Here is a 60,948-nt window from a genome sequence, read left to right as displayed (position 1 = left end):
TTCAGATTTTTATGCTACTTCAGATTTTGAATTTTCTACTCTAGTCAGTTTTATTTTACATTTTGCCAACACGTCCCGAAAGTCCAAACATTTAAAGTCAACCTTTGTTACATAAAAATTGCAAATGTTCTTTGTTCTACAAAGGAAATATTAAGATAAATTCTGTTTTGGGCTTCATAAATCACTATCAAGTCATTAAGAAAAATGATTTGTAATACTGTATTTCTTTCTTGGTGAATGTTATCACAATTGGCATGATATCTTCATATTCACAAATTGGTGCACAGTTAAAAATTCGTAACAGCCTTTGGCACCAAAGGTTTCTCAGACAATCCCACCATTAAAGGTGTTTGGCCAGACAAAGGTGAGCTGGATGACAAGATATCATGCATAGAAGGAACAGATTAGATTCATACTTAGACATTTCACAAACATTAATTCAAAATCCAGATCACTTCAAAATTAGCCAAGCAGATTAAAAGACAATTGAATAGTATACGAGGGAATAATCTTCACTTTTAATTATATAAAAATCAGACACTAAGCACTTGTGCTTTGAAAGGTTTGCTATTCTAGATGTGTTGTAAATGATTTATTAAAATCAATTAGAAAAAGTTGAGACACTACACTGATCACTGATATATTGAAGTTATCAGGATGGAAGACGATTCACATTTGCACAACTCTGTATTTTGCAAAATGTATTTGCAGACTAATTTCATAGAATGTTAAAACACATCTTGAAGCCACTGTTTCTTTTAAATAAAACAAACCTTGCTGTGATTTTATCAACATTCGCTAAATACTAATAGACTGGCACAGAACACAAACACACATGTAGGCCTCGTTCTTGTTTTGCGTGAAGGTGCTTCATTTGTCACAATATTTTAAAAAACTTCAAGTCAATTTGAAACTACTTTGCAATTTTTTCTCCTCCGCCCCCCCCCCCCCCCCGTCCATGGAATCCTTCAGTTGGATTAATGCACACATGCATTTGCCCTCAATACAATGCTATGTTTACATTTTCAACCACATCCCTATTTAACTGACACAATTTGAACTGCAAGTGACATTACAGCCCATAAAGTCATAGAACTGACTGCAAACGTTTTTTTTTAAGAACTGCAGATATACAGTAATATGATTAAATCTATGCTCATGGCCTGTATTACCCCTGTACTACCAAGGCAATGAACATCGTCTACTTAAGCATAACTGTAACATGATGTAAGTAAAGAGAAAAAAAGGAACAAAAAGTTTATTGCAGAAAAATAAAGCAGCAGAAGAGTTTTATTTGAACAATTTTTTGTACCATGATTGTCAGTGAGAACTTAGTCGACAGTCATGACTTAAGTCTTGAAAGGAAACAAAACTGAAATGCCTGCACCGAAATTTAACCATTTCCTGGAGCTAAATGGCATGGCTAATGCTGCCAGGAATTCACTTTTACAGCTACAACCTAATACAGAAAGGAATTTCAAAGTTAAGAACTTCAGACAAAAGAAATTTCATACATAATAAAACTGGATCACAAAATAATTTTTCAGATATCATTTACTTTGGAGTTGCCATGTGTTAAGGCCACAGTCCCATGCCCCAGGTCAAGAGTTTGTACAAAGTCAATTTATAACATACACTTGCACAAGAACAGTCCATTATCCACAAGCTTGATTCCAATAATAATTAAGAAACGATTGTTTCATAAAATTATCTTTCCTCTCAAGATTCACAATGCTGATTTCAAGTTTTGAGTTTTAAATACAGTGTCACTAACCAGATCACCTTTTTCCTTCCAATAGTTCAGAAGAGGAAGGAGGTAATGCAATGTATTTTTCTTGGTAGTTCATCACTGGGACACAAGATGAAAATGCATGACAGATTTACAGATTTATAGCCAACAGAGACAAAATATATATATATATATATATATATATATATATATCTATGCGCATACTCAAACACAACACCAGACAATCTCTTCCTCTGGGAAGGGACCATGTGCATTTTCTTTGCAAGTCTAATACTTTCAATTTCAGCATTTATATGGATTGCAAAATTAAAGCAATTATAGCCATTACACATTTGCAAAGAATTCAAACCATCTGATGATAGCAGAGAGGCGCACTAGTTTATTTTGGGGAGGGGTTACAAAAATATAAAAAGGGAGATTGGGCAAACCATAATTATCTAAAACATGGCAACTCCCAAGAATTAAGTCTTCCATGGGTTCTTGTTACAAATTTTACACAGGAATTCATGCACATGGTAGCATCCAGGATCAGTTTCTGTGCTTTTCATACCAGCTAAATCACGATAGTTTAGAATTTGGATAATAATCTTTTTATATATCTATATATATATATTTATTTATTATACACAAACTGGCACAAAGCAAGGAAAGAGTTCCTCTTGTATTGATAAATTTCTTTCAAGCATTTAAATTGTACTGATCCAAATGAAGGAATTAATTACCACAAATTTGTGAGAATTGTGCCCCATTACTTTGTAGGAATAGATTTTGTTTTTATTTTTCTCCTCAAACAAGCAATTTAGGATTGAATAGAGATCTCTAGAGAACAGAATTTTTAGCCAAACATTTGTTCCAAATGTATTTGAACTTCTAATGGAAAAGGAATTCAATACTCTGTTATAGCCATAAAAAAATGACAAAGGCCACTTTGCAGGGAATGATTTTAACAGATAGATAAAAATTTAACTCCTGGAGCTCATGAAAGGTACTGTACATTAAGTCTGGCAATTAATTTTAAATGCATGTTTTTGATCACAAGCATTAATTAATCTGTTCCAACAGGTAAAAGATTTGAACTAGAGACCAAATATTGAACAGAAACTATTTAGATAAAAATAAGCCATTCTCTAAAGAACTAAGCCAACGTGTACTGGTGTTTTACAGTAAAAAGTCCTCAAGATGCTAAAATTATTTTGATCAAATAAGAAATAGATATTTCATAATCCTATGTAAATTAAGAGGCATCCAAATCACTTGGATAAAGGTATTCCAAGTTTGGTGCTGGTGGAGGTCTGTTGGAGTAATCAAAAACATACATTTTGGCCAAACCATCACCCATACATTTCTGTAAACCTATTTATATTAACATCCATTTACAAGATAACATACTATATAAATTCTCCTATGGCTTTTGAAACAAAATTCAAAAATTGACACTAATTGAAAATAGCAACAGTTTAATCAGAAATTATGCAGTTCTTTACAAATGTTAGAAATAAGAACTTTTAAAACATGTGTGATATAGATTATAGCTTTTAATAATTGTGAGACATACAAATAGGCGACAAATACATGGAAAAAAAAGTTGGGCCATTTTATTTATCGAACTTCTGCTCTAGGCAAGCAGAATCTGAACTTGCAATGCAATCCACAAACTTCTTGATGTTTGTGTTAACTCAAAGGGTTAAGGGTGTAGGAACAATTCTGCACAACTAACCAGTCCACTGGCCCATCAAAATATGTTCACCTGACCCTGAAGGTTAAACTGCAAAGTACAGCACTCACACACACACCAACATAAACGTACTGATGGGAAGAAATCGACCAACTCAAAAACATGTGCATAGCTCAATACCATCAGCTCAAGCAAACATTACTGGAGCTTCAGCAAAACCTGAGTGTGCAAAATGCGTTTCTAATGTAATGCAAGCAGCCCAGGAAGTAGATTTTACACAATGATACACAGAGGGATTCCGTATAAGGCAGAATTAGCAGAGGTTTTTTTGAGGAAGAAATTACAGTATTTTACTCAGCACAAAAAGATCACATTCAGGATTCACAGATAATTTTTAAAAAAATTGTAGACCTGCGGCCACACAATGTCCAGAGTGAGGCTAATTCCGTATCTTCGTAAATCAAAAGGTGCTAACTGTATAATGTGCTGTCCAATTTTTGGCATATGAGATTTGCAGAGTTTCCAATTCAATAAATAAAAATTATACCACATCACCAATACAGCAGCAAGACGATAGATTGGTTGACAGGTGAATTTTGCAAAGCCTCCTGTGGTATATTATCTGGTGTTAAAGAAACAACCAACTGAAAACTAGTTTCTGAAAAGTTATTGTACTTTTGAATACATCCATTATATAAGGAGAACATATAATTGCACAATAAATAGTTTGTTCCACTTAAAGCCCTCAGGCCATTTAATCTAATCATGTCAAAAGATACTACTCCAATACTGCTGTAACAATAATCCTATGTTTTGACATTTATGCTGTTCTTTTTTTCAGCTTTAATGGCATTAACTAAATATATTTTCGTCACTTGCATTTATCTTATGGCCATTCTATGTAGTTAAATTATAATTTTCCCCTCAAATTTTCAGCTACAATAAAGGAGAAGTGACTAAAGACAAAGTCAAAGTGTCCTGGTTGAAGAGCACAAGTTTAAAACTAAACTGGAAAAAAATCCCATGCATCTTTTCACCAACACACAAAGTCAAAATGCAAGCACAAGAACACTGCAATAAACAAGACCAAATCTGCAACAAAAAAAATTGCTAGTCTCCTGAAGTAAGAGCTTCTAGCTATGAATTAGTTACAAGATGAATAATGTAAGTACATCATTATCAATACCAATTTCTGTGTTATGTAATATGACAAACGCAATTTTATCCTCTGAATTTCTACCAAAGGCTACTGACTTTCTCTCCTGCATCCCTCACCCATTTTCCACGTCAGATGTCTTCATGTTTTATTTGCAGGGAGGAAGGTTACTAATACTAGGTCAGTCATAACATGTGAGAAACCAACATCAAATAGTCAATCACAAATGTGCCAAGTAGAATGTTAGCTACAATTGCTCTTGTATAAATCAGTAACTTTTCAAATATTGTAAAGTTTTACTCTCTCACATGAAGCAAACAGGAACTTCTTGAACTCAAACCCATTGACCATGTCTTTTCATTTGGAAATACATGGCCAATAATGTGTCCCTTTGCTAAATGCTAGTCATGGTTAAGAAATACTGCATTTGAACACAGTAACATGTTCCAGTCACCATCCTCACTCTAGTGGCTCAAATACACTGAGCAACCAAATAATTATGAAGCATTATACTAATGTGTCAGAAAAGGTATTGTACTCCTTAGCACTCAAGCTCTGCAGCACATCATATTCAACACTTTATGTATTTCATGACACATTTCTATGCTGAGTCCACCATTTCCTTGCCTGGTCAGAAATTCCATGTAGCAGCTTTAGTTAATTACATACAACCTAAATCACTACTGTAAACAGACATTTGAAACAAGGGAAAGAGAACCTTTAAAGACCTGTTGAAGGTTTGAACAGCTAAAACTTTTCCAAGCTGTAGTTAACAAAATTTCCGCAAGATCAAAATGTTCAATCTCACATTATTTACAATTTATTTTTTTTTTTGTTTTTAAATTATAATTAGTAACAATAGCAAGCATTTAAAATACATTAATTTTATGGTGACATACAAACAAGATTTGCATTAAAGAACTAAAACTAATAAGCCCTGGTAACCATATATTCCATCAATTTTGATGGTACAATTGAGAACATTCTATTTGGGGGAAAAACACAAACTAACAAGTTTCTTTAAACAAAGATGGGCGAAACATGGAGCACATATATATGTCGACAGCTTAACTCCCTGAGGTTCTGGCAGCCTTTTGTGTTGGAAAAAGGGAACACTATTGGGGAAATGGAATGAAAAAGGCTGACCTGCAAGGCCTATAGCTGGACTGACATTGCATTACAAAAAGATTAAAAAAAATAAAACAGGTATCAAAGACTTCAAACATGATTAGTTCGTATCTTAGCAACAAATTTTAAAGAACCTATGCTATATTACTTGCTGAGTGCCATTCTACAATAATTAGACCTATGATGTTATTCAATTATGAAATGAAAACACATGGCACAAAATAAATTAAGTTCTTATTCTGAATACTAATAAACGTATGCACCAGATACTGTATAGATCTCTCTCACAAACACACTTCACACACTCACACACACTCAGTCCCTCTTCCCAAAATTAAGTCTCTTCACAGAAGGGGAACCGCAGCCTACACTGTATTTGGTTTATGCTAACAACTGATGCAGAAAATGTTACACCTACAACAGTAACACATTGGCATTCATTGTACTAATTAGTCACAAATGATTGAAGTGTACTTAAAACTTACATGCCTATCCAAAAAAAAAATAGATTAAAAGTTAAGAAATTTTAAGTGCTTAGAGGACAGTAACAGATCACAAGATAGAACAACATGCAACAAAATCTGGGTGGAACAACCCAGTAGTCGTGTGGCCCTAATTCACCAGAATATGTACAGTACCAAACATGTACTGGGTTGCCCGACCACTCATTTTAGGGGATTGATGGATGAGTGTTTAAAAGCTAGCTTTAGTAGACATTGGAAATTAGTAGTTGACTGCTTTATGGTTAAATTCAATTCATCTACCCAAAACATGACATTTTCCTGTTTGCCATCTGAGTAAAAATTTCCCAATGTGACTAAATACATTTTCTTCTCACAATACAAAATAAGAAATGGTTGAAATTCTAAAACAGTACTACATTGAATTGTTCACAAGTGTATTTAACTGTTGCTCTATTATTGGAAATTAGTTAAAACTTAAAATATTAGTTTTGCATTTAAGGTAGCACATCAAGTTGACAAAAACAAAATGCAAAATCTTTCTATTCTTTTGGAAAAATTTGAAAGGACAGTGATTTCCTGCTTTTTCATACAGGCGTGTAAAGGCATACTTAAGCTTTTCTTGATATTATAGTAGCTGGACAGATACTGCACGCAGAATTTAATCCTGGCTACCATCATGCAAGCACACTTTTGTTCATGAAAAAAGTATGCCGGTTTGAAATGTGCTCCCCAGAAAGTTGTTTTCTTCTAAAATGAGATCAGCAGAAATATATTTGGCATTGTAAGATTTTAGTTTATTAAGCAAATTAGAGGGTTAACTCCTTTCTAGTTCTTGAAAAATAACCAAACTGAAAAAGCACAAGCATCTGGGGAGGAGCTGTGTTGAGCACATTACATTTTCCACAACCACATTGCAGAAATTAGATAGAGGACATTTACTTTGCAAGTCACAGCATAAAGCCACAGGAACGTTAAAAACAAACCTCTCCACTCGGGCGTCTAGTCTTGCATGCTGCACAAGCTGTAGTGTTTAATAACTACCGTTGCACATTCAGAAGTCCATGCCTGCACACTCTTCACTCATTTCTAATATTACCATAAAGCACTTTGCTGATTTGTAAAATCCAAGCACATTTTTCATATTAAAAATATATCTTTAATAGAGTTTAGAAGCAGCAATAAAGCTGTGGACTACACAGAATGCATTAGAATTCAATAACCAAATAGTCAATTTTGACAGAAATTGTCCTGTAAGAGGATGTAGGAGAGTAATCCAATTGTAATTTGACTTTTTAAAATCTACTTTTTTTATTTTTTTTAAAAAAAATTAGGTTTTTGTTGCACGATTCTGGTATATAGTGCATGAAAATGCATCTTAAAAAGCAAGGTGATATTAAAAAGGGAAAGGAGGGCATAGTAAGCAATACATGTCATTTAGTAATAGTTAAGGCCAGATACGCAACAAGGAAATCATCTACTGAATGAGATATTTTAAATGGCCTAGAGAAGGACAGCGAATGTAAGCCCCTATAGCAAAAGCAGTGCAGTTTATGTTACTAACACATACAATGGCAAATTTTAACAAAAATTAAAAGGAAAAGAATTGTACAACATTAAATACCCAAGCTGAATTACTCCACATCTCACACAACATACCCTTCATATGTGGAGCATGGGCTTTCTGATCAGTGAACAATTAGACCTGCATCATTTAATATTGCAGTTGTCTGTGATTTTTATTTCTTTCCAGCGATGAGTTAAGACAATTTTCCCCAAGGCCAAACTGACCATCTTAATCCCAGCAAAATCTGAGAATGTTGCAGCAAGGAAAAAGAAAAAAAAACACACTGTACTTCAAGGCATTATTCCAGCATAACTTTTTGGGGGGGCTTTGAAAAAGTTCTGCAAATCCTCCTGTTTTCCCATGTGGAATCTTGGTGCACTCTCAGCAAAATGCAGCCTTTGTGAAGTGGGACAGCCCCTTCAGTGGTTCATTGGAGCTTGACTTTACACCAGTAGGATCTTAAGAACCAGATTTAAGTAAAAAGTTCACCATTCAATGCGTTCAGGTTTTGCTTTGTTGTTTAAGTTCAGTACCAGAGGTCATTAAATACCCAAGAGTCTATCGAAATAACTGTATGACACACTCTTTGCACTCACTCAAATTTAGTTTCTTTTTTTTTTTTTTTAATTTTTTTTTTGTTTTGAATGTTTCTCCTGAACTGGCCCACTGCTGAAGAGATGATTTTAAAAAGGAGCGTAACTGCTTCCAGACAGTGGCTTGCAGCAACAATGAAAACAGGTAGTTCACTAAGCTGACTTCATTGACCAGGACGGTCCATAGATTCATCATAGGTAACTACTCTTGAAGGATCTGCAAAAAGAAAAAAAAATGCTTCTAATGTAGATGTAAATACTTCCATTTAAGCACATGCAAGTAGAAAATCAAAACATTTATTACAGTACAGCTTCATTGGCAATTTGAGTTAATTCTCATTCGAAGGTTGGAGGAGATCTAATTCACATGATCACATATAACACAAAGGAATACACTAAAAACTGCAGTTATTTAATCTCTAAAGAAAAAAGATCTCTGCCTCCAAGGAATAGCACTGAAACCATTACTTCACACAGATCTAAGAATTGTGGCAAGCACAGTGATAAGGCATTAAATCCATGTAATACAAAAACTTTATACTACAAGGAACAGTGCAAGTTATTTGGCCTCTGGCCCGGTGCATCATCTTGCAATGTTCTTGATTGAAGGAAAGAGGGTCACACATCTAAATAGCAGGAGTGCACATTTAAAAAGTGACATCCAATAGGATGTATAGGAGAGGAAAAAAATAAAATATTTATGGCACAGGTGGCAGAATTCCAGTCGAGAGTATGCATATTTATAAGTTTTGATGTTTATAGAACTCGAATATACTGCAAAACCCCTGTTATCTGGAATTCAAGCAACCTACAGCCTCAAGCAGCAAGCAAAATAAAAACATAGAAAATAAATAGGTATAAAGTACGGGTTTAAAATTGGCACACCTCACTGTTAGTTTACAAAGCACACAACATGCAATCTCAAGCAACCGGAAAATTCACTTATCTGGCATCTACCAATCCCCATGGGTTTTACAACTTTTAAAAACTTTAGTTAAATATGCAACCTGCAATTCAAAGCCATTCTAAAAGAACACATCTCAAAGCTCAAAGTTTTACTTGTGATTACCTTGTTTATGCAGGTTCCATATAGAGTCCATTTCTGAAAAACAAAATGTTTGTAATCAAATCCATGAACAATTTACTTTGGTCATACATTTGCAGAGAAAGCCACAAAGCAATGGGATACATTCATAGCAACACCATTAGTTTTGTACATTTCCAAAGAGTACACCAGAACACCCAGTTTGTGGAACTTGTTACATACGGGAAAGATGACACACTGGTTTAAAAGACATTTCCATGTCTGCAAAGTAATTTATAAATGCTCAAACATATACAACTCATTTTCTAAAATGAACAAGTTTGTACACAAGACTAAGTAATACCAAACGATTTTGCGAGATTTCCAGCAGTTCTGGAGGGCAGCAGTTAGTGTAATGGTTAGTACAATGCTACAGCAAAAGCAACTCGAGTTCAAATCTGACGCTGTCTGTAAGGAGTTTGTATGTTCTCCCAGTGTTGGCATGGGTTTCCTCCCACAAATGAAAGACTTGAGGGGTTGGAAGGTTAATTGAGCACATGGGTATATTTGGGCAGTGTGGGCTTGAGCCAGAAGGACTAGTTACCGTGATGTATCTGCTGGAATACCTTTTTACTTTCTATAATAGGCTGAGTTCATTCAGCGCTTTTTCGTACTGCACAAGCTCCCAGCATCTGCAGATTTCTTGATCCCCAACATATGATAGCAGTTTAACTCGTTTTGTACGAAAACTTTCAAAATACAGCATAACACAATCTGGAGGAACTCAACAGGTCAAGCAGCAGCAATGGGAGAAAGAAATTGTCAATGTTTCAGACTGGAACCCTTCAAGTGTGGCAGCATTTCTGGTGAGAAAAGAATTAACATTTCAGGTTCATCATCTTTCATTAGATGTTAACCATTTCTTTGTGACACTTAACCTGGATAGTTCCAGCATTCTGCTGATATTTCAGTCACATAAAAGTTGGTACAAATTCAGTCAATGGTACAGCAATTATGGGATTCTGTAAAGTTAGGGAGACAAAGCAAGTTAATATTCAGATCCATTCTATTTCAACTGAAGGGTGGAAATGCCAAGAAAATAATGCCCTACTCAATTAGAGTCATAATGCCCTACTCAATTAGAGTCAATGCATGATTTCTACATTAAAAATAATAAAACTGCATGAACAGAATAGTTAACTTCAACAGACACCTTGCTTCCAATTCAGAAATGTCACCCTCACAGTATGGAATTCAACTACATGATCAGAGACATCATCTCTCTTCATCAAATATCTGTACTAATTTGGGTAGCTAGAGAAGAATTCCATATGGTCTCAAAAGCAAACCTGGTCGAAACATTTCTGTCTAAAAAAGAGACCAGTGACCTCAAACCTATTTGTTAATGTTGGGCAATAAAGGCATTGGATCACAGAACATCCATCACTGCCTTCAGTGATGTATACGAGTGCTAATGACAAGACTGAAGCTTCACAACCATGTTTAGCTGGAAATGTGATCATTCCCAGTATTACAAAAGCCAGTCTTCAGTCAATTTTATCCACTCTATTCCCTACAAGAATTCAAAAGCACCTCTTCAGCTCCACCCACTAAAAGAGACAGGAAGCAGGTACATGTTATACCGTATTCCACGAGAAATTAATATGGATACTGAAAATCTGAAATGCTAGGAATATCAAAGAGGTCAGGTGTATTTGTGTGAGGAAAGAGTTTAGTTTTGCTGAAAAGGCACTGAGCAGTAACATTTCTCTCCCTATGGATATCTTCAGTGACCTGCTGTGCATTTCTCGCCCTCCCCCTAAACCAAGCTCTTTACTGGGACCACTATAATTTTATGATGTACCTCATCACCAAGCAGTATTTTGGAATCCGTGGCAATAATGTTATTAATTTTTAGTTCAAGAATAGGACTGGTCATGAAAGACCCCAACAATGAAGACGCTGTTTACATCCGGTACCGCACGGATGGCAGTCTCTTCAATCTGAGGCGCCTGCAAGCTCACACCAAGACACAAGAGAAACTTGTCCGTGAACTACTCTTTGCAGACGATGCCGCTTTAGTTGCCCATTCAGAGCCAGCTCTTCAGCGCTTGACGTCCTGCTTTGCGGAAACTGCCAAAATGTTTGGCCTGGAAGTCAGCCTGAAGAAAACTGAGGTCCTCCATCAGCCAGCTCCCCACCATGATTACCAGCCCACCCACATCTCCATCGGGCACACAAAACTCAAAACGGTCAACCAGTTTACCTATCTCGGCTGCACCATTTCATCAGATGCAAGGATCGACAATGAGATAGACAACAGACTCGCCAAGGCAAATAGCGCCTTTGGAAGACTACACAAAAGAGTCTGGAAAAACAACCAACTGAAAAACCTCACAAAGATAAGCGTATACAGAGCCGTTGTCATACCCACACTCCTGTTCGGCTCCGAATCATGGGTCCTCTACCGGCACCACCTACGGCTCCTAGAACGCTTCCACCAGCGTTGTCTCCGCTCCATCCTCAACATCCATTGGAGCGCTTACATCCCTAACGTCGAAGTACTCGAGATGGCAGAGGTCGACAGCATCGAGTCCACGCTGCTGAAGATCCAGCTGCGCTGGATGGGTCACGTCTCCAGAATGGAGGACCATCGCCTTCCCAAGATCGTGTTATATGGCGAAATCTCCACTGGCCACCGTGACAGAGGTGCACCAAAGAAAAGGTACAAGGACTGCCTAAAGAAATCTCTTGGTGCCTGCCACATTGACCACCGCCAGTGGGCTGATATCGCCTCAAACCGTGCATCTTGGCGCCTCACAGTTTGGCGGGCAGCAACCTCCTTTGAAGAAGACCGCAGAGCCTACCTCACTGACAAAAGGCAGAGGAGGAAAAACCCAACACCCAACCCCAACCAACCAATTTTCCCCTGCAACCGCTGCAATCGTGTCTGCCTGTCCCGCATCGGACTTGTCAGCCACAAATGAGCCTGCAGCTGACGTGGACTTTTTACCCCCTCCATAAATCTTCGTCCGCGAAGCCAAGCCAAAGAGAAAAAGAGAAAGAGAGGACTGGTCCACATCCTAAACTGGAGTAATTGGTTGGGAGAGACTGATTACAGGGGGAGGGACATACTGCAACTCAGAAGCCTTTAAAAGTGAGATGGCAAGAATTCTGGGCCAGCACATTCCCACTGAAGTGAGGAGCAAAGCTGGCAGAATTCTGGTGAAGAAAAGGAGGCAACTAGGTCAATACTGGAGATGTAGGAGGGAAATTGGGAAGAAAAACTTGAGATACTACAACAGATAAGAGAGAATCCTATGAGATTCTACAATTGCTTCAAGGGCAAGAGTAATAAAGAAAAATAGTACCCCATAAAAATCAACATGGTCATCTCCATGTGGAGCCACAGGAGATGGGCGAAGTCCCAAAATAACATTATCTGCATTTACCAGAGGTCCCAACAGAAGGCTGAGACAGAGGGGACACTTGCAGGTGCATCCTGATGACTGGAAAAAATGGCACTGGACAAGAAGGAAGTGAGTCCCTGCACATGCCCGAATCAGCGTACATGTACAGTTCATTTGAGGAAGTACTAGCTTTGATAAAAAGCCCTAACAAAACGGAGCTTCTCGCAAGGAACAGAAGAGTTGAAGCCAGAGGGTGATAATGATGAAGATACAGAACAAGGGGAAGAAGAAAAGAAACAAGCAGATGATCTACCGATATCTCAAGAGCAAGTTAAGTACGGGGTTGTGCAAAAGGCTCTGAGGAGAGTAAATTTAGAAGCTTCACCTGAGGGAGTTGCAAGATAAATGCTGCAACATATGATGGAAATTAATGAAGAAATACTATGTATGAGGACTGAAGCAAAACATATGAATTCAAAGTTTATCAAGCTGACAGTTGATATGGAAAAGATGCAAGATGTGGGTAAAATAAACAGGTTAAAAAAGTGGAAGCAAACGTTGAAAATATACAGGAGAGTGTGGGGAAATTGGAGAATGAAGTTATAGTAGGGACTGTTAAAAGGAAAAAATGTTTGGAAAAAATTGACAATGTGGAAAATTTTAGTTGAAGAAATATTAAAATTGTTGGATTGAAAGAGGGAGAAGAAAAGCAAAGATGGATACCTAAAGTTCTAGGGGTGAACAAATTTGAAAGTCCTATTGAAATTAAAAAGGCACATGGAGTCCTTCGGCCACAACCACATGAAGGGTATCACTCTATAGTGGTAAAATATTTAAAATATCAAGATAAAGGAAAAAAAAATCAGCTTTGGAATCTGAAAGAGCAAGAAGAAAGAACCCACTTGAATACCATGGATCAAATATTTTCTTCTACCCAGATGTTAGTATCTAATTGCTGACCAGAAGAAGGGAGTTCAATCGGGTTAAAAAGACACTTTGGGGAAAAAGGTTACATTTGTACTTCATCTTGAAGATCTCATTACCTGATGGCAACATGATTTTTTTTTTTTACAGATTGTAAACAAGCAGCAGAATTTGTGGAGACATTACCTATTAATGAACTGAGGGAATGAGACATGTCTATCTTATTGATTGTTGTAATTTGATTGTTAAAAGATATGTATACCCGGGAGGTTAGGGGTGTCAAGGTCTGGTAGCCTCTGAGTGTGTGCTTTTTTTGTGGCAGACACATCCCAAACAATAAAGAGAATGGTGCGATGTATATTCAAACAGTGCCAGTAGGGGGAATTCTTACTTATTATTAATTATGTATTAATTAATGGTATGGTTAAATTTACTATTATTTTTCCTTCTATATCCGGATTTAAAGAGAAGTTGAGGGCAACTGGGAAGTAAAGATTTGAATTACTGGAGATTTGTAGTTAGGGCAGATATAAAGGAATAGTATATTAATATACACCAATAAATGGAACTGGTAGTTTATGTTAAATTGATATGGAATACTAGGAGATGAAAAGAGATTAATGTGAGACTACTTTGTAAAATGAATGCTTGTATTCATTAAGTCAAATGTTAATCTATAGAAATAATGATCCTCTAAGAAACATATATGATATCATGTGGTGAATCCAGGGTAATCCTTGCTTTCTTTCTTTTTTTGCTATATCTATTTTAACCTTTTTATTTCCTACGTTATTTTTCGGGGGGGGGGGGGGAATCAAACACAATGTAGTGTATATATGATTAATGTTTGATGTATGTATTTACAATCGTATAATTGACTGTATTGTGGATGAAAACTTTAAAATAAAATATTCAAAAAGTATAGAAAATCATGAGGCCCTCGATAAGGTCATAAGGTTAGGGAATATGAAACTAGAGGCTACAGGTGTACGCAAAGAGCAGAAAGATTGGAAAGGGACCAGAGTGGCAACCTTCCCCCCCCCCCCCCCCCCCCCCCCACTCCCCCAACCACCCACAGAATGGTACATATATGAAGAAAACTGCTAGAGGAACCTGAAGAGGCAGGGATAATTACAACATTTAGAAACAGAACACTACAGCACAGAAACAGGCCTTTTATCCACTCTGGTCCCTGCCCAATCCCATTGTCCTGCACCCAGACCATAGCCCTTGATACCGATCCCATTCACAAACCTATCCAATCTTCTCTTACGTATCAAAATTGAACCTGCATCCACCATTCCCACTAGTAGTTTGTTCAATGCTCTGAATGAAGTTCCCCCTAATGTTCCCTTTAAGCATTTCACCTTTCACCCTTAATCCAAGTCCTTTACTTCACCCAAACTCAATGCATTTACCCTCATAATTATGTATTATCTCTAATAACTCTCTTCTCACTCTCTGAAGTCAACTTACTGAGCCTTCCCCTATAACTCAACTCTGCAAGTCCAACAAATCAAGTGAATATCCTTGCAAATTTAACTGCACTCTTTCAATCTTATATCTTTCTTGCTGGTAGGTGATTAAACGTGCACACAATTTCAAAGCTATTTGGATAGGAAAGGTTTGGAAGGATATGGGCCAAATAGGACCTCAAATAGGCAACTTATACAGCACGAGCTGGGCCAAAGGATTCGCGCACACAATCCGATTCTAAGCTTCTGATTCGATAGTTTAATTCAGATGCTCAAAGCATTTTGAACATGTACCAAAAAATTCAATTGCATGAGATATGCTGGAATATCTACCATTTTTGAATAATGACCCTTTAATTTGATGTCTGCATTTTTCGCACTCTTATGACAATACCCAGTCTTTAAGACCAAGTTTTGTCAGTGAAATAGATTACAATAATCTATCCTTAATTATTTCTATTGCTTCACTTCCTTCATGATTCACTTTTAAGTAAAATTAAGTATTAAAGTGTTCAAGTTAAACTAAGAAAGCTCTGATTTCTTCAATGAGTGTGAAATGCAATTTCATACAATATGGTTTTTAAAATGTAAATATTAACAAAATATTTTCAAACTAATGGCTAAGCTACTTCAAGAAATGAGTGAAAACTAATACTCAATGACACCAAATGAGCAAAGGAATCTGGTTAACTGGATGGAATGATGCAATTGTCATACATCATAGGTTAGAGAAAAACATTGCATTAACCAGTGATAAAAAGTAAACACATGTATTAAATATTCATGCAATTGACTGCAGAAGGATTGAGTCACAAATGAGCAATGGCTACCTGTTTAGACACCCAATAGATTGAGGGGAAGCATTCCTCACTATTAAGAACACCACCCTGAACGACCCCTGGAATATCAAGTGGCTAGTTTAAATATTAGCAGAACTAATTTCAAGGAATAATCTCTCAACATTAAGCAAATTCAGATTCTCCAGTAGCTTTCCTGCACATGGTCTCCATCTTCAGTAGTAAAAGATAAAATCACCTATTTAACAAATATTAATCATTAGCCTTTCCTGGATCAATCTATAAATGTCAAAAGCACTAGCGCACACACCCCTTGAAATTTATGCACACTTTCCTGCTTTTGCTCACATCCATTTGCCTCATTTATTGTGTAGCAATTTTACTATGACAAGATGCAATAGAATCCCTTGGATTTTTTCCATATACAAAACTTTAAATTCTCAGTCCAGAGGTGCAAATTCTTCTGCTAAACTCCAGCAAAACTACTGGCATACATACTGAAATTCTGCCTCCTATTTGCACTGAATGAACTCTATAGTATTAAAACATTTGTATTTGTTTGACCTATACAGAAGCAAATGTTCAGCTCCAGAAACAAAGCTTTTAGTTTACCATGAACTCACTTCAGCAGGCGCCTCATAACATTAACACTTTCCATTTCCACGATCAACATTAGCAAACTAGTATGTTTCCTTTGTTATAAGTTAACTTTATTCTTAAAGAGTATATAACGATTCCACTAAGAACAGTCATCTTAAATTTCATCCACTTTCCTTCCCACCCCACAATAGTCCAAAATCCAATGACTGAACAATCAAAGCTCTCCTGGGTTCCAGTAACATATCCACAATCACAAGTAAAGAAATCTTGATTCCAGCAAGTCTACAGTCATTCAATATCACAACTAAACTACATCATCCTTAATCCTTTTTCTGAGCCAGCTTTCCATTGCACTCAATTTTTCAAAAATAGATCCATTACCATTTTAAATATCTTGCCTCCAACAGCCTATGGTACAGAAAATTCCAAAAATTCACCACCCAGGAGAAGAAATTTCCAGTTTTAAATGATCAACCCCATATTCAACCTCTTTCCCTCTAGCCCATGGAATTAGCCTGGTTCCAGATTACAGCAAGAGGAAACAATCTCTATCTATTCTAGTGGTTCTCAACCTTTATTCCATTTCCATATCACCTAAGTAATCCCTTAGTAGGTGCTCTGTGGTTAGTAAAGGATCACTGAAGGTGGTTTGTAAATGGGAATAAAGGTTGAGAACCACTGATCTACCCAATCAGAATCATCTGCAAAAATGTATCCTCCTTAACTTCACAATCATCTTCATTTCCCAATCATATTTTTAAAAAAAACTTTTCCTTACAATCAATCACATGAAAGCAGTGATTCCGCTAAAAGGTAAGCACATCTTTCCTTTGATAAGGAGACCAATACATGCAGTTGCATATGCAGAGATCTTAAAGCAATCAATTACATCCCATCTTTATTTCTGTTCTTACACATTTCATCTACCTGGCAATAAATTCTCCTTCCTTGAAGTGGCAAAATTACTCTTTTCTTTCAAATACTTTCTCTGCCTCGGAATTAGCACCCTCAACTATGGCATTGGAGCATACACACACCAACATTAGTTTCTCAATAATTTTTAACCAAATCCATTGTATCACACATCAGCTTCAACCTCTTTGTCTAATTCCAAACACTTAGCATCCATTTCTCAGCTAGTCTGCCCACTTAGCATGAGACCAATTTATTTGAATCATAATTATTTGCTCAAGTGGATATGATCGAGATTTTCTAGCTCTGAACTCCCAATGAACAATCTGGACTGGAATGAATGCCTACCAGAAATAGTTCAACATCACCATGTAATCTGAATGGCACCCTCTGGAAAGTGGAAAAATAAATCAGGATTTCACCATCTTCTACAAATTGCAAATTTTAATCTTAGGAGGGAAAAAAACTTCAACTAAAATAAATCTTCTGTTACGGCAGTTCACAACCATTAAAACTCATTTGCCTCACGAGTTCAGAATAACTTGAATCCGTTTATAGACAATAATACTGCATCTTACAGCTGTCTTGTCATCAAAGCCATGAACTTTTTCTTTTCAGCAAATTGTAATGTGGTCAACTTTATTTTTGCCAATAGTGAAATAGCTGTTATTTCTCCCAGCCTATCTCAATGCCACCCACGCCAATTAAAAGATGTTAACAGTACTCGAGATGGCAGAGGTCGACAGCATCGAGTCCACGCTGCTGAAGATCCAGCTGCGCTGGATGGGTCACGTCTCCAGAATGGAGGACAATCGCCTTCCCAAGATCGTGTTATATGGCGAGCTCTCCACTGGCCACCGTGACAGAGGTGCACCAAAGAAAATGTACAAGGACTGCCTAAAGAAATCTCTTGGTGCCTGCCACATTGACCACCGCCAGTGGGCTGATAACGCCTCAAACCGTGCATCTTGGCGCCTCACAGTTTGGCGGGCAGCAACCTCCTTTGAAGAAGACCGCAGAGCCCACCTCACTGACAAAAGGCAAAGGAGGAAAAACCCAACACCCAACCCCAACCAACCAATTTTCCCTTGCAACCGCTGCAATCGTGTCTGCCTGTCCCGCATCGGACTTGTCAGCCACAAACGAACCTGCAGCTGACGTGGACTTTTTACCCCCTCCATAAATCTTCGTCCGCGAAGCCAAGCCAAAGAACAGCCCACCCCCAAAAAAATTTGCTCTTTATAGACTGTTTCTACTTGACAAATGAATTGTTCAAAGCAGCTAATAAGCAGAAGCAATTCAAGAAGATGCTCGTCACTTGTGACAGCCAAATAAGCAATTATGGCAGAAGTATTATAAAAAATGTTGATCAAAACTACATTAACACTAACTTGGTAAATCAGAGCAGATTAAGCCATTTTAACTGTTCTCAAAAATGAATTTCCCATTTTGCACATTGCGACGTTGTCAAAACCAACTTACCTGAATAAAATTAAAAATTTCAAGGAGGGCCAGATGAGCATTTTTTTTTTAACGATTTTATCTGTAATTATTGTTGCTGTAATTCATTCTGCCACCAACTGTATTAAAAGATCCTTACCAACTGCACTATCCATTTATGATTTAACACTAAATTGAGGATTCTAATCAGGATTTAATATGTATTCTGATACAATATATGCAAATAGTATACACACACAAGCTGTTGTTGCTTCAATAAAGCTTGAAAATAAACTTCTGTCAAGTGTATAACCAATGTTTTGGGCATGAGCCCATCTTCAAGCCCTTGTACCTTGAAGTGTTCAGGCAACATTAGTTCTATATCTTTATCTCCCATGGCCTCGGAGACCTGCTGAGTTTATCTAGCATTTTTGTGTTTTTATCAATCACAGTGTCTGTAAACGCTTCTGTTTCATTTGTCATTTCAGTGTTTAATTACCCAACTATCGCAGATCAGTGCAAGAACACAAATTTTAGGAGTAGGTCATCAATCCCTCAGCCATTCAACACAATTTTTGTGCCCCAACCTCGTATCTATGGATTCCTTCAATTTACAAATTATGAACATAATTAAGAACCTCACAATCTTCAAGTACAGAATAACAAAGATTAACTATTCTGAGTGAGACCGTGACCACTGGTTCAGGACTCCTCAACCAGAACCATCCGTCATGCACAGACCTGTAGATGTGGTGAGATATTCATAGCTAAATGGATCCAAGTTTAATCCCAGACTATGGTGATTTTCACAATCTCGATAAGAGCGAGACTTTTGATTTCGTGATCCCCAAGTAAAGGGGAGAAAAAATTCAAGCAACTTTTCTCGAAAAGTACCCAGCTGGAAACAAGCAGACATGCTGGCTGCCGAAACAGACTCAATTGCAAAGTCTGTGCAGAGTAGCAACTTGCATCTTTCATTTGAAATACAAAAATGACAATAAAGGTACGGGCAGTTCCAAAAACATTACCTGATGTGTTTCATACAGCCCTGTCAAGATAATTTCTGAAAGCATTCTGGTACAAAATTCCTCCCAATTAGCATCAAGTTGACATGCTCCAAATTCCTATGCTTTGGGCTTGTTACCCACATAGATGTTTTGTTTTCAAATACAAAAGAGCACTAAATGTAGAGAGCTCCACAGGTTAACCAAATATTGAGTTTCTCCAGTTAGGTATATTACAACATTCAATTTCCATTTCTGCGAAAACACCATGAAAATATTACCTTTAGTGTGATACATAACAGCAGACTTCAAGTCAAATGACCCAAAGCCATCTTTTCTGTCAAAGCCTCTATGGTACCTTGGGTGTTCTTTGGCTGATGGCACCAAAGCATTGGTAGAGGAGGCCTGTTGTGGTGTTTCATTCCCAAAGTCCTTCAGGGCAAAACCTATTGCACTTTGGCTTGTAGCAGCCATCTTTTGCAGTTCACTAACATGTGGTTCCACAGACCGAGTTGGGCTCTCAGCAAAAACATTAGCAGACACTATGGCGGTCTTCATAACATTGCTGAGAACCTGAGGGCTAGTCCGTTTGTCTAGTTCATATGCCTTTGGAAACACAGGAATTTCAGATCCTGAAGACACCAGTTCAGCACCCTGCGAAACCAAAGTGGCTGCACATTCAGCTTGAAATGTCAAATCCAGAGGGTTGTCCACAGATTTTACAGTGGCTAGCTCTGGGCCAGCACTTGGCTCATTTATAAAAGATAACCCCCACTGGTTCTGGAAAATATCCCCCAGGTTTTGTTGAGTTGTCTGTGATGGCAGTTCCACCTGCGTTGTGCCAGGAAGCACCGATTGCATATTTGAAGGGTAGACAAAGAGACCCTGCTTTCTTTGTTCCATGGCTGCTGGGTCTGTGCTATCAGGGGACACAGAGGTTTCACTCCCAGATGAGGCAGGCACTACAGTATTGGCAGCAGTAACTGTCTGGACACCTGAAACACCAATATGCCCATCAGTCACCACTGAAGCCAAGCCATTGGAAAAGCTAGTTGAGGTGACAGTTTTCACAGCAGACATAGGAACCTGTGACAAACGACCTGAAGCTTGTGTCTGAGTGTCCACAGCCAGTGACTGATTAGAGGATGATTTGTTGAGGTTCTCTTTAACTTTACTTGCATAACTAATCTTGGGAACAATTTTTGCACTACTGTTGTCCACTGGGAAGACCGGAGGTGGTTTAAAGAGGGTCCAGGAATCTTCCTTCGAAGTTACAGATGCTGCCTTTGCCTTGGGTTTCTCTTCATACTTTTTACCACCACTAGGCTTTCCATCTGAATTTTTTCGCTGAGTTTCAGCAGCTCCCACCTTTCCACGGGCTCCAGCTACATTAACTGTTGAAACTTCATACCGACCACTAGGTTTAGCATTTTCTAAACGACTCGCCTTCTGCTCAGGTAACTCAATTTTGGTGATATCAAGATCTAGTTTCGGGGTTTGTGGATTCCCCTCGTGCTGCATGACTTTGTCTTGAAACAAATTCAAGTTCTCAACACCTTTGTCACTATTCCTCCTGCCCTTGCGTTTCTTCGGGGTAGTGTAACCACTCTCAGACCCACTACCGTCATTGTCAGCTGAATTTTTAATAGAAAATCCATTTGTAATATACGCAGAGTTGCTAGATATAACACCATTGAGAAATGACAAGGCCTCCTTTTTCTCAATTGATCTGCTATCCCTAGATTTATTCTCAAATACTTTATCATTTTTTTTGTCCATACTGTTTTTTTGATTATAATTTTTTGTTTTATTAACCACTCGATTGTGTACAATAGTTTTTGTTGTGTGCCTAGGGTTGTAATTAGTGTCTAAAAATTGCTTCCTGCCATTAATCGTGCTGGAAGAAATCAAATTTAACTCTTCGGTTTCTGGGCTTGCTGTAGATTCGAGTTCGTCCTCTGATCCAGCATCACCGTTCAATTCTTCAAAACCTAAGAGGAAGAGACAAAAATTAGACCCTTCAATATACTCAGTTTCAAGGGCTAAGGATGATCTGTCATTTGTTAAACATTCAGAGCTGCTGCCAAAGTTGACCTCTGACAAACTCAAGAAAATGATTCAACTTTCCCCGATATTAAATGGCAATTCTACTCTGCTGGAATATGGGCAGCGAGGTTAGTGTAGTGGTTAGCGTAATGCTGTTACAGCACCTGTGTCCCGGCGCTCTCTGTAAGGAATTTGCACATTCTCTCCTGACTACATGGGCTTCCTCCCATCCTTCAAAATGTACCCAGATTGTAGGGCAATTGGGTGGCACAGGCTTGTGGGCTGAAAGGGCCTGTCTGAATTACAAAAAAATTATGCTTGAATGCACTGTGGCAACATCGAGATCGTGTAACAACATTGGGGATCGATGAATTGAAAAGAAGTCAGCAGAAAACAAGCAGAAAATAGTAGGCGTGTTGAGCAGTGGGAAAGGGGACCTTACAAAGAAGTGCACAGAAATGTTACACCAATTATGTTTCTTAAATACCAAGTGACAGATAGCAATTAAGAATGTTAATTGATGACTGCCTCCTCCATCTGAAACTGGTTTAAACTGTTCATTCATTGGAAACAAACTTAAACTCGTGAAAGAGCAACCATCGTGAACATCGGCAAATATTTTGAAAGCATTTCAACTTTAATGCACAAAGATTATAATTTTAAATTTAATAGTGTTAGGTCTGCTTTGTTCATGAATGAGTGAGACAAACACCAGACTGAGTCGAAATCAGGGTTCTTTGTTCTTTATTACCGGATTGTAACACTTGCGACTAACAATGTTAGTCGGAGAATGCATTCTGCCGTTATCAGCAAAATGGTGATTTTTTATACCCTTGGATACGTGCTTAGAACATCATCATATCATTACTTGTCCAATGACTAAAACTGTTGCTATCCTTTCCCTGCTAGCTTCCTGCCTCTCAATCCATCAATGTCTCTCTTATCTTGTAAGTACAAGGATGCATTCACATCTTGTTACAGCCCTGCCCAGGGTAACTCCTTACACATTCCCATCTCATGATGTTTTACCTTACAATAGTCAGAAATAAAAAAAACAAATAGGGTTAATATTCAAGCTTTCAGGCATAGATGCATCATTTACAACACAGTACACTACTTAGCCTTCCTGCAATGGCCACGGACAGATGGATGTATGCGCGCGCGCGCACAAATTCAGCCAAATCAAAACTTGCAAATGGTGGAAACCTTCTCAGTTTGGTCAATCCTGGAGAAGTGTTTAGACACTTCCAAATAAGCAGGAAGGGAAAATAAAATTAAGTGTGAACCACCATAAACTTTTCTCAATTTAGTAATTACTAGATTGAGACAGATTGTTGGCATGCATCAGAAAAGCAGCATCAAACCTAACACAGAATGAAGGACAAAGAAGAACGAATCTTCAGGAAGACTGCTACCCGACTGAATCGTCATCAGAGAAAGCAAAAAGACTAACTTGAGGTGCTATCCGTTGAATCTGCTTGTTTACTCTGAAATTGCAGGAGTTTCTAAAGTTATGTGGGTAAAACATGAATTAACATGAATTAATGTACTGCCACTCAAGTTTGGAAAAGTGCGGATCATAATTTCCTCAAGATTAGCTTCTAGCCGTATCCACACCAAATTATCAGAGATAGCAAAACTCAAAAAGACTCCTGACTTACTTTGATAGAAATCTGCTCATCTTTCAAGATCATTAAACTTTCACATCCTCATGGAAATTGCCAGCAAGAAATAGGAACATAACAGACCCATTTAAACAATGAGACTAATGATGCTAATCTGAGGATGTGGGTTCAAATTCTGAGCAAATTTTATTTGTTAATACTCTAGCAAAGTGAATCCTGTATTAATTGGTTGTTGATCACCTTTGGAACACTATTCATGAAAATGCTTGGCAAGAAATAATGGGAGAAGCAGCTTCAGATCATCGAGGATATTAAAAATACAATTTGTTTATGTTTAGATGAATACAAATGATTGTTCCACTGCCAAAATAATATTATTCATCCTCCTAGCTATCAAAATTTTAGCTTTAGAACTTCTTAAGGAAATAGAACGGAACCAACTATTGAAGAGTCCATCTTTTACTAATTTGAATACACTGGATGATCCAGGGTACAACACATCTGCAAATTGAGAGACAGGTGAAGGAATCACAATTAAATTATACTTTAGATTGCAAAGTCGGAAAAGAATTGAGCTCGTCAGAGTTGCTTGTAGTCATGGTAATTTCCATCCCACAAACCAACAGCCTTGAATGGAAAGAAAAGGTGGGACAAAAAATTTATATTCTGTTTATGTAACAAAAAGGGATTGATTGCTTGCTTTAAAAGCTTTTACCTAACATACTTCATTAAAAAAATATAAATGTTTACAGTCCAAGTAATTTGTCTGCTGTATAAAAGTCAGCCGTTATAGGTAAACACCAACACACCATTATCCAGATCATTTGATATTTTCCCACTGGCCAATGACAGATCCAGATCTTACTCAAGAGCAGAATTCTGTAAAAGATTTGGAAGTTTTGGAAAGTTTCCAAGGGCTGGAGTGTATAATGCAGAACTACTAAAAATCAACAGAAGATGGAGATACTGCTGCAAAGATTTGTTTAATTGAATTTCCTACACTTTACATTTTCTTTTTGGTGAAAGCTTTTAAAATATAGAGCACACATTGTCCCTTCCTTCAAACAGCTGTCAGGTATAATTAATATGAACCAATTGTCAAGTGAAACTTTTTCTTTGGTCGGGGGGGGGGGGGTTGGGGGGAGTGAGAGAAAGAATAAGAAAAACTCGTATTTATGCATATACTTTGAAATGGTGCACAGAAATTATGTGGTTTGTTAAAGGTTTTGCCTATAGCAAAAGCTACCCAATTGGTTTTCCTCTTTCCTTCTGGACCAGCCCAAATGATGACCTGGAGGAGAGAGTGGAAGTTTGGATAAGTCTATCCAATATAATATGTTAACCGTAATGTCTTTTTCAATCAGTGATTGATTTGGAATTTCAAACTGTAAGCCACAATGAAAAAAAAGCAACCAAAAGCACAAAAATAAAACCAATTGAGACAATTTTAATCTCTAAATTTTCAAATGGTGAGATAAATTCAATATAATTTATGCTTAAGCACTCAACTGTAAATTTACCAGAAGCCATTACTGTAATATTCCAATATGCTTAAAGATCCACCATAAAAAGGCAAGTTTGTCAGTAATGTAGGATTTAAAATAACTGCCAAAATATAAAGTATTTCTATACAAATTTTAACAGGTACAATTGAAAATACAAGTTTAAAATAAGTATTTTTGTAGATGCTATGCTACTTTCCCCAGCTTTGGATCAGTCTACCAAACTAGCCCAATTTCCAACTTCTTGCAGCAAGAAATTAACTTGACACTAACCCCTAGTTTAATCAGCAGAATAAGACATCAGGAAAGACATCAGTGCACACCATTTCCCACAACCTGACAGGAGATACTCTTTGTTTTATTGCATATAAATATTTTAAACACAATGTACGCATTTTCCAAAACTAAAAAAGTTAAATCTTTGTTCCTAAACAGCCTTTTGGATTGCCTTAAGATAAATCCTGCAAGATTTAATTCCTATACAATAAAAACTAATTTAACACCAACCATAGGAGAAGATCACTCCGATACAAAACCTAAGACCCAAGGACCTCTTGCCACGTCCCAGCTTGCTTGGCCACGGCACACGAACCATGGGTGTAAAGGGTGGGGCCAGTTCTGTGCACACTGCACTCCACCTAAAAGTTCCTTTGCGCAGGCCCGAGGACAGGTCCATGTCCTCCCCCTCAAAAGATGCACACAAACTCAAGCTAGCATGCTGGAACATCAGAACCATGCGAGACAAGGCTGACAGCCACCGACCTGAACGTCGGTCTGCCCTCATCGCACATGAACTCCTCAGACTCGACATCGACATAGCCCCTCTCAGTTGAAGAAGATCGCAGAGCCCACCTCACTGACAAAAGACAAAGGAGGAAAAACCCAACACCCAACCCCAACCCACCAATTTTCCCCTGCAACCGTGCATGCCTGTCCCGCATCGGACTGGCCAGTCACCAACGAGCCTGCAGCAGACGTGGACATTACCCCTCCGTAAATCTTCGTCCGCGAAGCCAAGCCAAAGAAAGAAAGAAAGATAGAGAATAATTAGCCATCTTCTATATTAAAGCTCACAAGAAAGATAAAGCTGTAGAGGTGTAATGTTGTAGAAGATGCAAAGAGGGGTGAAGGAATACAGATTGCTAAGTGAGTGTGCAATATGATAGCATGATGTGGGGAACTGTGAGATAGAAGAATTGAAAATTGATTGCAACTATTAAACGATAACACTCAAGCAAATCTAAGCATTTAGTGCAATGCTGCTCCAGCACCAGCATCCCAGGTTCCAAATCAACAAGGAGGTTATACATTCTCCCCATGTTTCCATGGGTTTCCTCCGCATCCGAGGGCTCCAGTTTCCTCCCGCCCTTCAAAACGTACGGAGATTGTAGGTTGATCAGGCGGCATGGGCTCATGGGCTGGGAGGGCCATGACCATGCTGGATGCCTAAATTTAAAATCTGAGAAGTCGGATATTTGCTAAAGTCTGCAAATTAAGAAACTAAACTGCACGTTGACAAAAGGATTGGAGTTCAAAATAAAGTCTTGCTACATCAAAAGGTTGATACAAGATCATACCAAGAGAACTGCATAGAGCATTGTTCTTATTTAAAGAATATGCATGGAGACACTAAAAAGATACGCTAGATTTATCTGTGATATACATAAAGGCCCGCCGAATGTTTTGGAAAGCCTTCTATTCACTGGCTCTTGAAAAGTTTAAACTACCACAGAATAAATTATATTCACACAGAATATCTTGTAATGTTAAAGATCCCAAGAGGATAACTTTAGAGGAACTTGAAAACAAAAACAACACTTGAGATGCAAGGATAAATGTGTAAATTACTGTGATCAAAATTTACGATGGAGAAGAAAAGTATGATGGAATTCTGAATCCTCAAGACTGCAGTTGAGGACACAGCTGCCCATGGTACAACCATTAAATTCAGGCTTGATCAAACTTTACAGGAATGCACATATCTAAGTTGGAGATTAGAGGAAAGACCATGAAAGGTTTTGAAAATAAAAGATATTTTTTTAAATCAAGGTCTTGTTCAGAATGAATGTACATAAGCACAGGGATGTTGGCTTAATCGCACGGTGCAAGTAGATGACTGGCGCAGGGCACCACAAAACAGGGAAACCACCCCTTGTTTGAGAAGGAGAAGCATAGGAAACGATCCACAGGACGGTGAGACCAGCGAGGGGCTCTTCAACTGAAGAAAAAAAGGAGGCGGGCTGTTGATGACTCGAGGTGAGGAACCTACCTACACAGGCTGCGGGCAACTGTAGTCAGGTGATTCACACCAGGTGGTGGAGATTGGCTCAGACTGGCTTAAGGGGCACCAGGTATCGGAACCAGGATGCAAGAGGGTTCCATGATCGCTGAAGGGTTTCCAATCGTGTCGGAGCTTGGGCTGCTGAAGGGTTTGGACTGGACTCTGTGTGGCTGCAAGAGTGCTGGAGGCTAATCCACAGACATTTAGTGACTCTGAGGGGACTCCCTTTAGCTTCTCTTTCTCTGATTTTAAGAGACACTTCAGGCAATTTCTGCTGGTGGTGAATCTGTCTGCCCTGTGGCAGACTAATGCAAATTTTGTGTAATACTGCACTGTTTTTATGACATGACAATAAATTGAACCTTGAACACTCATTTTGAAAAACCAAGTTTACCAAGAAAGGCCACCAATGAATGACATTTCAAGAAACCAAAATGAATGATGCCAGAAATAAGTAAAACAGAGTCAGGTGATGCTGGAAAGGTAGAAATATACCATATCACATGGTCCAAAGCTTAATGGTCAATTGTGGCACCGTGGCTGTGAAGACTAGTTTCAAGGAGAGGAATAGGATTAGTGGATAATCAACATAGCATGGTCTTCGACATAGCATTGTCTTTCCAATTGTTAGCTGCTTAGACTACATCTGGTGAGAAAGTAACGGAGATGCTGCTGCTGTAGACACAGAGCAGGGACAGATCTGTGACAACTCAAAGGAATCGAAAACCAACCCAAAGCACAAGATCTAGTAATAAAGACTGCCAAGAATGGAAAATGTTGTAGAGCTCCAATCAGATGGACAAAAGTGTGGAGACACAGATGATGAGGGTAATGCAGAAATTGAGAAAGATCACCTTTGCTATGATTTGCTAGAACATCTTCAGTGACTGGTCCTGGTGCAGCCATGTTGGTACAATGGGCAATAAAGCAGATCAATACCTCCACTTACTCAGAAGCCGGAGAAAATTTGGCATGTCACCTGCATCCCTTAACAATTTCTACAGGTGCACCAGCTCTGGGAACAGCTCTGCCCAGGACCACACACAACTGTAGAGGATTGTGAAAGAAGGCCATCACACATATCCCTTCGCCTCCATCTATAGCTCCCACTACCATGGAAAAGCAGCTATCACAGCCACTCATATCCGAGCAAGTTGATACACAAATAAGAGATCATGTACCACCAGATTCATGGACAGTTTCTTTCCCACCATTATCAGACTCCTGAATGAACCTCAATTTAGTAAAATTACAAGCCTTTGCTACATATCAACCGATCTCTCTCCTTAATTCTGCACTTTTGTACTGTCATACTTGTTGCCCTGTGTATAATTCCTCTGCTTACAAAACAACCTCCATCTTGGTTCGCATGAGCATAAATTTGAACTTGAACATAATTATATACTTGCATTGATAGCTATTTTGGTTTGACAAAGACAAATTATAAAGTTGAAAGTTTAAAAAAAAAATTACGAGTTGAGGGATCAAGGCAAGTTCAACTATTTGACAGGAAATACATAGCGGAGACTGGACAGTAGGTTGCAAGGGCAGATTACTGACGTTTGATAGAAGACGCAACAGCATATTTGAAGTGAGAGAAAACAGGAAAAATGAGTAAAGGAACAGGGCCCACAACTCAACCATGCAAAAAAACTTGATTCAGCATCAGGATTAGTTCTGCCCTGTATTACGGATAAAACCAACCTATTTATAAAGTTCAAATAAATGGCATTGGATATGTTCCAATCTAAAACAAACTAAATCCATTTTAAATGCACACTTTTACATCTGCCTAAAATTTTAAAATTGCAGTTGTCTAACTCAGCCCAATTGAATGAAATGAGCAAATGGTGAGATTTGTGATACGCTTAGAAATTAGAAATACGCTTGTCAATTGAAAACCCCTCTAAAGGGAGAAAAAACTCAGCCTGAAAAGCAGCTGCCACACCAGAGATGCAACATTTCAAGCAAGACTTCAAATCAAATATAACAGAAAATGTCATTCAACTATGTGGAAGTGCCTTGTCTAATATTAGTTATATAGTCAAGTTTGACCTCACTGAAACTGGACCTTGGCTCAAATTGTCCATGCAAACCAGTCTCATATGTCTCTGAACCTTTCCTATCTATATATTTATCTATTTGTCTTTCAAACATTGCAATTATACCCTCCTCGCCCACTTCCTCTAGTAGGTCATTCCACATACAGGTACTTACCATGCTCTGTGTGAAAATGCTATCCTTTGGCTCCCTTTTAAATCTATGACCTCCACTTATAGACACTCCTACCCTGAGAGAAATATTGACTTAATTACCTTATCTATGTACCTTTAAGGACATCCCTGAGCCACCAATACTCCAGAGAGAAGACCCAACCAATCCTTACAATTCAAGCCCTTCAGTCTACTAATGTCTCGAAAGAAAAGGCCAGTTATTATTTCCTTGATCACTTAAGGAACTTGCTATGTACCAGTTGGCTACTGTATTTTCTATATTCTGATAAGTATTCTTAAAAATGTTTTCACAAAATATAACAAGAACACAAGTCTGGATTTTCTTTTCCCACGCGCAACTGGAAGTAGGGCAGTGAGCAGAGAAATAAAACATCTCGATTAATCTGACTCACCATGCCACACTGACATAATGAATACTCACTGCAATGCTTCTCCCAACTTCAACAGCCATTGGAATTAAAATTGCACAAGATTATTAGAGGTGCAGGGATTTGTCACGAAAATAAAACACCAAAGTGTCCCCTATTCTTGAAAGCTAATTTTATACTCACTGCAATGCTTCCCCCAACTTCCACAGCCATTGGAATTAAAATTGCACAAGATTATTGGAGGTGCAGGGATTTGTCACGAAAATAAAACACCAAAGTGTCCCCTATTCTTGAAAGCTAATTTTATACTCACTGCAATGCTTCCCCCAACTTCCACAGCCATTGGAATTAAAATTGCACAAGATTATTGGAGGGGCAGGGATTTGTCACGAAAATAAAACACCAAAGTGTCCCCTATTCTTGAAAGCTAATTTTATACTCACTGCAATGCTTCCCCCAACTTCCACAGCCATTGGAATTAAAATTGCACAAGATTATTGGAGGTGCAGGGATTTGTCACGAAAATAAAACACCAAAGTGTCCCCTATTCTTGAAAGCTAATTTTATACTCACTGCAATGCTTCCCCCAACTTCCACAGCCATTGGAATTAAAATTGCACAAGATTATTGGAGGTGCAGGGATTTGTCACGAAAATAAAACACCAAAGTGTCCCCTATTCTTGAAAGCTAATTTTATACTCACTGCAATGCTTCCCCCAACTTCCACAGCCATTGGAATTAAAATTGCACAAGATTATTGGAGGGGCAGGGATTTGTCACGAAAATAAAACACCAAAGTGTCCCCTATTCTTGAAAGCTAATTTTATACTCACTGCAATGCTTCCCCCAACTTCCACAGCCATTGGAATTAAAATTGCACAAGATTATTGGAGGTGCAGGGATTTGTCACGAAAATAAAACACCAAAGTGTCCCCTATTCTTGAAAGCTAATTTTATACTCACTGCAATGCTTCCCCCAACTTCCACAGCCATTGGAATTAAAATTGCACAAGATTATTGGAGGTGCAGGGATTTGTCACGAAAATAAAACACCAAAGTGTCCCCTATTCTTGAAAGCTAATTTTATACTCACTGCAATGCTTCCCCCAACTTCCACAGCCATTGGAATTAAAATTGCACAAGATTATTGGAGGGGCAGGGATTTGTCACGAAAATAAAACACCAAAGTGTCCCCTATTCTTGAAAGCTAATTTTATACTCACTGCAATGCTTCCCCCAACTTCCACAGCCATTGGAATTAAAATTGCACAAGATTATTGGAGGGGCAGGGATTTGTCACGAAAATAAAACACCAAAGTGTCCCCTATTCTTGAAAGCTAATTTTATACTCACTGCAATGCTTCCCCCAACTTCCACAGCCATTGGAATTAAAATTGCACAAGATTATTGGAGGGGCAGGGATTTGTCACGAAAATAAAACACCAAAGTGTCCCCTATTCTTGAAAGCTAATTTTATACTCACTGCAATGCTTCCCCCAACTTCCACAGCCATTGGAATTAAAATTGCACAAGATTATTGGAGGGGCAGGGATTTGTCACGAAAATAAAACACCAAAGTATCCCCTATTCTTGAAAGCTAATTTTATACTCACTGCAATGCTTCCCCCAACTTCCACAGCCATTGGAATTAAAATTGCACAAGATTATTGGAGGGGCAGGGATTTGTCACGAAAATAAAACACCAAAGTGTCCCCTATTCTTGAAAGCTAATTTTATACTCACTGCAATGCTTCCCCCAACTTCCACAGCCATTGGAATTAAAATTGCACAAGATTATTGGAGGGGCAGGGATTTGTCACGAAAATAAAACACCAAAGTGTCCCCTATTCTTGAAAGCTAATTTTATACTCACTGCAATGCTTCCCCCAACTTCCACAGCCATTGGAATTAAAATTGCACAAGATTATTGGAGGGGCAGGGATTTGTCACGAAAATAAAACACCAAAGTGTCCCCTATTCTTGAAAGCTAATTTTATACTCACTGCAATGCTTCCCCCAACTTCCACAGCCATTGGAATTAAAATTGCACAAGATTATTGGAGGGGCAGGGATTTGTCACGAAAATAAAACACCAAAGTGTCCCCTATTCTTGAAAGCTAATTTTATACTCACTGCAATGCTTCCCCCAACTTCCACAGCCATTGGAATTAAAATTGCACAAGATTATTGGAGGGGCAGGGATTTGTCACGAAAATAAAACACCAAAGTGTCCCCTATTCTTGAAAGCTAATTTTATACTCACTGCAATGCTTCCCCCAACTTCCACAGCCATTGGAATTAAAATTGCACAAGATTATTGGAGGGGCAGGGATTTGTCACGAAAATAAAACACCAAAGTGTCCCCTATTCTTGAAAGCTAATTTTATACTCACTGCAATGCTTCCCCCAACTTCCACAGCCATTGGAATTAAAATTGCACAAGATTATTGGAGGTGCAGGGATTTGTCACGAAAATAAAACACCAAAGTGTCCCCTATTCTTGAAAGCTAATTTTATACTCACTGCAATGCTTCCCCCAACTTCCACAGCCATTGGAATTAAAATTGCACAAGATTATTGGAGGGGCAGGGATTTGTCACGAAAATAAAACACCAAAGTGTCCCCTATTCTTGAAAGCTAATTTTATACTCACTGCAATGCTTCCCCCAACTTCCACAGCCATTGGAATTAAAATTGCACAAGATTATTGGAGGGGCAGGGATTTGTCACGAAAATAAAACACCAAAGTGTCCCCTATTCTTGAAAGCTAATTTTATACTCACTGCAATGCTTCCCCCAACTTCCACAGCCATTGGAATTAAAATTGCACAAGATTATTGGAGGGGCAGGGATTTGTCACGAAAATAAAACACCAAAGTGTCCCCTATTCTTGAAAGCTAATTTTATACTCACTGCAATGCTTCCCCCAACTTCCACAGCCATTGGAATTAAAATTGCACAAGATTATTGGAGGGGCAGGGATTTGTCACGAAAATAAAACACCAAAGTGTCCCCTATTCTTGAAAGCTAATTTTATACTCACTGCAATGCTTCCCCCAACTTCCACAGCCATTGGAATTAAAATTGCACAAGATTATTGGAGGTGCAGGGATTTGTCACGAAAATTAAACACCAAAGTGTCCCCTATTCTTGAAAGCTTATTTTATACTCACTGCAATGCTTCCCCCAACTTCCACAGCCATTGGAATTAAAATTGCACAAGATTATTGGAGGTGCAGGGATTTGTCACGAAAATTAAACACCAAAGTGTCCCCTATTCTTGAAAGCTAATTTTATACTCACTGCAATGCTTCCCCCAACTTCCACAGCCATTGGAATTAAAATTGCACAAGATTATTGGAGGGGCAGGGATTTGTCACGAAAATTAAACACCAAAGTGTCCCCTATTCTTGAAAGCTAATTCCTTTTATGTTATTTTGAAATTTTAAAGCCCAATTTAATTGCACTACTGGATGAAATGAAAAGAGTTAGTGATTAAATGAAGACATATTAACAGGCCATTTCGGCCCACGAGTCCGTGCCGTAGTAACAGGAAATCTGGCCTCCCTCTCTGTAATAGACATGTTGCCGATTTATCAGGGACAGAAATCAAGTCATCGCTATTTTAAGAGCTCGACGTATTTCGCCTGCGCTTTAAGTAGGCCTTAGGATGACCTTTAAAACAGGAGGTTCAACTCCACAAATGTTCTTCCAAGCACATTGAGGAGAAGTGCAATAATCTGTATTTTTGTTTAAGCACTCCTTGCAGGATTTGCGAACTCGTCGGTGCCGAAAAAGCGCCCCATGCCCCCCCCCCCCCGCCCTCGGGAGACTTCCCCACGTTGCAGACACACACTTGCACCTGCCAAATTGCAACCCCCCCCCCTACAAAAAATAGAGAGAGGAGCGGAAAAAAACCCCAAGTTATTTGTTTTTATTAAAAAAAAGTACCCCAAATCTCTCAGTAGTTTGATGAAGGGAAGGGGGGGGGGATAAAGTGAAACTGGAAATCGTTATGAAACCTTCTAGATAGAGTGTAGGGGGGGATGAAAACCAAGACACGTTGGCAAAGTAAAAGAAAAGCAGGACACGCTGGCAAAGTAAAAGTCTCTGATAACGGTGGGATTAATAAAAACAGACGGCGGGGTTGGGGGGGGGGGGGTTGGGAGTGGAGCAGGCATCCCTTTAGGCCCAGAGTAAAATAGGAGCCCCCCCATCCCCAACCCCACACAGGCTGGAGAGGGGAGGGGAGGCCGGCCGGCCGGCGGCCCAGGGCTGGCCCCCAGCGAGCGGGGCTCCCGCAACATGGCGGACAGGAAATAGCCGAGAGGACATTCCAGCGAGCCGGCATCATCCTGGGCCCGGGCCCGGCCGCCGCCGCCGAGCCGAACGCCAGCCCCCACCTCCTACGCGGGGCCACCGCGCCGGGGCTGATCGATCTCCCCCCCACCCCCAAAATCCAGGCTTTGCTCGGGCCTGGTGACGCCAAGGTCACCGGAGCCCCCCTTCCCTCCGGGGGAGAGCGCGCGAGAGAGGAGGAGGGGGGGGGGGGGGCTTTTCTTCACACCTTACCGAATAATCTACATGTGTGTGAAGGAAAAGAGAGATCGCCGACCTGCTTTCTTCTTTTTCTTCGCTTTCTGCCCGTCTGAGGAGGCATCGCTCGCTTTGGTGATCAGGTCGCCGCCGCCGCCTCGCTGCTGACGCTGCTGCTGGGCGTCTCCATTGGCGAGAGGAGCGGGAGCTGAGGGCTGCTCGCGGCTGCACTTTTCGTCCATTGAACGCGGAGGAGAGACGGGCCAGGCCGAGGGAGGGGGAGGGGCGGCGCCTGACACTGCGCCTGCGCCACGCGCCTTCCTCACCCAACCCCCGCCGAGCGGCTGATTCAACAGTTGGCCGCGGAGACCGCCGCCCCGGGCGGCCGCGAGCGCTCCACTCCCAGCGGCAGATTCAACACGCTCTCCCGGGCTCTGTGGACGACCAAGATCTTGCTTCCTCAAGACTTTGAGGTGTGTTTTGGGCTGCTGCTCAGGTCACATTTTCCTATCACGGACTGTCTTCTTAAAGCTATAACTTTAAAAAAAAATCTGATTTCCTGTCATTGACAAGCACGTCATTGAAGATTCAGACTTGCATTTCTTCCCTGCTTTTCTTTTTGGGATTGATTTCCCCATTCTGAAGTGCCTCCCTACCTTCCCGGAGTGGCCGTTCACACAGGAACGACCGAAACGCCAAATCCGCGCATCGCGGGTTTATAGAGAAAACGCCTGAAGTGCGGCATTCAGTCATGAGCCCGCTGGTCACGGATTGCCCGCAGTCCAGTTTAGACCGCAGGGCAGCCGTGAAAATTACGAGGAGGTCAAACCGCCAGAACGGGAAGGAGTCCGTCATCCCGCTCCGATCTCTCGACAGAGACGGCGTTCCGGGAAATCAGGAATCCTTTCCTGGAACGCGGTGGCTGTGCGTACAAAGAGAAAGGGACGAACTTGGTTGAAGGTTTCACCAGGACTTTGTGGCCTTGGAAAAGTGGGGTCAGGGCAAATGGAATCCACTGGGCGGCGCAAGTAGCGTAGCAGTAAGCTCAGTGCTGTTACGGCGCCAGCGATCGGGACCAGGGTTTGAATTCAGCACTGCGTCCAAGGAGTTGGCACATTCTCTCCGTGTCTGCATAGGTTTTCCTCAGGGGTTACAGTTTCCTCCCACCGTTCGAAACATACCGGGGGTTGTGGGTGTAATTGGGCGGCACGGGTTCACGGGCTGAAAGGGCCTTTTGCTATTCTGTATACTAAATTTAAAATCAATGCTGAACAACTATTGTTGGACGTTGACACGAGAGTACAAACGAAGATCAGCGACAAAACATTTTTAGGTCAGTTGAACTAATGAAATGTGTTATCATTTATGCAGTTAAACAAGGAAAATTCAATAAATGTTCATTTAACGTTTCTCCAAATTCCTACATGAGATAGCAAATCTGAAATTATCTGTGTTCAGCTTAAACTTGTCTATCATAATCTTCAATTTATTTCTTCAGGAAGCAAAACCTTTGGGGGAAAAAAAAATTATATTCTGTTAGTGTTGCAACACAGGCTCAGAAGGCCACATCTTGATTACAGCTCAAAGGCTTTGCTTGCGATTGTAAATCATTTTAAAATCCACATTTCAGGAATTGTGTACTGTATTTTGTTTCTTAAAAATGGTGGAAACACTCAGCAAGTCAGACTTCATCTGGAGGGAAGGAGTTTCAGGTCAGGGGCTTTTCTTCAAAATTGGAAGAGAAAAGAAGTTAATTAAGCTGGACAAAAACAGGGGAATGTCTCTGATGAGGTAAAATATCCTCAGACTGGAGCCAAGATATTGTTTCTCAAAGAGGGTACATTGCAATCTTCTGGACCCAATAACACATTCTGCAACTTTCAGTATTTCTCTATCAGTTATTCATCTGTGGCACTGGTTTAGTTCGTTTTTTCTTTCACTCTCCTCCACCCCCCACCCCACTATAAGTGGGGGATGTCACTTTAGAACAGAGATGAAGAGGAATTTCTTCAGCTGGAGGGTGTTAAATTTTGTGGCTGACAACTGGTGTGGGGAAAAGTCAGTGGATATATTTAATGCAGAGGTAGATTTCTAGATTAGGAGAGGAATCAAAAGTTAACAGGAAAAGGCAGGAGAATGGGGTTGAAAAGGTGAGTAAATCAGCTATGCTGGGGCAGACTTAAGTGGCTGAATGGCCTTATTCCAGTCCAATGCCTTACGGTTTTATAATCAGGCTCATCAACTGGGTGCATCTTCTTACTCTACATTTAGTAATTCCTATATTTCTTAGTCAATGTTCTCACACTCTAACTGCTTCCATTCACTCACTAAATGGAAAAGTTGCTAACTGCTTATTCCCATCATCCTTTCAGAGACATTCCCCACCCCCTGTATATAACAAGCTTCCTTTCCCTCCTGAAGAAGGACACTTCTTCAAACTGAAACAATTAACTTTCTCACCACAGATGCAGCCGGAGCATTCACAACATATTCTGGTTCTATTTTAGATGTCAATTATTTGTGTTTTTGACATACAGCACTGTAACAGCCCATTTTGGCCCATGAGCCTATACTGCCCAATTAACCTACACCCTTGGTGGGAGAAAACTGGAGCCCCTGGGGAAAACCCACACAGACACAGGAGAATGTACAAACTCTTTACAGACAGCGCTGGGATTCGAATCCTCATCCCGATCACGAGCCCTGGAAAAGCGTTGTGCTAACCAGTGCCAACCGTGCCACCCCTTGATTTTCAGTTTTAACAACTTTTGCAAATACTATTTATTGGACATTATACACATCAAAAGTTGAGTGTTATGGCCACTTAATCAAAGTCAACTGAAAAAAAAAAGAAACAATTTTTCTGTTTGACATCTGCATAAATTTAAGTTTCAAGTGAGTTCACTCACGTTAAGAATTAATTGGAATACCTGTAAAAGAGACATGTTTTAAGTAAGAAATACTTGGAAACCTGTATTCTATGAGTAGCTTGGAGTACAGTTCCAAGTACAGTTTGTATCTATCTTGTCCGGCAACTCCCACGGCCCGGCAACTCCCACGGCCCGGCAACTCCCACGGCCCGGCAACTCCCACGGCCCGGCAACTCCCACGGCCCGGCAACTCCCACGGCCCGGCAACTCCCACGGCCCGGCAACTCCCACGGCCCGGCAACTCCCACGGCCCGGCAACTCCCACGGCCCGGCAACTCCCACGGCCCGGCAACTCCCACGGCCCGGCAACTCCCACGGCCCGGCAACTCCCACGGCCCGGCAACTCCCACGGCCCGGCAACTCCCACGGCCCGGCAACTCCCACGGCCCGGCAACTCCCACGGCCCGGCAACTCCCACGGCCCGGCAACTCCCACGGCCCGGCAACTCCCACGGCCCGGCAACTCCCACGGCCCGGCAACTCCCACGGCCCGGCAACTCCCACGGCCCGGCAACTCCCACGGCCCGGCAACTCCCACGGCCCGGCAACTCCCACGGCCCGGCAACTCCCACGGCCCGGCAACTCCCACGGCCCGGCAACTCCCACGGCCCGGCAACTCCCACGGCCCGGCAACTCCCACGGCCCGGCAACTCCCACGGCCCGGCAACTCCCACGGCCCGGCAACTCCCACGGCCCGGCAACTCCCACGGCCCGGCAACTCCCACGGCCCGGCAACTCCCACGGCCCGGCAACTCCCACGGCCCGGCAACTCCCACGGCCCGGCAACTCCCACGGCCCGGCAACTCCCACGGCCCGGCAACTCCCACGGCCCGGCAACTCCCACGGCCCGGCAACTCCCACGGCCCGGCAACTCCCACGGCCCGGCAACTCCCACGGCCCGGCAACTCCCACGGTCCGGCACTCTTGAATCTGCCGCCATTAGTACAAACTCCTTACAGACAGTGCGGGACCCAAGCCCCAGTCCTGATCGCTGGCGCTGTAAAGGCATTGTGCTAACCGTTGCCACCCTATAGTATTATTTCCTGTTTTAAGCTTTGTTGTGCCTTTGATATGTTTACATAGGGGTTTCCTTTAGGGGTCACTTTCTGTCTTCTGGCATTTATGTGGTCCGGCATTGGCCAGGTCCCAATATCGCTGGATTAAAGAGATACATCCTGTATTAAGAAGCATTGTGAAGCCTCAAAAAGTGATCATTTTAGCTATGACCTCCTGAAATTTAATCTTCAAATTTCTGTTTTGGTGACTTTCATTAAATATATTTAAAAGTGACCATAACATCCATCTAGAGGTACAAGGAAATTCATACTTGGATTGGAATGTTCTGGTTATATTTGAGGGATAATGTGGTCAAGCACAGAAGGATGCAAGAGGTCAAGGAGGTTGAAAGGGGTTACGGTGGATCACAATGGTAGTGTATGTCATATTACTTTGTCTAGTGCCATTTCAGTGGTGTAACAGGAGCAGAAACTTGACTACAGTGTGAAAAACCTTTGAAATTCAAGGAAAGATGTGCATGAATTTGAGAGGAGGCGACAACATTCAAAGATTTCAAGAGGAAAAGCTGGGTTAGTTGGCTAAAATTCCTTTAAGATGTTTGGGGGAAGCTGTCTCCTCTGAGGAGATTATTGCAATAATTAACTCTTTATAATCCGGCAAAGTTCCCAGACCCAATGGTCTTCCAGCTGAGTTTTACAAAGACTTCTTGCAATCATTTAGACTCCGATTTCTCTGAATCTTTTGCTGTTGGGAAATTACCTGCTACTTTTATATGAAACCTCAATTTCACTTATTCCAAAAAAGAATAAGGATTTATCTGACTTTTCCTCTTTTAGACCAATCTCTCTTTTGAGTGCTGATGATAAAATTTTGTCTAAAACATTGGCCTGTATGTTGGAAAATATCATGCCTCTTATTATTTCTGAAGATTAAACTGGATTTATTGTGTCATTATTCTCAATTTAAAATTCACTTCTTAAATATTCTTTACTCTCCTCCTGTCTCACCTTATGAGTGTGCAATCTTGTTAGATGCTGAAAAAGCTTTTGATGGGGTAGAATGGGACTATTTATTTAGTGTTAGCAAAACTTAATTTTGGCCCTAAATTTATCAGCTGGATTAAAGTGATATTTATCTCCTGTTGCCTCAATTTTTAACCAATTCAAACCCATTAATCTTTACCGTGGAACTAGGCAAAGTTGTCCTCTTCTATTGTTACTATTTAATTTGGCATTAGCTGTGGCCTTTCAGCAAACTAATGACATCTCTGGAATCTTAAGGGGTGGGAGTGTTCATCAGGTTTCTTTATATGCAGATAATCTTCTGTTGTACATTTCAGATCCTGATCATTTGATTCCATCCATTCTGTCACTGCTTCACCAATTTGGTTAATTATAAGGTTATAAACTAAATCTTTAGAAAAGCAAGTTGTTTGTATTGAATTCTTTTGGCTCTCTAGATTCTCCCAGCCCTTTTAAAATAGCTAAAAATCAATTTAATTACCTAGATGTTAGTAAAAATAATTTGCTTAAAGAGCATTTTCTTACTTTAATGAATTAAGAAGTCTTTAGCTCAGTGGTCTCTCTCGATGTCATTAATTGGATGAATTAATGTTACTAATATGAATATCTTACCCAAGTTTTTATACATTTTCCAAGCTGTTCCTGTTTTATTTTGCTCCCAAAACTTTTTGGATTCACTTGATTCAATTATTTCCACATACATTTGGAAAAATAAGCATCCTCGTCTTAAAAGTTTTCCTTCAAACCTTAAAAAGAAAGGTGGTTTGGCATTACCAAATTTTAGATTTTACTATTGGACAGCTGACATTAAATGTTTCAGTTTTTGGATTCATTACAAGGATAGAATGGACACTTCAAATTGGATTAATTTAGAAATTAACTCTCTGAAAAAATATTCTCTTATTTCGATACTTAGAGCACCATTGCCTTTTTCTACTTCAAATTATTCAATAATTTTGTTGTTAAGCATACTTTGAGAATTTGGTTTCAATTTAGAAATTTTTTTGGATTTCATAGATTTTTTACTTGCTAGCCCCATCTTCTATACAAGGCCTGGCTTCTAGTGAATGGCTTAACTTGGGTATCCAATATTCCCAAGATTTATTAATTGATAACAATTTAGCTTAATTCAAACAACTATTCGCTTAAATTTAAACTTACAAATATAATTTCTTTAGATACCAACAAATTAGGAGTTTTTTAAAAAAAATTCTGTAGTGTTGACATTTCTACAAGACCTTGTTAATAAATACAATAGGGATGATCTACAATTTTAAGCCAAATCAAAGAAATCATCTATATATGATTTATTATTAAAGTCTAGGGATAATTCCCTAGATATGATTTAAAAATTATGGGAGCAAGATTCTATCTTAAAATTGGTAAATTCATTGATGTAATATTGTAATCATACCATTTTATTTTTTTTATTAATTTTTTAAATTTTTCTTTAAATGTAATTCTCTATTGTATTCATGTTATCAAATTTTAAATAAAGTCTTAAAAAAAATTGGTAAATTCATCTTTGTCTGCTCGACATTTGCTTTTACAAGGTAGTACATAGAGCTTACATTTCTAAAGTTTAATTAGCTCAATTTTACGCTAACATTTCCTCAAAATGTGACAGGTCTAAGACTGAAGAAGGTACTTTGTTACATAGAGGCTCCAATAGCTCAGTGGTTAGAGCATTGGTCTTGTAAACCAGGGGTTGCGACCTTGTTCCTCACTGAGGCCTCATTTCTGTGAGGGGTGCCTGACAAAGTGGTGACTGTCTTCCTTACAGTAGACAAAGTTAAGAAATTTCATCACATTGCATTCTAAATATAGTATTACATGATAATAATGGAACCTTTGCCTAATATAATTGCCCTTTTTGGATCCAGACAACTGATTTGAATGTAGTCTCTTTTGCCTTCTTTATTGCTAGACGTTCAATATTGATGAGATGGAAAAATGTGTCCCTCCTACTTATACTCAGTGGCTATCTGATATGATGGCATGCCTAACTTTGGGGGGAGAAAAAATCAGATGTTCTGCTACTGTAACAGATTTAAATTTTCTAAGTTTTATAGGGTCCGATTATCAATTATTTTCACAATTTATAACATCACTTGGATCTTGCTTTGTGAGTTTGTGGTTTCTTTTAATGGTTGTGAAATCACAATAGCCTTAGAAGGGAAAGGGTTAGAATTAGTATAGCATTGTTGCACGTTGTGCACGAGTGCAGCAAAAAGACCGAGAGCTCATTTAGCACAACCGATTTACTTTGAAGTTCATGCTGCTGCCTTTGAGGCCATCTTCAGCCTGCCCTCATGTTCCAGAACTCGCGACACACTGACCTAAGCGCACACGTGCCCTTCCGACGCCACCTTTGCCGCAGCTGCCCACGCGTGACAAGCAGGGCTGGTTTTCTGCTACAATCACGTGCGTCACCACAGTATAATAACTTTTTAAAATCTTTTTCAATTATCCATATTTTGTGTTTGATACTTTTTCTACCATTATGATATTAATTTTATATAATAGTTTTATATCTTTTTTAATGTATTTTCCTTTTCATATTTTACCTTTGATTAATGGCTTTTACTTAAGTACTATTTCTGCAAAATCCAATAAAAATATTGGAAAAAGAAAGATGTTAGGGGGAGCTTGGCTTTCCCAGCAAATGGAGGCATTGGAAAAAGTGCCACTAAAATGGAGGCAGAGCTCTTGTGGTTGATGGAGCATTATTCACAGTAGGTCCAGAACATCTGGAAAGTTATATGCTTCTATTAAATATTTATTGGCTGGCTTAATAACCCACAGCAGATCACAATGAAACAACTAAACAACTTTCCAAAAAAATCTCACCATTGATCTTAGAATCAGAATTTGGAAACATCTTTTGGCACAATTTGTCCATGCCAGCCTTACAGAACCAACATGATATTTTTACACCTCTCAAATAGAATAGAGAACATTACACAAAGGCACTTATAATAGAAATAATATAATCCACATTGTTCTTTTACCCAACCTAATGACTGAATACTAATTAATTTCAAACAGAAAATTATAACATTTACAATTGAAAAGTAAAATGATTTGTAGACAAGATGAAAACTGCTATCTCAAACACCACGGACTTCATTCTGAGACCTGCGATTTTTTTGATAGTCTTAACATCAATGGAGATGTGCAAGAAAATAAAATCTTACCTCAAAATTTAGAGCACAAATTTGGATATTGAAAGGCCAAGGCCTTGTATTGAAATCACAAGAACATTTGGCAAAATGGTTCAGCCAGATCTATTAGAGCAACATTTGTTTAAAGTCCTATGGCAGGTAATGTTACAAATCCAACTGCTCTAGGTTAGACTGTCAAACCTCAAAATAAAGAGAAAATTACACGACAGGTCACATCAGAGGAGCAGATAGAGCCACAAGATTAGAAGGAAATGGGAGAACAGGAAAGCTATTTTAAATAATCTAAAATAAGTTAGAATAACCAAAGTTGACAGATAAAGTGGCAAGCTGCATTTTTGACCCATTGATTGTCACCTCAGAAGATCCAGGAACACAAGCATTTATTTCAAGGTTCTTTTTATTGTCATGTAATAATACAAAAAAAATGCAAACTAAACAATACATTTCAAATTTTGACTGCTGCAGTGGCAAGCAAAGAGTCACCATTAGTATTGCCTGGTGCAACCTCTCGTGATTCACTGCTCAGCACAGGTGCTGCCATCTTGGCAACGGACCTCTGTGGCTGAAGGATTTTTAAAAGAAAAAGGTGATTTAAAGCCTGTATTGAACCATTGGCATCACAACCAGACAGAAACAGTCAGTATTTCCAGTAGTGTTGCCATTTTTTTAAAATGAGTTGGTACTCATTCTGAAATATGTTAATAATCCAGATGCCCTTGTATTTAGGACATACTCACAGAAGAATGACTATGATGTGGCAATCCAAAATATCCAGGGCCTTGAAACATACAAATTTAAAAAAACTAATTTGATGAAATATTGAAGGCATTTAAACAGACACATAAGTAGGCTCATCAGGTCATTTAAATTGAAGGAGCATGACTTGAATAGTGAACCCTGTTGGGGGAAGAGGAGAAAGGTTTATACAAGGGCAACAAAAACTTTAAATGGTGGTCAGAAAACAAGAAATCCAGTGTCAGAAAACTTTGACAAAGGCCAGGATATTGAGAGAAAAAATATATAAATGGATTTGAATTTGAAATGAAGTTAGCGTAGCAATTAGCCCAACATCTTTACAGCGGCAGTGATTGGAACTGGGGTGCGTTAGGTCTGCTTTGTTCGAGAATGAGTGAGTCAGACACCAGACTGAGTCGAAATCAAGGTTCTTTTTTACCGGATTGTAACACTTGCAACTAACAGTGTTAGTTGGAGAAGGCGCATTCTCCTGATATCAGCAACTGGTGTTTTTTTTATTCCTCAGGACACGCAGTTAGTAAATTATCATACCATTACACTGTCCAATGAATAAGCTGTGGCTACCCTTCTCTGTTAGTCTGCTGCACATCATCTTGTTATTGCCACGCTTACAAGATCACACCTGCATCCTGTTACTCCTTGGTACTGGGTGACTCCTTCTCCGGTCCCAACTCATGATGTTTTTACCTTCCACGCTGTTTGCAAGGAGTTTGTACATTCTCCCCACGTCTGTGGGTTTACCCTAGGGGCTCCAGTTTCCTCCCACCATTCAACAAAAAAGGACTGGGGTTTGTAGGTCAATTGGGTGCGAATGGGCAGCACAAGCTCGTGGGATGGTTACTGTGCTGCAGGACTCCATTAAAAAATTTAAAATTGAATAATTTAAAAAGTGACTAATGTTTATAAAGGCAAAAGCATTTCAAAACAATGACATTACAAGTGAAATTATTACAAATCCAGACTGAAGTCCTAAACAAACCAAATAGGTTCAAAGTAGGTGAATCCCTATGTGTTCATGTTGGGAAAAAAAATAGATCAGGAGCAGGCTTGAAATAACATGAGTCATAACTGGTGTAATCTTGGCCCCAACCTTCACTTAGAGAATAATGGAATGATCACCTGGAACAAAATAGATCTTCTTTATAACATCAATAAAATTCTAGCTCCATTTCAGAACTGGTTAGTTAGTCAAAGGTAAGAAACAGGTACTTGGGTATTTGTTCCTATATCATGTCACCTCCTTTGAAGAAGACCGCTTAGCCCACTGCTCTACTCACTATACACACATGACTGCGCCAAGACAAAATTCGAATTCCGTCTACGAATTTGCCAATGACACCATGGTCATAGAAGAATCACTGACAAAAGGCAAAGGAGGAAAAACCCAACACCCAACCCCAACCCACCAATTTTCCCCTGCAACCGCGTCTGCCTGTCCCGCATCGGACTTGTCAGCCACAAACGAGCCTGCAGCTGACGTGGACATTTTACCCCCTCCATAAATCTTCGTCCGCGAAGCCAAGCCAAAGAAAGAATGTCTTAGGATTTACAACTTCTATTTAAGATACAGTAAAGCCCCTGATATCCATCACCTAAGGGGATTGGTAGATGCTGGATAAGTGACTTTCCCAGTTGTTTGAGACTCGGTCTTAAAGTACCTACTACACCTGCATTAAGAATGAACAGTAAAAAAATGTTAGACTACTGTATACTTGCACTGAACAAACTTCACTTTCATGAATATATAAACCTTAAAGCATTTTACTTTATTTTAGAGTCAGATTCTTTGAAAACATTCAAAAGACAAACGATTTAGCCCACCTCTCCCCCAAGTTTACAGATAAAGCCTTACTAATAGAAATAAAGACTCTTACTAAGTAGGGATAAGGAGATACTTTAAGAGAGTCACCCCAATGGCAAATAGCATCAACCAGCACTTCATCCTGGGCAACACCAATTTATTCAAACAGCTGCAACAAACAAAGCATGACTAAGGCACTCCACTGGCTGAATATTTGGTCCCATCTTCACCAAAGGTTGATGCATTACTTCAGGGGACATTTACAATTTTAAACTTTTATTTAAATTTTTATTTATTAATTTTCTTTGATTTTTTTTTAAACCAGTTGTTTGAATTCTGGATAACAGGGGTTTTACTTTTAGTATATTTTGCTCTCTAAAAATAAATACAAAACAAAAAAATTACTCACAACTCCAAGAATTTGAATCTCACCTTGAAACTGCTCTAGCTCATTGAGCACATGATATATCTAATTGAATAGTTTTCACAAGCTTTAGCCCTCTATTATAATTGATCCAATTGATTTCCAGCTATCCCCAATAACAGTTGATAATAGTTGATAATTAGTTGAAACTGTTGATCACCAATTGTAATTTTGTTAAATGTTGAAACCTGGATTGGAATTCTTTCAGCTGAAGCATTCTTGGTTGACAAACTCAAAACAAATATGGCCACGTATTTAAACAGATAAAACTATGTTTTATTTTAAAGATTAAGGTCAGGTTTAAAGAACTCCAACCTTAAATCTGAGCCTAGGCTTGAGAGTAAGCAATTTTACACCAAATTGTAAAAGCTAACTATAATAATTAATATATTGGCTATCTTTCCACGTACAGTACTGATGCAGGATCTTGGCCTGGATTGTTAACATCTCTTTTTCACCACTGCTCCAATAGATGCTGTTTAACCCACTCCAGTTTGGACTTTGAACAAATAATTATTTTTATCCCCTTATTTAAGAAAGGATATGTTATTATTGTTATGGTCTCCAATGACAACATACTCTTCCTTAAATAAGGGGGCCTAACACATGCACAGTACTCCAGATGTAGCCTCACCAGTACCCTGCACAATTGTAATAATATTTTCCAGTTCTTAAATTCCAGATCTCTTGCAATAAAAGCCAATGTGCCATCTGCCTTCAAACCACTTGTTGGACCTGATTGCTAACTTGTAATTCATGCATCAGGACACCTCGATTTCTCTTCACTTTGCTCATCTGCAATATTCTTCTACATTTAGATACGCCTGCCTTTGGATTCCTCTAACCAAAGTGCATGACATCACATTTTCTACCATTCCAACAGTCAGTACGAATTGCAAATAACGTCTCCTCCTCACTGATGATCAACACAGGCAAGCCTCAAGGATGCGTGCTTAGCCCACTGCTCTACTCACTATACACACATGACTGCGCCAAGACAAAATTCGAATTCCGTCTACGAATTTGCCAATGACACCATGGTCATAGAAGAATCACAGATAGCAATGAGGAAGCGTACATTCTGTTGTCACAACAACAATCCTGCACTCAACTTTATCAAAACCAAGGAGATGATTGTGGCAAAATCAGGAGAACACGACCCCTCCTCAACGAGGGGTCAGCAGTGGAAAGAGTTAAGTGTTTCAAGTTTCTGGGCGTCAAGATCTCTGAGGATCTGTCCTGGGCCTCCATGTCAATGCAATAACAAAGAAGGCTTGCCAGCAGCTCTACTTCATGAGGAGATTTGGTAAGTCACAAAAGACTTGCAAATTTCTGCAAGGGTGCTATGGAGAGCATTCTGACTGGTTGCATCATTGTCTGGAATGAAGGTGTCAATGTACAGAATAAGGAAAAATACAGCGAATTGTGAACTTTGCCTGCGCCATCACAGGCTTTGTCTCCACTCCATCGAGGACATTTATAAGAGGTGATGTCTGAAGAAAGCAGCCTCTATCCTCAAGGATCCTCACCACCCAGGCCATCCCCTCTTCACATAACTACCATCAGGATAAAGGAACAGGTCCCTGAAGACAAACACCCAATGATACAAAAACAGGTTTCCCCCCCTCAGCCATCAGATTTCTGAATGGACAATGAACTACAGACACTCTCTCTTTTGCACTAATTTATTACTTTTTTTAATGTAATATCTAGCAATATTTGCACTTTAATACTGGCACAAAACAATGAATTTCATGACGTGCCTCATGATTCCAATTAATTTGTCGGTTTTTGCCAATTCACTTAACCCAGGGGTTCTCCACCTTTCCCTTCCCACTCACATCATAGGCCATCGGTGCTCTCTGATTAGTAAGGGACTGCTTAAGGTGGGATGTGAGTGGGAAGGGAAGGTGGAGAATCACTGCTCTAGGCCTCATTGTTACTGAAATATTTTGCTTGAGAAAAACTGTCATTGGCCCATTTCCTTTGGAGTTATGAAACCATGCACATAACGAGTCATTGAGGGACAATTAAAACAGTGGTTTTCAAACATTTTCTTTCTAACCACATCCCACCTTAAGCGATCCCCTACTAATTGCAGAGCACCCATGGCATAGGGAATGTTTAAAGTGATAAGTGAGTGGAAAGAAAAAGGCTGAGAACCACTGACTTCACCTGCCTTTTTTTCCCCCTTTTGCAGAGTCTAAATATCCTCATTGCAGCATGCCCTTCCACCTATTTACGTGTCATCCACATATTTGGATAGCTTGCACTCTGTGCCCTTTTCCAGTTCATTAATATAAATAGTTCGATTGCCTTATATGTCTCATCCTGGGTGAGGACCTCATCCAGCTCTTGCCTTTGGGGCTGTAGAGGGAGCTGGAAAAGCAGCAGGTATGGATGGAATCCCCCCAGAGGTCTGGAAGGCTGGCGGCAAAACTCTGCATGTCAAACTGCATGAGTTTTTCAAGCTTCGTTGGAACCAAGGAAAACTGCCTCAGGACCTTCGTGATGCCACCATCATCACCCTGTACAAAAACAAAGGCGAGAAATCAGACTGCTCAAACTACAGGGGAATCACGCTGCCCTCCATTGCAGGCAAAATCTTGGCTAGGATTCTCCTAAATAGAATAATTCCTAGTGTCGCCGAGAATATTCTCCCAGAATCACAGTGCGGCTTTCGCACAAACAGAGGTACTACTGACATGGTCTTTGCCCTCAGACAGCTCCAAGAAAAGTGCAGAGAACAAAACAAAGGACTCTACATCACCTTTGTTGACCTCACCAAAGCCTTCGACACCGTGAGCAGGAAAGGGCTTTGGCAAATACTAGAGCGCATCGGATGCCCCCCAGAGTTCCTCAACATGATTATCCAACTGCACGAAAACCAACAAGGTCGGGTCAGATACAGCAATGAGCTCTCTGAACCCTTCTCCATTAACAATGGCGTGAAGCAAGGCTGTGTTCTCGCACCAACCCTCTTTTCAATCTTCTTCAGCATGATGCTGAACCAAGCCATGAAAGACCTCAACAATGAAGACGCTGTTTACATCCGGTACCGCACAGCTGGCAGTCTCTTCAATCTGAGGCGCCTGCAAGCTCACACCAAGACACAAGAGAAACTTGTCCGTGAACTACTCTTTGCAGACGATGCCGCTTTAGTTGCCCATTCAGAGCCAGCTCTTCAGCGCTTGACGTCCTGTTTTGCGGAAACTGCCAAAATATTTGGCCTGGAAGTCAGCCTGAAGAAAACTGAGGTCCTCCATCAGCCAGCTCCCCACCATGACTACCAGCACCCCCACATCTCCATCGGGCACACAAAACTCAAAACGGTCAACCAGTTTACTTATCTCGGCTGCACCATTTCATCAGATGCAAGGATCGACAACGAGATAGACAACAGACTCGCCAAGGCAAATAGCGCCTTTGGAAGACTACACAAAAGAGTCTGGAAAAACAACCAACTGAAAAACCTCACAAAGATAAGCGTATACAGAGCCGTTGTCATACCCACACTCCTGTTCGGCTCCGAATCATGAGTCCTCTACCGGCATCACCTACGGCTCCTAGAACACTTCCACCAGCGTTGTCTCCGCTCCATCCTCAACATTCATTGGAGCGCTTTCATCCCTAACGTCGAAGTACTCGAGATGGCAGAGGTCAACAGCATCGAGTCCACGCTGCTGAAGATCCAGCTGCGCTGGGTGGGTCACGTCTCCAGAATGGAGGACCATCGCCTTCCCAAGATCGTGTTATATGGCGAGCTCTCCACTGGCCACCGTGACAGAGGTGCACCAAAGAAAAGGTACAAGGACTGCCTAAAGAAATCTCTTGGTGCCTGCCCCATTGACCACCGCCAGTGGGCTGATCTCGCCTCAAACCGTGCATCTTGGCACCTCACAGTTTGGCGAGCAGCAACCTCCTTTGAAGAAGACCGCAGAGCCCACCTCACTGACAAAAGGCAAAGGAGGAAAAACCCAACACCCAACCCCAACCAACCAATTTTCCCCTGCAACCGTGTCTGCCTGTCCCGCATCGGACTTGTCAGTCACAAACGAGCCTGCAGCTGACGTGGACATTTACCCCCTCCATAAATCTTCGTCCGCGAAGCCAAGCCAAAGAATATAAATAGTAAGTAGAGGATGGCATAATCCAAATCTCTGAGATTCTGTTTCATGCCAAACCCATTATGTTTACACCAATGCCCTATAATTGGATTTTTTCCAAAATCATAGCTTTTCTTTCAGAATGGTGCAAATTAATCTCCTCTAAAGTTGTGCTGAATAGTAGTTTTGACTTTATGCTTTCATATCATCTGGCCTATGGTTCTCTTGCAGATTTACAGATAAAATATAGAGAAAGTAAGTCTTTTAGATGTTGTTATTTCTGGAAACAAGCAATCACTGAAGACTTATTAATGTCACTGTTCATTTGAGTGATGCAAAATTGTACATTGGAGAGGAAAAGCCAAAGACTTTCCACATCACGGGAGCCAAATATGTCTTGGCTTTCTGAGCCAGAATGCTGCACAAAAATATGAGGTTACCTTTACATCACATTATTTAACTCCTTTTGTCTTCCACTAACAAGATCTTTATCTTCTTGTCTCGAGATGGTCTTCTTCAAAGATTGAAATAACTACACAACAAACTTTATTTGTTCTAGCTAATTCATGCTCTACATAAGCCCCTCCCACTTCAGTCAGCATTTCTGTCTTTTTCATTTATTTAGCTTTTAAATACCATTCATTTCAACTAGTTCCACATTCTAAAATTCATCACCTCTTTCCACAGCAAGATATTTCTCCTGCCTTCCTTCGTAGGATGAACACTAATAATGACTTTCTTCATGATACCAGAGTATTAATAAAGTTATCTTCTAAATCTTTCCTATCTTCATAAGGTCAAACTTCAACTTCTCTTTTCCAAGTTATCAGAAACTAGTAAGTCTGATAGCAGCCCTCTAAATATCTTTCATCTTATTTCTAACATTTTCTTTATTCACTGTAGAAATTGTCAGATTTGTTATTGACTTGAATGCAATGCAGAGCATTTAAGATTCATATCTTAAGCACAAAACTTTGCAAAGCTTTTTAAACTGGGAAGCAAGACATTTAGCCTTGTAATACCAAGATGCCCTGATTTGCTTTCTGTTCCACAAAATCCTTGCTCCTGTTTCAACTTCATGCTAGCATATTTTCAAGATAAATCTTTGCTTTTAAGAATTTTATAGCTATACAAAAAAAAGCAGGAATGCCATTGGGCTTGTCTACACAGCTGCCTACGTTCCCTCAGAGAAGTTGTGGTTAAAGGAAGATCTTCTCTATTTTAAATAGTCCCTCTCATGTATGTAGTTGTCAAGGACATGGCTCACTTTCTTTTTGAAACAGCCACTCACTACTCTCCTCTTATTTAAATCTACTACTCTCTTCTTAGTAACCAAAGTGTTTGTAATCTGGTGGTTGTGCAAGGTCTTTTTAAAATATCTCTCCACCTCCCCAAGGGAAGGAGGCGGGGGTGGAGCAATTTCCTCCACATGAAGCATGGCTGTGATTACTAATTCATCATGTGGAAGACTTGGTGTTTCAAATTATTGCCTGGTTGAATTTTCTTTCCTTGTTATTAGTACAGATGTGAAAAGCAGTGAAAGCCAAAGCCTTAAATCTGGCTCAAGTTATCGCTGGATCCATCCATTATACTGCTCATGGCAGTTAAACAAAACATTTACATCAACACATCAAAATGGACAGATTAACAATAGCTGGCTGTAGAATTTCTTGGATATGACTGTTCTGGCGACGGAAAAGAAGCACTTTGTAACAGCCTTCGCCTCGGGCCGACACAAGATATGGCCATCGAATGCGGTGACTGGCAAGACATTGTGTGGGCTGAAACACTGGTTTCCAAAGGCTGCCGGCAGAGCGGTGAAACTGGCCAATCACCGCCCGGTCGATCACAGAGGGCCCAAACAGGGCCCGGGCATCCAAGGTAACCAATCAGCAGCCGGCTCACTCAAACCACGCCTTGGTGGTGACGCGGCCGAACTGACTATAAAAAGCAGAGCTACCGCTGAATAAACAGTGTGAAATACAGTCTTCTGGTGTGTGGGTGTGTGTGTGTGTGTTTTACTCCTGCGGATTCAAGTACAGCCTTAGGGCTATAACCTCGGTGTAGCCATAGTGACCTTGCTACAATGGCGACCCCGACTGGTCCAAACAGTGCTGTAGCGTTGAAGCTGCATGGTTTCTGGACATCGCAACCATGGGTGTGGTTCCAGCAAGCCAAGGTGCAGTTCTCCATTCGATGGATCTCCCCTGATGACACGTGCTACTACCATGTGGTCAGAGCCCTCGATCAGGACACCACAGCCTGCAGCATCAACTTCCTCCAGGAGCTCCCGGAACAAGGAAGGTTTGTCGCCATCAAAGAGCTGTTAACCTGCACCTTCAGGCTCTCAAAGCATGAGTCCACTGCCCGACTGTTGCATATCAACAGTTTGGGGGACAGGACCCCTTCTGTCCTCAGGAGTGACATGCTCGCTCTCAACAATGGCCACACTTCCTGCCCGGTGTTCAGTGGATCTTCCTGGAGAGGCTGCCCGAGGACTTCTGGCTGCTCATCGCAGAGGAAGACTTCGGCAGGGAAAAGACTTTCACCCTCGACCAGTTGAAACTGGCCTACTTGGACTTTGATCACGCCATATTCACCTTACCCCATGGCGCAGCTTCCTAAAAATAGTGCCCCGATCTCCAGTTCTGGGGGGGGGGGGAGGGGTCGCGTAGCGGCTCAGGCCAACACAGGAAATGGCCTTCAAATGCGGTGACCGGTAAGACATTGTGTGGGCTGAAATACCGGTTTCCATAGGCCGCTGGCAGAGCGGTGAAACTGTCCAATCGCTGCCGGTGGATCGCAGGAGGCCCAATCAGGGCCTGGGTATCCGAGATAACCAATCAGCAGCCGGCCCGCTCAAACCACGTCCAGTGGTGACACGGCCGAGCTGACTATAAAAGGCAGAGCTGCCACTGAAAAAACTCAGCGTTGAATACACTCTACTGGTATGTGTGTCTTTCTCCTGCGGATTCGAGCCACAGGCTTAGGGCTATAACCAAGAGCTATAACCTAACTGAAGCCGTAGCAACCTCACTACAACTTAATGGAATTTTCTAGTCTCTTGCCATTTAAAAATAGAAAATATTTTCTATTCAATACATTCAATCTCAGCTCCCTGATTTTCTTGGAATCCCCAAGGCGACTATTCTTGACACATTTTTTTGATCTACAACCTTCCCATAAAGGCTTAATATCTCTTATTTATGATAATTTGACTGATCTAAGACTAGCCCCGTTAGTCAGTCAAGAATGCCTGGGAGCAGGATTTGAATATTTCATTGACTGATGAGGTATGGGATTCCATTTTTAATTTGATTAACACTACCTCCTTCCATGCATGGCATTGTTTGCTGCAATTTAAAGTGGTCCATGGAGCACATTCGTCTAATTGTTTCGTTTTTATTCAGGCATAAATCCTTTATGCGACAGATGTAAAATAGGTTATGCCTCTTTAGTTCATATGTTCTGGACCTGCCCTGGCTTAGAATAATTTTGGAAAGATCTTTATGAAAGACTATCGGTAATTCTTAAGTTAAAATTGGAACCTTGCTCTTTAATTGCTCTTTTTGGATCACCTCAAAATGTTGATGTATTAGTCACTTCAATTTTATACTAGATTTTATGTTTTACTTCACTGATGGCCAGAAGTGCAGTTTTGATTAAGTGGAAAGATAATACTCCTCCTACACAATGGTGAAGGGATATTATGTCTTGTATAACTCGAGAAAAAATTAGATGTGCTATCAAGGATTCAAATATTAAGATCCAAAAGACATGTGGCCCATTTAATGGACTATTATCATAATCTCAGGAATTAGCGTTCTTCTGGAATTTTGGCACAGTGTGGTCCCTCTCCAAGTTGTTGTCACAAGATTCATACCTTGCTTAGAGGAAGGGGTTTTGAACTTTTTTTTCTTTTGGGTTTGTTTTTGTTGTTTAAATTTTACTTTATTGTTGTGATTGTGGTCTGATTTCCTGATTACAAGAATATTTGTAATTAAAAAAATTTCTTGTTGCCCATGGTGAAATTTAATTGTTTATACTGTAAAATATCAATAAAGATATTTTAAAAGAAAGAGAAAAAGTAAAGATAAAGTTTCCATTATTATCATGTAATACTACATTCAGAATGTAACAAACATGAATTTTTCAACTTTTGTCTTCTATCTGTAGCGAAAAAAATGTATTGCTAGTACGTGGAAAGATACAAATATGATTGATATTAATAGATGGCATAATGAGATGAAATATTGTTTAATAATGGGAAAATATGTATGTTTCGCGTGATAATTATAATTTTTTTATTAATAAGTGGTCGCTATATTCAGAATATTTACATTTCAATTTACGTTGATTAGATCTTAATATGTATATTTAATTTTTCTTTAATTTTTTTTCTTTCTTTATGGCTCTCCTTAGGAGAGTTGGCTGAAGTGGGGGGTTGGGGTTCTTTTCTCTTTTTTAATATATATAAAATATAACATTCATGTTTATGGTTAATTGTTGTCTATCTCATATTATTTGTTTTTTGAACGAATAAATAAAGTTTAAAAAAAAAACTTTTGTCTACCGTAAGGCAGAGTGCCACTTTGTCCAGCGTCCCCTAAAAGAAAAGTAGAGAATAATTTGTTTTGCACGATAAATGTAATAAAGTTCCCTTAATGATCATTATTGGGGACAATATTAGTGCCTTCAGAAGGCTAGAGAGACCAGCAAATTAAAAGATGATGCTTGGCTTTGAATTGTTACCCTCAATTACCCTTTGGTACCTCTTTATCGTTCCTTTAAAAAAACTCTTCTACCCCCACAGCCCAGCCTTTCCCTTTCTACTGCAGGCTTCCACTGTCCCACCTTTCTGCACAATCCATCGACTTGAACCCTCCCATTTTGAAAAGTTTCCTTTGAACTTTACTCCCTGTCAATGTCTCCTCCCCTCTCATCTCTCCCATTGATATTTTTTACCCATCACTTTGTCTCAAAATACCTCTGAATGTTTTCTGCATTAAAGCAATTGCATTCATAGAGGTTACTTACTGTTGTTGAAAATGACCTGCAGTGTTATAATTCTCTTTCAATCTGGCTGATACAATTCTATTTTGATCTTTGTTCTAACATATAGCAGTTTATGGCATGGAAACAGGCCATCTCAGCCCTTCAAGTCCATGCCGGTTCACTCAAACAACTCCGTTAGATCCCCCCACCTATTGTCCACCCATAACCCCCAACTTCCTTCTATCCATGTATATATCCAGCCTCCTCTTAAATGAAAGAATTGACTCTGCCTTAACTATTTCCTCCGGAAGATTATTCCATTCAGCCACCACTCTGAGTGAAGAAGCATCCTCTAAATTTTCTCCTAAAATTTTGCCCCCTTACCCTCAACTTGTGTCCTCTTGTTTCAACCTCCCCTGCTCTCAGGGGGAAGAGTCTACTTGCATCTCGTCTATCTGTTCCCTTCATAATTTTAAACACCTCGATCAAATCCCCTCTCAACCGTCAACGTTCCAAGGAATAAAGTCCTAACCTCTTCAATCTTTCTCTGTACTCTAGGTATTTTAAGCCAGGCAATATTGCTGTGGGAACGTTAGAAGTAGTACGCAGACAGCGTATAGAGTACTTAGTGCTTCATAATTTGAGATGTTTATAATGGCTATTTTTTAATGTCGCTGCTTTTAATAAAGGAAGAGGTAAAGCTATCAATATCTTTCTTGGATGTAATAAATTCAATCAATGACAGTGTTTGATATAACGATGTATCAAAATTCACAGCACTCAGTTCTTAAATGTATACTTCCACTTTTCTACATTACATTTTTAAGCACAAAAGCGGGGAAGTTATATTTAAAATTTAACCTTTATTTACAACACGTTAGAATCTGATTCTGGCTATTTAAACTTGTGCTGCCCAATTACACCCAATAATCCTTAACCCTATATTGCATTCTGTTCTCGTAACCACACATTCGGAAGGACGTGGAAGAGCTTGGCAGGGTGCAGTGATGAATTATTGGAATGGTTTCAAGATAGAGGGATTTTCATTACAAGATTAAAATGGAATGAAGATGTTCAATTAAATTGGATCCGCACATAGTGAAAATAAACTTGCGGGACTAAGGGAAGTGAATGAGATAATGGAATTTAATGGATTGCTGTCTTGAGAGCTGGCATGATATTAAAAAAAAACTACATGGCCCTCATTTTTATCAGAGAGTTTATAGAGCTTGGGTATGACATCAGAAGCTCTGGGAAATTTCTACAGATATGTAGTGCAAAGTGTGCTGGCTGGCTGCATCACGATCTGGTATGGGGACACTAATACCCTGAGCATAAAGTCTGGCAAATGGTCGTGAATACAGCCCAGCTTAGCCCATGTTACATTTGCTCAGGCAAAACTCTCCCACCCATCGAGAACATCAATGGAGAACTGCATCACTTCCTTCATTGAAACCAACGGGAAACATTAAAGGCCAAGGAATTACAGCATGTATTTTTTTTGTTAAACTTTAAAAGAGGATTGCAGGTCATTGTTTAGCTGTTGTTGAAAGTTGAAGAGCAAGAATTTAATTGAACTCCATTGTTGGGTCTCCCATATAACGCCTTGCTGAAAGTAATATTGTCAGTTACACTGCAATTTTTTTTGATGTATTGCACGTTCTCACAGCTGGTGCAGTCATTACAGTCAAATCTCAACAGGACGTACACCATATAAACATGATTCTTCAGTGACAGGGAGGCTTGCAAATTAATGAATGGATTCTTCACTGAAGGAGATGGTACAAGTAGTAGCCTAGGGGATTAAAGGGACAGACAAGATCGTGAAACTTAGTGCCCATAAGGGACATCTTTAGGTGCAAAAATCAGACTGTAATGATGGTACCTCCCTCCTCCGTATGGACATGAGGGAAGTCCATGAGTACTTTGGGGAAATCCTGCAATGTTTCAAAACCCCTTCTTTGCTTGGGCGGAAGGCAACGTAGATGAAGTTTCTTCTCCTTCATGGATTCCTTCCCTAAAGAAGCTTTGGCAGCAAACGGTGGGATGTGGCCTAGATCGGCAATAGCAGCACAGAATGTCTAAGGCTAGAAAGGGTGCTCCTCTGCGTGTATAACAATGAATTAAATTGCCCAGTAGGCAATGCGTGCGGTGTGTGCGGGAACATGGAGACCACGATAGAAGTTGGTTGCGTCGTGGGTTCAAGTAGCTTGAGAAATAAAGTTATTTATTTGTTAAAACCATGCACAATAGTTCTTCTTCAAGGAACAAGCATAACATGGGGTCAGAAATGTGTGAGTAAGTTAGAAAAGACAATAGTTTCTATCGTGGATAAGTTAAGTCTTCCCATTGCCAAGGCAGTTTACCGGCAATCTAACTAATCAAACAGTAATTCAACATTTATTTAGAGGTTGGTGGAGTGGGAGAGACCGATGAAAAATGGAAAGCGTCTATATTTCTACACGTGATGGGTGAAGATGCCTTGGACATCTGTAACAGTTTTCACATTGATGAGACAGCTTTCACGTTGGACACTCGGATGACAAAATTTGAGGGGTATTTTGTTCCAAGTAAAAAACATCATGTTTGAGAGATTCAAATTCTTCTCCTGTGACCAGAAAGAAGGTATGAGCTTCGACCAATACTTAGCCAAGCTTCACACACTGAGTAAGTCCTGTGAGTTTGGAGATTCAAAAAACTCACTAATTCGAAACAGAATAGTTTGCAGAATCCCAGATAATGGGCTTAGAGAAAGACTGTTGCGTGAAAAAGATTTGACATGCAGCAGAGACCACACGAGCACAAGCTAAGGAACTGCATAGGATAGACACAATAGTGAATTCAGTGAAAACAGAATCAGAGCACCAGGGGTTTTCCAAAGCTACAGCAAAGCAAAGAGGTAGACATATTCCAAAGATGTGTCCTGCTTATGGAAAGTCCTGCAATAGACGTGGGAAAAAGAGTCATCTTGCAAAGTGCTGCAAAGCAGGGGCTACCAAGAAAAGGGTGCACTCAGTGGATGAGGAATTTTTTGCTACTGCTGGTAAAATGGAATGGATCAGGACCATTAAAAGTGACAGGCTACACTGGAGAGGACTTTCCAGTAAAAGGGGGTTGTATGTGATCTTCAAGAGCAAAGGGTGACATCTAAGGTCACAGCTACTGATTGTAAAAGAGGGTCCAGCCAATATTAGGTCTGAGTGCATGTGAAGAGCTCAACCTGGTGAAAAGAATTTTCATAGTAACTTCATCAACTGAAGATGAGCACACAACACTCATGGAAGGGTACACGGATGTCTTTGAGGGGCTTGGATCCTTACCTGGTGTTCATAAGATCCAGATAGATGAGACAGTGGCTCCTGTTGTCCATGCATGCATGCAGGCAAGTTCTGATTCCACTTAGAGACAAACTTAAACAAGAATTAGCATGCTGGAACAGATGAAAATCGTACAGAAAGTTGAAGAACCTACAGATTAGGTCAGCTCACTGGCCATCGAACAAAAGAAAAATGGAGCATTGTGTCTGAACCCAAGAGATCTCAGTAAAGCCGTCAAGAGAGAGCACTTTAAATTGCTGACGTGGGAGGAAATCATGTCCCGGTTTTCAGGTGCCAAGTGGTTTAGCAAGCTCGACGCGTGTTCTGGGTTTTGGCAGATGAAGCTCAATGAGGCAAGTTTGAGACCATGCACTTTCAATAGTCCACAAGGAAGATATGGCTTTCTTCAGCTACCATGTGGCATTATATTCTGCACCAGAAGTTTACCATAAAACAATCCACATGATCACTGAACATATAGCTGGAGTTGAGTCCATGATGAATGACATCATTGTACGGGGGTCCAGCAAGAATGAACATGATACGCGACTAAGGCAAGCGCTTGACATAACATGGAATGTCAATTTGAAATTAAATAAAGAGAAATGTAAGATTGGTATAATGACACTGACTTTCATAGAACATGTCATATCTGAACAGGGAGTGAAGCCTGATCCAAGAAAGACATAAGCCTCTTAGAATTTTGTGAGGCCCAAAACAAAGAGGAGGTTGGACGTTTCTTGGGGATGGTGACTTATCTGGCTACGTTCACTCCTCCTCTGTCAACTGTGTCAGCACCACTTAGGTCACTACTTGAGCAGAAAAATGAGTGGATCTGGTTGCACAAGCAAGAAGAGTGCTTCCAGGCACTCAAATAAGTCCTAGCAGAAGAGCCTATATTAACAATTTTATGATTCAGGTAGGAGCGTCATGATCTCGGCTGCAGCAGCATGAGGACACATGACAACCTGTGAATTAAGGGATTTAACAAGTGCAGAAGCCAACTATGTACAGATAGAGAAAGAGCTTCTTGCCGGCACTTACGCATGTGAAAAGTTCCATCAATGCATTTATGGACAAGTTCTTAAAGGGGAGATAGACCATAAACCACTGATCCAAACCCCTAAATGACCGTCCCATGTGAGTACAGCGCATGTTGATACGGGTGCAGAAATACGATGTGAAAATGATCTACACACCAGGAAAATACATGTTTGCAGCTGATGCACTGTCTTGAGCAGTTGACAAGAAAGAAAAGACGTTAATGTGGAGTTACAGGCCTATATTGACATGATTATCACCTCATTTCCAGTATCCCAGGATAGAACAGAGAAGATCAGGAAAGCAACAGAGACCGATGAAACAATAGGCCCCTTTATAGAGAGGAAAAAAAAATGCGAATGTAAAGACAGAGCTCAAAGTTACAATGCAGAAAGAATGTCCAGCAGCTAAGAATGACAGTCCAATAGGTATTCAGGATTATTTGGCATGCAGAGATGAACTGTCAATTGTGAAAGTCTTCAAAGAGAACAGGTATGTGATTCCAGTGTTGTTATGCAAGGATATGCTCCAGAAGATACACGAAGGACATGTGGAAAAATGCAAATGTAGAACTCAAGAGGTGATGTACTGGCCAAGAATGAACCAAGACATAAGCTAGATCACTGCTTCATGTGAAATATACCTTTCCCAAAAACCAAATCAGCAAGCAGAACCGCTTACACCACTCTCTGTACCAGCCAGGCCGTACTTCAAAGTTGGAGTAGATTTGTTTGACTTTAATGGGAAGAGTCATGTAGTAGTAACATACTATTTTTCCAATTACCCAGAGGTAGCGACACTGCAGTCAACATCCAGCAAAGCAGTTGTCACTTTCATGAAAAATATGTTTGCGAGGCATGGAGTTCCTTGTGAAGTCGGATCAGACAATGGTCCACAATTTTCGAGCAGTGAATTTGAGTCCTTTGCCAATACTTGGGGGCTTCAACATATAACTTCAAGTCCACATCACCCAAAGTCTAATGGTCTCACAGAGAGTTCTGTCAAGGTGGTGAAGAGCCTCATGATGGACGAGTCTAATGATTCACAGAAGTGCGCCACTACAGAATAGCCTTTCTCCAGCCAAAATGCTGATGGGTCAATGCATACGTACCAACCTTCCAATGCATGAAAATCTGTTGACACCTAAAGGAACACATATGGTCAAACAGGCTAAAGTGAAAGAGAAAGTAAAACAGAAACAGTAATCATGATAGGTCAGCAAAAGGGCCTGAACCCGGAGTTCAAGGGCGAATCCGAGTTCGCTATTCTGGCACGTGGTCCATGCAAGGATATGTGCAATAGAAAATTGATCCAGACAGAGGAAGGGACATATCTGCGAAGGTACCGCATGGATCTATGACTACAGAAGTCGGTTGCGCTGTGGGTTCAATCAGCTCGAGAAATAAAGTTGTTTAAGCATTAAAACCATGCAAGGTTGTTCTTCTTCAAGGAACAAACGTAACAGGAAGGTGAGACGGTCTACCAAGATGGATGTCTCACTGCTGACAAATTTTGCATGTGAATTGTGAACTACATTGGCTCAATTCACTGCAGATAAATATTGCACGTGGCATGAATGTGGTTAATATTTGGGGGTGTCTTGCAGGAGAAGGTGCTAAGACACTCCAAAAATGTTCTCTACTAGCTCCTGCTGATTTTTAACAGCACAATTACATTTTTTTCCATTGTGTGTAAATTTCTTGTCCATAATCTTTTTCAAAAAGTGAACTACCTTATTTGCAGTTGAATGAATCCACAAGATCTGCTTCTGCTTTGACTTATTATGTATTATTTACTGGGAAGAAGTCAATCATCTTTTTAATGAGGAACTCTACCTCATTTAAAAA

General features: G+C 40.0%; 1 protein-coding gene across 1 annotated transcript; it reads right to left on the bottom strand.

The window, feature by feature from the left end:
• Positions 1-3,190: 3,190 nt before the first annotated feature.
• On the bottom strand, positions 3,191-35,363 carry nufip2 (nuclear FMR1 interacting protein 2). The gene is made up of 5 exons (XM_069910533.1): positions 35,103-35,363; positions 34,588-34,999; positions 20,198-21,907; positions 9,400-9,432; positions 3,191-8,547 (listed from the first exon to the last, which is right to left on the bottom strand). Exons 1-5 carry the CDS (start codon positions 35,361-35,363, stop codon positions 8,495-8,497), a joined length of 2,469 nt encoding a protein of 822 aa, XP_069766634.1. The 3' UTR covers positions 3,191-8,494.
• Between the last annotated feature and the right edge of the window lie 25,585 nt (positions 35,364-60,948).

This window comes from Narcine bancroftii, chromosome 14, assembly GCF_036971445.1.
Source record: "Narcine bancroftii isolate sNarBan1 chromosome 14, sNarBan1.hap1, whole genome shotgun sequence".
NCBI lineage: Eukaryota > Metazoa > Chordata > Chondrichthyes > Torpediniformes > Narcinidae > Narcine > Narcine bancroftii.
The sequence above is the reverse complement of the archived record's forward strand: the minus strand, read 5'-3'. Positions and strand labels throughout refer to the sequence as shown.

What these genes read in the sequence shown, in the direction of transcription:
- nufip2 (XM_069910533.1), bottom strand. Translation starts at nt 35,363, where the DNA reads ATGACGGACTCCTTCCCGTTCTGGCGGTTTGACCTCCTCGTAATTTTC. An exon ending in AAAGCAGGGAAGAAATGCAA is followed by an intron (nt 35,000 to 35,102) that starts GTCTGAATCTTC and finishes ATGTGACCTGAG; the next exon opens with CAGCAGCCCAAAACACACCT. An exon ending in TGTTATGTATCACACTAAAG is followed by an intron (nt 9,433 to 20,197) that starts GTAATATTTTCA and finishes TTTGTTTTTCAG; the next exon opens with AAATGGACTCTATATGGAAC.